This window comes from Hakea prostrata, chromosome 4 (assembly GCF_041222555.1).
Source record: "Hakea prostrata isolate BN-2017 chromosome 4, UWA_Hpros_2, whole genome shotgun sequence".
NCBI lineage: Eukaryota > Viridiplantae > Streptophyta > Magnoliopsida > Proteales > Proteaceae > Hakea > Hakea prostrata.
In genome coordinates, this window is record NC_142603.1 from 43,086,424 (window position 1) to 43,158,512 (window position 72,089).

Genomic DNA, 72,089 nt, shown 5'->3' on the forward strand with positions numbered 1-72,089 from the left:
ACTGCCTTGCATCTGGTGATCTCATGGTGTCTTGCCTTGGGGACGAAGATGGAAATGCTGAAGGGAATGGGTTTCTTCTTCTTGACTCTGACTTCAATGTGAAGGGAAGGTAATACTCTTTGTGGTTTAATTTTGTGCCTCTAAATTGTATTTGGTATGGTTATCATTGATAGGAGAATTATTAACACCCTTCTGGCTCTGCTTGTGCAGAAGCCTTTGACACTGGTTTCATCCTTTTTTAAATGTGACACCTTACTTATTCTTACTGTACTTCCTTCCATACAAACCAGGTGGGAGAAACCGGGCCATAGTCCACTCTTTGGCTATGATTACTGGTACCAACCCCGGCACAAAACTATGATAAGCACTTCATGGGGAGCTCCAGCTGCTTTTACAAAAGGATTCAATCTTCAGCATGTTTCAGATGGTCTATATGGAAGACATTTACATGTATACAACTGGCCTGATGGTGAACTAAAACAGACCTTGGATCTTGGCAATGCAGGACTGCTGCCCTTGGAGGTAATAATAGGAGCAGTCTCTAACAAGCTCTTCTTATATATTTCTATTCTGATGGTTTTCATCCATTGGGGATTTAATACCATCTGAGGACTTCTACATCAAACAATATACTTATTTGCAGATCAGGTTTTTGCATGATCCTTCAAAAGACACAGGTTATGTGGGTTGTGCTCTATCAAGTAACATGGTGAGATTTTTCAAGACTGCAGATGGATCATGGGATCATGAGGTTTGCACATTATTCGATACTTGTAATGCATTTCCTTTATCATGTTACAGAACCATCAATGTATGTCCCTAACTCTTATATCCATTAAACAGGTTGCAATTTCTGTGCAATCACTGAAAGTAAAGAACTGGATTCTTCCAGAAATGCCTGGTCTTATAACAGACTTCTTGATATCTCTTGATGATCGTTACCTCTACTTTGTGAACTGGCTTCATGGAGATGTAAGACAGTATAACATTGAGGATCCTAAGAAGCCTGTATTGACAGGCCAAGTGTGGGTTGGGGGACAAATTCAAAAGGGGAGCCCTGTAGTAGTTGTGGAAGAAGATGGCACAGAACATCAATTCGATGTCCCCGAAGTACAGGTTTGTGCCACATTTCTCTGGAGTTTATTATATCTTTGCAACTCATGTTGGTGTTGTAGCATCCCTGTAGTGTGTGAATGTGGAACCTCTCCAGGGTTCTCTCCTTGTTCTGTAAATATAGTGAATTGCCAAATGCCAACCATATCACAGTAGTTCATGCACCTATGAGTTTGATTATATCGACTATATTAGACACAAATAGGCTTAAAAATCACAATGCAAGGATGCCAATTGTACCAATTTGTTGTTTGTTCAGTGCTCTAATCTCAAACTAGTATGACAAACTCATTCCGTTGCTTCTTTTCAGGGTCATAATCTAAGGGGAGGGCCTCAGATGATCCAACTAAGTTTAGATGGAAAGCGACTCTATGTTACTAACTCTCTCTTCAGCGCATGGGATCGCCAGTTCTACCCAGATCTTGTGGAGAAAGGGTCACACATGTTACAGATAGGTGTAGACACAGAGAAAGGTGGCCTGGCATTAAACCCAAATTTCTTTGTGGATTTTGGGTCTGAGCCTGAAGGACCTTCTTTGGCACATGAGATGAGGTATCCAGGAGGTGACTGCACTTCAGATATATGGATCTGAGGATTTGGGAATCTGTTCAGAGGAATTGAGTGACTCTACCTTTTCACATAGTTGTAAGCTAGAAAGCAAAACCAAGGGACATGAGCAGTTGCAAACTGATTATTAGAATAGTCCTTTGTTGTTTCAGTTATCTATATATGTTGAAATATGAAAATAAAGTTACCTTTTCCTCCTTAACTGAATTCTCCTTTTGGTTCTATTGTCTTTGAAAAGTTCCAGAAATATATTCACCCTTGTCATATATATGACTTCAAAAGGTATGGTGGATATCGTTATGTAAAAAGTGGTCAGGGGGAGCCAGAATTTAACATTAGGGGTGTTAGTTACTGGATGTTTGTGCAGAATACAATGACTTTTCTGCTCATCGCCTTTACTGTTAAAAGATTTCTTTAATCGGGGCCAAGAAGTGATATTTCACACATGAAAAAAGATGTTAGAAATTAAATTTCAAAAAATTAGGGGGGAAGCGAAGGGAGAAATTATAAAAACTTAGGGGAGAGGGTTAAGTGCTAATATTTCACACATGAAAAGGAAGAAATTCTCGAAAAATTATGAAGATGCAAAGGAAAATTTCAAAATTAAGGGGGGCTATGAAGACCCCAACCCTGGGTATATAGCTTTACCTTTGTAAATGGTATGCAATATGACAATAGTATAAACACTATCATTGGTATTACATTACGACTGTTCAAAATTGTTTTCAAAAGCTATGTCTTACCATTTTTGAAGTAGTTTGAAAAACAACACAAGCTCCCACCGTGGATTTGAAGACCAGAAGTCGTGAGTGTCCTCCAAAATAGTGATAACCATATGAATCGATGAATTATCGATACCTGAATTAACATTTTTTTTTTTCTTAAATTAGGACTATCGAGGTTCAAATACCGAGATGCCAAGAACTTTGTTAGGTAACCCAAAATTATAGAAATTGCAATCACATCCTCAGGGAAGAAACATTGTAAACGGCATAAAATGTGTATGAAATCAACTTATCGGCTAGAGTCGAATCCACGTCCTCTCTCTACGGTGATCCTGAGAAGTATGGATCTTAACAATCTAATTAACATTCTTATTTAAATGGTTGAAGAGCATCTCATCCTATGAAATTTTATATTAATAGACTTGCAAAATAAAGACGTGAAACAAAAGTGGGTGGCATGAATTTAGTACGACAATGACTTTTCCACTAGAAAATTCAGTATTTTATTTCTTATTTTTTCTGTTAACTATAAAGAGATGATGCAGTAGTAGCATCTTGTGTCCCCACTATGCAACCTTCAGACTTTTGAAAAAATCATAGTAACTTATCCCTATGCATCTAGTGGCTATATTTTAGTCCGAAGTGACCAACGAAATGTACTATGGTTAAAATTTTAATGAAATTCTCAAAAATTTATCCACAATATCTCTCTCTTTCTCAGCTCTTCAATCCGCCTATTGGTTTCGGCTTTGCTTGTCTAAAAGATTGAAATAATGCCAATGGAGGGGTAGTAGGATGGTTAGGAACTTGATTTCTCAGTGGAAGGTCATGGGTCAACCCTTACTGGCAGCGTATGTAATATCCCTGTCCCCTATATATAAAAGTGCATTCGTACAAAAAAAAAAGAAGATTGAAATAATGCCGTACTTTAAAATAGATAAGATGCCAATCAACTATTAAGAAAATAAATAAAAATGGTATAATATGGCAGGGCCAGTTAAAATTGAAAGAGACATGTAAAGAAGTAGAGAACCTGGGACACATCAGGTTGAATTATTGAAGCCTGAAGAGAAAGGGGAGTGCATAAGAGCAACATCTGTATCCCTTCTTGTGGGTGATTTGAATTTTTGTGTCTGGTAGAAGATTGAATTAGTGGGTTATTCGGATGATCTATTTTGTGATAAAAACAATGTCGACTTAAGTTTCAAGTTTATCACTAGTCTCGTTTTTTGATGGGGACGTACGACGCCATTCGACCGGCGGGTCGACCATTTACGTAGTTAAATTTTATATCTTTTGTTTATTTGTGAAGTTATTATGAGATTTAATATTTTTATCTTTAAGATTTTGGATAAGAATTTTTGTAATGCTGCTTTGACGAGTGATCAAGAAATCTCCATATTCCGCATTGGTGTGTGAGTTTCTATATTATACTTTGTGCAATGATGACCATTAGCTCTAAAGGGACCTGAGTAAAAGTTTTCCAGAGCTTGATTGGTTATTGATCCCAACCACCCACCGGGGGGAAAAACCCCCCCCCCCCCCCCCATCCCAACCACACCACAATTCCCCCGGAGGGGGGAAAAAGAAAAAAAACAGAGAAAGAGAAGAAGCACAAAAGAAAAAAAAAAAAAGGTGTGTTTCCTTCCCCCCCCCCCCGCTGGTGTTTGTTTCTCCTCCCCCTTTTTTAAGAGATGTTTTTTTGTGCGATCATTCCCCCCCGGGTTGCGAGGAAAAAGGAGGAGGAGGAGAGGAAGGGGGGGGGGAGGGGGGGCGGGGGTGTCTTAAAAAAAAAAAACAAAAAAAAAAAAATGAGAGGGGGGGGGGAGGGGGGGGGGGGGGGGGGGGGGGGGGGGGGGGGGGGGGGGGAGGAGGAAAAAAAAAAAAAAAAAACCAAACCCCAAAAAAAAAAAAAAAAAAAAAAATAAACTAAAATAAAAGAAGATAAAAGATAAAAAAAATCTGTTATGGTTTGAATTTGATTTTTGAATTCAAGTTTTTGAATTCAAGTTTTGAATTTAAGTTTTTAAATTTGAATTCAAGTTTTTAATTTTGAATTCAAATTTGAATATTGTAAACGAATCTTGTACAACAGCCATGTTTATTTATAAATACATAAGACTTACCATATCAAGGTAAGCAACCTACTTATCAAAAACAGAGTTTTCTTTGCATTCTTTCATGGTATTAGAGCTAAGGTTTTGAGATTTTTTTTTTCTTTCCCAAAACACGACATTTTCAATGGCCACTGCTAACACTCCATTCCCCATTACCAATCTCTCCAACCTTGTTTCTGTCAAGCTTGATGGAGAAAATTATCTAATGTGGAGAACAATTAGAATCCATTTTTATTACCTGTGATCTTATGGATCATCTTGATGGTACTGGATCGATGCCAAATCAAACTATCATAACTGGAGGAACTCAAACGCCGAATCCAGCATTTCAAACCTGGAGAATGAATGATCATTTTGTTTGAGCATGCATCAATGCCACTCTCACACCGTCTCTTTCTTCTCATATTCTTGGCCTTCAAACAACGAAAGATGTATGGGATTCTCTTGCACAACTTTTCCAACAACAGTCCACTGCTCGAAGGACTTATCTTCGCAGTGAATTGCAGATGGTCAATAAAGGAACGAGCACGATTACAGATTATCTTCACAAAATTAAGTCCATTGCTGATTCCTTAGCGGCAATCAATGACAAGGTAAATGACTCTGACTTGGTAGCATATACATTAAATGGTCTTGGTTCGGATTATCTCACTTTCATCATCACTGTGGAGAATATTACCCCACCCGTTACCTTTACCGACCTAAGAGCCAAACTCCTTACTCATGAGCAACGGTTACGCCGTGGCTATGGGAACACTCAATCAATCTTAACTGATTCCCATTCCCCTACTGCATTACTTGTTACAGATCAGCCTAAATTTAATCGGCCTAATAATAGTATTAATTCCTATCCACCCAACAACCGAAACCCACCTAGATCTGACTTCCGATATTCATCAAATGGCTATCCAAGATCTCAAAATTCCTATAACCGACCAAACCAAAACACCTTTAATACTAATTCCTTCAAATGTCAAATATGTGCTAAGCGAGGCCATTCGGCCAATAGATGCTATTTCCGTTATGCCCAGAACCGAAATAATACTCATCCACCACCTCACATTCCTTATGCTGGCTTACATGGTACCCAAAATACCCAACACATTACACCACAGAATGATGCACAGTGGATACCGGATTCAGGTGCTACCAACCATATGTCATTTGATCCAGTCATGCTACAGCAATCTGCCACTTACAAAGGAGAAGACCAGGTTTCAGTTGGTGATGGTAAGAAACTCCCTATAACTCATATAGGCTCCTCAACTTTGAAAACAAATTCAAATCATTTATCTTTTAATGACATACTCGTCGTTCCCCAATTGTCAAAGAATTTAATTTCCATTTCTCAACTTACATCTGACAATAATTGTTCTGTTGAATTTTTTCCATGGGGTTTTTGTGTTAAGGATTTGGAGTCAAGCATCACTCTACTGAAGGGTCCAGTCAAAGATAAATTGTATTCCTTCTCGGCTAATGCTGTGCCTCCTTTGGCTCTTTATGGAAATAAAGCTCCTTCTGATATTTGGCATCGCCGGCTTGGTCATCCTTCTTCTGCAGTACTTACTCATTTGAGAAATAATGTCTTATTTAATTCTTTTGACACACTTAGATCCAATAAAATTTGTGACGCTTGCCAACTTGGCAAACATCACAAATTACCATTTTCTATTTCAGTTAGTAGAACTACTCGACCATTACAGCTTATTCATTGTGATTTGTGGGGTCCCACTAAAACTTTGTCAATTAGTGGATTCAATTCATATATTATTTTTGTTGATGATTTCAGTCGATTTACTTGGTTCTATCCTTTGCGATTTAAATCTGATGCAATTTATTGTTTCAAGCATTTTAAAAATATGGCTGAAAACTTGCTTTCTACTTCTATTAAATTTTTTCAAAGTGATGGAGCCTTAGAGTTAACAAAGGGAGCTTTCAAAAACTATCTTGATGAATGTGGCATTGTATCCAGGATTTCATGTCCTCATACTCCAGAACAAAATGGAGTTTCAGAAAGAAAACACAGACACATTACAGAGATGGGTTTATCCCTTCTATTCCAAGCTCACATGCCCAAAGAATATTGGTTAGAAGCCTTTACTGCTACTGTCTATTTAATAAACCGGTTACCTACACCAGTATTGCAAGGAAAATCTCCTCATGAAGCATTGTTTGGCTTCAAACCAGATTATTGTTTATTGAGAGTTTTTGGCTGCCTTTGTTACCCCAACTTGACACCCTACAGAGAAGACAAATTATCGCCAAAGTCCAAGGCTTGTGTCTTTCTTGGTTACAGTCTCTATCACAAGGGTTATAGATGCTTAGATAAGGACACTGGCAAGGTATATTTATCTAAACATGTTATTTTTGAAGAAAAGGAATTTCCCTTTTCAAATCCCCCATCACACCAATCATCAAACAAACCACCAGTTGAACTTATTTCTCTACCTGTTTTCATCCCACACACCCCACCAAATGTGCCTCCACTCACTTCTCATTCTTCTTCACCTATTTCAAACAACCAACCATCACAAACAACCCCTACAACATCATCACCAGCCATATCAATGGCAAATCCAACCCAAGATGTTAATCAATCCCCACCAACAATAGACCAACCACAGCCCCAACCATCTCATCCTATGATTACTAGGAGTAAAACAAATTCCGCCAAACCAAAAACCCCTCTCTCTTTACTCACTATTAGACACCCAATACCTCAAACCTTTCTTACCACCATCTCCAACATCCCAACTGAACCTAAAACCTACAAATAAGCCTCAAAAGACCCAAAGTGGATTGATGCAATGCAAAATGAATACAAAGCCTTAATAGACAATCAGACTTGGAACTTGGTGCCTTATTCTAAGGGTATGAATATTGTAGGCTGTACGTGGGTGTACAGGATCAAGACAAAAAGTGATGGTTCCATTGAGAGATATAAGGCACGATTAGTTGCCAAGGGGTTCAACCAGCAGGCAGGAGTGGACTTTCATGAAACATTTAGTCCAGTTGTAAAGCCAGCACCATTCGGACAGTATTAACCATTGCACTCTCAAAGTCATGGCCAATACATCAACTTGATGTGAAAAATGCTTTCTTGAATAGCAACTTAGCAGAAGATGTTTACATGGAACAACCACAGGGGTTTGTTTCCACATCTAAATCAACACATATTTGTCATCTACGAAAAGCAATTTATGGTCTCAAACAAGCTCCACGAGCTTGGTTTCACAGATTCAAAACATACCTACAAGGAGAAGGTTTCAAGCAAAGCATCGCAGATTCTTCCATGTTTATACGCAAAACCCGAGGTACAATGATAATATTGTTGTTATATGTAGATGATATAATATTGACAGGAGCCAATGAAGCTGCAATTCAAGAGGTTATTCAAAGCCTGAGCAAAGAATTTGCAATGACAGATTTGGGACACTTGCATTACTTCTTGGGAATTGAGGCTAATCAAAGTTCAGATGGTCTTTTACTCACTCAAAGTAAATACTCCATTGATTTATTAAAGTCTACAGGAATGGAGACTTCAAAGCCATGCACAACCCCAATTGCAGTTGGAACAAAGTTATCATCAACAACAGGTTATCCTCTACCTGATCCAACACCATACAGACAATTAGTAGGAGCCTTACAATATTTGACGATCACTAGACCAGATATCTCCTATGCAGTCAATCATGTGTGTCAGTTCATGCAATCTCCCACAGAAGATCATCTACAAGCAGCAAAACGTATTTTACGTTATGTCAAGCACACTATTGGTGCTGGTGTTCTCTTGAAACCAACCCAACTTTCTTTTATAGCTGCTTACACTGATGCAGATTGGGCAGGATGTCCAGACACACGCCGATCAACTAGTGGGTTTTGCACTTTTCTTGGGATAATTTGTTGTCATGGTCTTCCAAGAAACAACCTACAGTATCTAGATCAAGTACGGAAGCTGAGTACAAATCCCTTCTTGTCGACATCAAGACATCGAGTTACTATGGCTTTCTTATGTTCTACGTGATTTGCAAATACAACTTCCAAGAGGAATGGACATTTATTGTGATAATGTGTCTGCAACACAAATGGCTGCAAATCCAGTGCTACATGCTCACACAAAACATATAGAAGTGGACTATCATTTTGTCCGAGACTTGGTTCAGAACAACACCATAAAAGTGCACTTTGTTCGGTCAGATGATCAAATTGCAGATGTGTTTACTAAGGGCTTAACATCACAAGCTTTCTTCAAGCATAGAGACAAACTCTTGCACCTGCCAATGCAGAGTTTGAGGGGGGATGAAAGACCATAACGGATCTGTTATGGTTTGAATTTGATTTTTGAATTTAAGTTTTTGAATTCAATTTTTGAATTCAAGTTTTTAAATTTGAATTCAAGTTTTTAATTTTGAATTCAAATTTGAATATTGTAAACGAATCTTGTACAACAGCCATGTTTATTTATAAATACATAAGACTTACCATATCAAGGTAAGCAACCTATTTATCAAAAACAGAGTTTTCTTTGCATTCTTTCAAAGTATTATCGTTGTCGGTTTTTTTTTTGGTGGGTTTTTTTTTTTTTTTTTTTAAAAAATTTTTTTTTATTTTGGGGTTAAATAATAAAATTTTAATTTTTTTTTCGTTTTTTTTTTTTTTTTTTGTTATTTTTTTTTGTGAGTGGGGGGGGGGGGGTGGGTGGATTTTTTAATTTGTTTTTGTTTTTTTTTTTTTTTTTTATTTAATTTTTTTTTTTTTTTTTTTTTTTTTTTTTTTTTTTTTTTTTTTTTTTTTTTTTTTTTTTTTTTTTTTTTTTTTTTTTTTTTTTTTTTTTTTTTTTTTTTTTTTTTTTTTTTTTTTTTTTTTTTTTTTTTTTTTTTTTTTTTTTATTTTTTTTTTTTTGTTTATTTTTTGTTTTTTTTTTTGTTTTAGTTTGCATTTACTCTTTTACTATTGAAATCATATTTTTTCTTTGTTTTTTATTTTTTTTATCATGTTAATTTTGTAAGATTGTTTTAATAACATCCATTAAAGTTTAAAAGAATTATTTTGTAAGATTTCTTTCTTTTTTTTTCTTTTTTTTTGGTTAGGGATATCATGCTTAATTTGCTATACATTTTATAAAGATAAAAATGTTCATTATCAATAACTTATGTACATTTTTAATTTGTGGAACGTTGTAAATTTTCGTTTAAATATAATAAAATAATTTAGAAGGATCCCCAAATACAATTTGTATAATGAAAAAACATCAGTACTCTCCTGATAGGAAGGTGATTTAGACACTTTTTATCCCACTAAAGAAAACATTAAATCTTGACTCCACCCCTGCTATCCACACAATAAAGTAAGAAAATGAATTTCATATATATCAAAATGAGAGTTACACATTTGACTCATGACATTTGTGTCATAGACTCTTGGTATAACCTTCTTATTCGCCGCCCTCACTAATTGATGGTTGCGAATTTGGTAGATTCTTTCAACATATCTTCTTTAACTGATGTCCCACAAAGATTTCCATGTATGCATTCAGGCATTCAGCTATGGGATAAGAGAAAATTATCTATTATTATTTTCTTTTCTTTTTTCTAGATGTAGACAAGACAAAATTATTTTACGCCAAGTCAAAAATAAACAGTAAATTGCCACCATCTAATCTAATAGATGATATGACAAAAGTAAAGAAAAAAGAGGTACAATAATGATTCTAACGCAGAGTCAAGTCATTTGTATATATGGCCGGCATGGATTACCTAACCCTCTTGTCATCTTATGTGGAAACCACTGAACAAAAAACAAATGAGAGAAACCTTAGTATGGAAACCAGTGTGAAAGAAGAAGAAGAGACATTAATAATAATTTTCATCTACTGCGATCGATGTATATATATAATATATTAGAAAAATAAATCATCTTTACAAGTCGTCCGTTAATTAAGGTTTTGATGATGGAAATGGTGGGTTATATGAGACATAAAGCGATGGAAACACCTTTGGAGCGACCCATGGGAGCTCGCTTAAGAAGCTTGCAGATTGATGGTATGCTATTAATTTTAAAAATTTAGACCACCATGCACCGAGCCTTATACATGCCATTGAAACAATTATACACAATATACAAACTAGCTAGCTAGTACAGAAGAACACTAGAGGATTGATTACATTAATCTTTGCCGTTAACTTCTTGGATGACTCTTTTTCCTTTTGTATTCCAGAGGAAGGTAAGATGTTGTTTTTAAGTGCAGTTTTGCTATTAGATTTTAGTGGTAAAGAAAAAATATTTATGTTAGGCCATCCATTTATTTTGCTGACAAATCTCAGCAACAATATTTTTATCCATTTCATCAAATATATACTGAAAATAGTAAATACCCAGAGAGCTAGCTGAACCTAGGCGGCTTTCTTTACTGTTGCATGAAAGCTGAACAGCTAGCGTTGTATGTATAGCAAATGATAGGGATTTAGACTGGAATCCTGGAGAATGGCTTGTGTTTGTTCCCGCCAGTAAGGTTCAATGGAACCATGGACGAGTACTCCCTTCTAGCATGATTGGATCTGGGCTTGCAGCCACACAACACAGCAACCCAGTTTTAGGTGTTTCTTATGAGACTCAAAGAAACAATGGATTTTTCACCTCTCAAAATTCATCCAGTGGCCATATCAAAGCCTTAATTAGATCAATTGCTGTTCTAAAATGTTATAGCAAAAAGTTCCAACAATCAATGATGTAAATCACAGCATTAAGCAAAAAGTATAAAAATAGATCTTTAAGAGTGGCTGCATCCAGCTACTACCAAATGAAATTTAAAATTAACTCCAAAAAATGTCATGCACTAATTAATTTCGAAGTGCTTATTAATAATGTAGAGTACCCAATACCAAACAGCCAACTTCTTGAGAGCTGCACCTCAACTATCGTAAAAAATTAAGACAAAAAAAGTTTCGAGAACATTAGTTATCTTTCAGATGAAAAACTCCACAAAATGCCCAGATCTGTGTGAAATCTCGCTTGATCATCATAAACAATGCTATACCCGGGAAGAATGAAGTGAGACCTACAATTTTATGTCGAAGATCGCACGAAAATATGGCAAGAATACCAAGAATGCTTAGAAATAGGAGAGAGAAGGTCTGGGGGAGGTTTGGAGAAGAGAGAAAATCCCACAAAATTTTCAGCAATATTTCGGCGTAAATTTGGCAAGAAATAGCGAGATATCACCGAAAAAATCAGCGATACACAAATCTGAATTTCACTGGCTGTTTCGATTCGCTAGTCACCGAAATGGCTGAAATTTGGCTAAATATTGCCGAAAAGTTTTTCCATGACTATAGCTTAATTACTACTTTATGCGCTATACTTTTTAAAATTACAAATTCAACCTTTAATTTTGGTTATAATTACTATTGCCCCTTACCGTTAGACTCCGCTAGTTAAATGATGACATAATACATTTTTTTTATTTAAAAATTTCAAATTAACACTACAAATTTATATTATTTATTTACACATTATATTAAATTACATTACTATCCTCAATAATTAGGAAAAATTTAAACCTAATTAAACAATCTTCTATTTTAGTCAAAAGAAAGAGAGAAAAGAAAAGGAAATTCATTTTCAAATTTATATGTACTTTTTAATTTGATAATCAAAAATAGTAATACCTAATTTTTTGTGTTATTTTTAATTTTTTTTATTTATATTCCAGTTTAATGTTATCAATTTAAAAAAGTTTCTACTTTCAATAGATTGTTAATTATTTATTGTATAATTTGACTTTAACTATTTTAGGAAGTTCCCACTACCAATAGGGTGTTTTTTTCTTTCTTTTTCAATCCAAAATGATAAAAATACATGTTTAAAATTATTTCATATTAATTTTTCTAAATGAGAATAATATTATCTTTGGCCTTCTTAATTATAAAAAGGTAAAATTGACATTAAACATTCAACATTAAAGATCGCTTAACACTGTTAGAACTGAGGAGACAACAATAATTTATAAAGAGTAGGGTTCTTTTAGTAATAAAAATATAATACAGGAGACGACAATAATTATTCATTTTATTAATAAGAATTAGGATTGAAATTTGAGAGCTTAGCAACTTTTCCATTTTCAAATACTCTTCTTAATTATAGATGTGCTATTACAAAGTGATGGCAACCTCATATGTAGAGACAACAAGTCCAAGAAGATTTTGTCAAACCTTCATCTTTACACATTTTTTTCTCCTCCTTGGGCCTCTGACACTGTCTTTATGATTCGTTTGAGATAATATTAAAATAATAATAATAATAATAAATAAATAAATAATAAAAAAAAAAACTCTTCATACACTTTGATTTGCTTACATTTTTAACTATTGATGTTCATACATACTTATTTCAATAGAATTAAAAAAAAAAAAAAAAAATTAAATCAAATTATTTTAAGTTCAAAATTCTATAAAAATCAAATAAAGTCCGCCAAGGTAAATAAGATAATTAGTCGATCTAATAATAATTGTTCACAAAGAGGTGGTATCCTACTATCATATTTGTATCCTATCAGTTGATTGGTAATTTGTCAATTAAAATACATGGACTCTATGAAATCTAGGAGGTCAAGTTGACTAATATCAGTTCCATTTCTTACAATGTGGTCAAGGAGCATATTTCATGGGCTTGTAATTAGTTCATAAGATCACTAGAGTATGAACTTGCAGAGCCAAAAAGAACTGAGAATTCTTCTTCATTCTTATGCATATCTAATAGTGTGACCCAAAAAAGGAAGAAAAACTTCCATGTTCTGTGCATAATTCAGTGACTTTTGAACAATTGCAAATCAATTATTTCAGGTCAGGTCGCATATATGCAATTGACACAAAGAATGCAAGGTCTCCATCTTTGCATAAAGTTGTTGAACCTGAAGTGATTGTGGCAAAGACTGGATTAGCATTTCCCCCCGCCTCCCGGTGGGGTGGGTGTGGTGTTTTTGTGGTGGTGTGGGGGGGGGGGGGGGGGGGGGGGGGGGGGGGGGGGGGGGTTTTTTTTTGTGGGTTGGGGGGAGGGGGGGAGGGGAAGAAAATTTTTTTTTAATTGTATAATTTTAATTTTGGTATTTGTAAGGTTAGGGAGGGGAGGGGGAGGAGGGATACCCTTTGGGGTGGGGGGTGGGGGGGGGGGGGGGTAGGTGTTGTTATGTTTTTTTTGTGGGTGTTTTGTTTGTTTTGTTGGTGGTAGTCACGGGGAGAGAGGGGGGGGGGGGGGGGGGGGAGAGGGGGGTGGGTGGGGATTGAACACATTTATGTGTGAAATCTTAGGGCATAAAGCATGCATTTTATACACTTAGAATGGAGTTACCTTGGGTTTTATGTTGTTTTTGCAGATTTTAGGACTTTTCAAGATTTAAGCAAATATTTGGAGTTTTGGGCTTGAATCATGCTATTTTACTCGTCAAGAAGTCCATTCAAATTCTCAAATGCGAAAATGGGCCTGATCTGGAGCATGATGGGCTAGAGATGTGTGATTACGGGCCAACTCCGAAATATTGAAGAGATAAAGAAGCCAAATTTGATCTACGGCTGAGATTTTAAATCAAATCTACGAGAGATATTATTGAGAGAGTCCAGATGGAAAAGAGTCATTGCATACCTCAATATCTTATTTTCTATTTAGGATTTGATTAAAGAAAGAAAAAGAGGAAAAAGAATTATATTCAGATAAGGATGAAGCAAAAATCCCGTTTTTGAATGCCTCTGTCCAGTTTCGATCAAACCCTTCATCGAACGGTCATCCGATGTCCGATCGTGCTGATTTTTGGAGGAGAGCTTCACGACTACTTAAACCTCAAATCCAACGGTGGGATTATGCATCTGATCTCTCTAAGTCGGCGCGATTAGTACGTCAAAACCCTAATTGGATGAGTCAGATAGAAACCCTGAGTTTTATTCAAATTCAGCCGTGCTTCATATCTCATGTAAACTCTATAAAAGGAGAGCCTACTCCATCAAAGGAGAACGTGTCTTAGAGCTTAGTAGAAGCATTCTTTCTTCTCTCTTCAGTTTATTTATGTTTTCTCTAGTTTTCTTTGCTTGCATTAGTGAGATTTAAATTTCTAGATTCAATGTTTAGGTTTAATCTTTTTATGTAATGCAATTCAAGTTCAAGCTTCAAGTTCAAGATTCAATTTTTTTAGATTCGTTTTTCTCTGGGTCTAGCAATTGCAGATTTAGATCATTCTAGATCTAGATCTGGTTGTTAGGGTTGGTTGAGATTCGAATCGTTTGTTCAATTCGCAAGTAAGTAACCTTCTTTATTAATCTTCTCTCCTCCCTCCATTCCCGCTTCTATCTACCCCTCTATATTCTTAATTTAGGATTTACTTTCAGCATTATCATTATTTATTGTTCTGCCTATTCATTCATAATCTCGGACCACATAGCCTGGAGCAAGCCTACGGTCGTGCCTCTCGCATACGGTGACGGGTGGTGTTGCATCTGCATTTTAGTTATTTCCTTTTCCTTTTATTGCTTTGTTTATTGCTTTGTTATTTACTTTGTTATTTTACTATTATTTACTGCCTATTCATTCATAATCTCGGACCACATAACCGGAGCAAGCCTACGGTCGTGCCTCGCTACGGTGACGGGTGGTGTTGCATCTGCATTTTCTGTCTTTTATTTATGCATTGATTGTGTTTAATTTATTGTTCGTTTCAATTCGATTGCATTAGATATATAGATTAGGATCGTTTAGTTTAGTTAATTAGTTAACAAAAAAAATTGAATCATTCCACTCTCGCATTACTATTAAGAAGTTCAAATTCTAAGTGGCATATCTCCACGAGATCGACCCGTTAGCTACACGATACCGTGCGCTTGCGGTTACTTTTAAAATTCACAAACAAGTTTTTGGCGCCGTTGCGGGGAGGTATTAGTCCACTTTGTTTTTCTAATTCTTAGGTAAATCGAAGTGATTTAAAAATAAAAAAATAAAATTCAAAGATATTACTCTTAACTTGAGTAGAAACAAAAACGTATAGTAGTCCCCACTCTCTGCGAATCCCCGGGATTCGATTGTAGGTGGCTCCGAAGACTATACGGATTCCCTTCTTTGTCAAACCTATAAGCGCTCGGCTATACGGCAACCTTACGACTTTGGAATCATTGTTTCAATCTTTGTGGTGGGAAATTCACTACTTTCCCTTCATTTTTGTTATTTTCTTTTCTTTTATTCTTTAGTTACTTTATTTATTTTCTTTCATAAGAGTCATTAATTGCATTAAGTGGTTAGTGCATGTGTGTACGGACTCGTGATTCTACAAATAGAATTGTCCGAGTGTCTAACTTGACCATGGAAGGTCTACCTCCACCACCTCCACCTAAGAGTCTTAGGGATAGATTTTATCCTACCCGATCTGCACAACCTTCTTGTATACGTTTACTGAAGTGAGGGGTAATAATTTTGAGCTCAAATCTCATTATTTATCTATGTTACCCCAATTTCATGGGTTACACGATCAAGATGCATATTTGTTCCTTAGGGAGTTTGAGGAGGTTTGTGTCCTTATGAAGGTACAACGACTCTTTGATGATGATCTTTGTAAGACTAAGATTCATTACATTTGCATTAAAGGATCAAGCTAAAAAGTGGCTTTATAGCTTACCTAGGGATAGCATTATCACATGGGAACAATTTCTTGTCCTATTCTTGAAAAAATTCTTTCCTTTCTCTAAGACGAACAAAATAAGAAATGATATTCTTCAATTTCGTCAGAAACCCAATGAGTCCTTTGCTAAGGTAATGGAGAGGTTTCAAAGCCTTCTCCAAGAATGCCCTCACCATGGTATAGAATTGTGGCATTTATGCCAAATAATTTATGAGGGTATCGATTACCAAACAAAGCAACTTTTGGAATCAATGTGCCCCACAGATTTACATCATTCACGATGATTTCGAAGCTTGGAATTTTCTTTTAGACCTAGCGAGATAGAACTAGAGAATGGGAGTCAACCCAAGAGTGCGAAAGGACTAGTAGGGGATATTTTGTTGATAGTCAAGTTCATAAGGAAGTACAAATAGATAACATTTTGAAAAAGTTAGAGACTTTGGTAGTTAAAGCTGCACCACCAAGTCAAGCACATTTTATTGACAAATCTATTGCTATGTGTGCATGGTGTCGAGTCTCCTACACATGTAATTGAGGAATGTCCTAGCTATTACTGGAGACCAACATGAGAATGTCAGTGCAATGTTTCCAAACCCGTACAGTAACACGTACAATCCTGGGTGGAAGAATCATCCTAACTTTTCATGGTCTCAAGGGCAAAACCAAAATGGATTAAGCAATTATTCCACACAAAATCAATTTGGTGCCCCTCAAAAGCAAAATGCCCAATTTTCTCATTATCCAAATGTCCAGTTCCCTCAAGCCCCAAATTTCCAGAATGCCAATTTAGCTAGACCTATCAATCCACCTATTGTGCCTCATATGCCTCACATTGCACAAAATCAATCATCACCTGGTTTCAACAGAGGTAACAATCCAGAGTTTTCTCGTCTCTCTTCCTTAGAGAAGAATATGGAAGTACTTTTTCAGCACCTTCATGACTTCTATGCATAATATGGAAAAACAAATTTCCACTCTTGCAAGTGCTTTATCCGAGCGAGAAAAAGGTAAAATGCCTAGCCAACTTTGAGTTAAATCCTAGGATTCGATTCAACAAAGACCACAAAATCAAGTCAACCAAGTTGAATCCTCCCATTCTTCTTTAGCTTCAATTAATTGTGTATGCATTGAGAAGTGGGAAAGGGTATTTAACGGGTGAGTCACATATTAATGAAAAAAGCGAGATTAGTGACCCTTTGTGATGAGGAGAATGTTCAAGTATCTCCTAATGAGGGTTTGTCCGAGAAACCCATAGAAGTTGAGGATGAGCCAGTTGCTTTAGCAATACCTAAGTTTGGTGAACCACTATCGAAACTATGAGAAAAGAGCAAATTTCAAATGAGAGTCCTTATGTTCCTAAGGCCCCTTATCCTAGTCGTCTAGTTAATAAGAAGAAGGCGCAACTATGGAGAAAATTTTTGATGTCTTCAAAAAGATAGAAGTGAATATCCCTCTTTTGGATGTCATATCTCGGATCCCCGCCTATGCAAAAGTGTTGAAAGATTTATGCACTCATAAAAGAATCACTAGCATTCCCAAAAAGGCGTTCTTGGCGAGGTAACATTAGTTCCATAATTACTCAACCTTTAGTAGCCAAGTATAAGGATCCGGGGAGCCCCACCATAGCTTGTGTCATAGGCAATACACACATTGAACATGCTTTACTTGATCTTGGTGCAAGTGTGAATCTTTTGCCTTACCATGTTTATAAGCAACTAGGGTTGGGAGAATTGAAAGCAACTAGAACTACTCTTCGGTTGGCGAGATAGGTCAATTAAGATTCCTAAAGGGATGGTTGAAGATGTTTCTTGAAAGTGGGAGAATTTATTTTTCCAGTTGATTTCATTGTGCTAGATACTAAACCATTTTCAATCAAGGATGAAATCCCAATAATTCTAGGAAGACCATTTTTGGCTACTAGTAATGCATTAATCAATTGTCGAAATGGTCTTTTACGGTTGTCTTTTGGAAATCAAGCTGTGGAGTTTAATATGTTTAGGATAGGGAAACAACCACAAATAGAAGAAGAGATCAATATGCTTGAGGAATCTTTTGATTTTCCTAATGATGTGATTACCAACTTTGAGATTGATTTTGATTCTAAATTTCAAGAATGTATGGATATGTTGGATGATGATAGTGAAACTTTCTTTTCGAAGTCTCAAATTTTCACACACCTTTAGAGCCTATTGAACCTCTATCCATCTCCATCTCTATCCCCAAGCCCTCAATAATTGAACCCCCCCAGCTACAATTGAAAAAGTTGCTTTCTAATTTGAAGTATGCTTTATTGGAACAAGATAATACTCTTTCTGTTATTGTTGTCTCGATTTAACTTCGACAAAGCGAGAAGAGTTGATCACGCTTGTTGAATAATAATAGAGAACTATTGGGTTGGTCTATCACAAATATCAAAGGTCTAAGCTCTTCCATTTTACAACATCATATTCATCTTATGAAAGATGCAAAACCTTCTAGAAAACCTCAACGTATGATGAGAATTTTTTTTTAACATTGTGAATGTTTTTCTTGAGATCTTTAGAGATGATTTTTCGATTCACGGTTTTTCTTATTTGGAGTGCCTTCCCCATCATACATTGATATTGAAGATAAGACTAAAGCTTCCCATGATAAGCACATCTTGACTGAAAGGTATACCCCTCATTTGTCTTCTTTGTTTAGCATACATGCATTGAGGACATTGCATTACTTAAGTGGGGGGGGGGGTATAGCTGCGTTGTAGATTTTAACTTTGACTTTTGGTTATTATACATATTCTTTCAATTGCTATGATGTGTGAAATGAGAGTGATTTTGGTACCCATCATGAACACATAAAAACCCTGTTGAGAGGAAGGTAACTTGTATATATGTTGAGATGAGACTTTCCTTAGAAAAATAAAAGGCCCTTAACTTAAGGCGTCGAACCATCTATGAGTTTTGTGGGTCCTTGTTTCTTTGGCTAGAAGTTGAGATCAATTTTGTGTAGGGCATGACAAAAGAGAGAAAAAAAAGAAGAAGAAGAAGAAAAAAAAAAAAAAAAAAAAAAGAGTAGAAAGTAAAAGTTGAATTCCTTGGAACTAGACAGGGGCACTCCGACTCGGGAATCGAGGTGACTTGATCGAAACTCTTAGGAAGGAGATTATTGAAAAGAACTCTCGCATCACTTTGTCTATGTGGGCATATGCAAAGCAAAGCTACAAAGTAACTTGGGTTTATGGTGTCTGCTCCACCATGTCATTCAAGCCAACTGTAGTGGAGTAATGTAGAGTTCACTACTCAAAAAAAAAAAAAGAGAAATAAATACAAGTGTCATCAATGCCTTGGTAAAATTGTTTGGTCAAAAATACTTCAAAACCTTAGTCCTTGGTCCCCTTACTTTATGAGTGGTTTTGCTTAAAGGAGAGGTGTACTTGAAAGATATAAGGTGAGTCCTTGATTGAGATATATGCTAAGTCTCAAGAATCAATATGGGGTAATAAAGTTCAAGTGTGGGGGATCTTAAATCAATGGTGAGAAAAATTGTCATAGCTATTGATCTTGTATGAGTACTTACCAATTGTTAGAGTTGGAATTTGCAATGTTTTATTTTGAGCTAAAATTGGAATTTTGGATGTACATTCACTTGCAAACATCCACGAGACAAAACTCGTCCTCTAGGGGTAACCTAGTGGTTTAAAGGCCTGTTGCACATGCTAAGTGTAACCGTGATTCCTACGAAAGTGAGTTAGGATTTATTTTGTTGCACTAGTTTCTTACCTGCATTTGTATTTTTCTTTAATTTTTGCTTGAGGACAAGCTTAGTCTAAGTGTGGGGGAATCTGATGAACACATTTATGTGTGAAATCTTAGGGCATAAAGCATGCATTTTATACACTTAGAATGGAGTTACCTTGGGTTTTATGTTGTTTTTGCAGATTTTAGGACTTTTCAAGATTTAAGCAAATATTTGGAGTTTTGGGCTTGAATCATGCTATTTTACTCGTCAAGAAGTCCATTCAAATTCTCAAATGCGAAAATGGGCCTGATGCGGAGCATGATGGGCTAGAGATGTGTGATTACGGGCCAACTCCGAAATATTGAAGAGATAAAGAAGGCAAATTTGATCTACGGCTGAGATTTTAAATCAAATCTCTGGAGATATTATTGAGAGAGTCCAGATGGAAAAGAGTCATTGCATACCTCAATATCTTATTTTCTATTTAGGATTTGATTAAAGAAAGAAAAAGAGGAAAAAGAATTATATTCAGATAAGGATGAAGCAAAAATCCCGTTTTTGAATGCCTCTGTCCAGTTTCGATCAAACCCTTCATCGAACGGTCATCCGATGTCCGATCGTGCTGATTTTTGGAGGAGAGCTTCACGACTACTTAAACCTCAAATCCAACGGTGGGATTATGCATCTGATCTCTCTAAGTCGGCGCGATTAGTACGTCAAAACCCTAATTGGATGAGTCGAGATAGAAACCACGAGTTTTATTCAAATTCAGCCGTGCTTCATATCTCATGTAAACTCTATAAAAGGAGAGCCTACTCCATCAAAGGAGAACGTGTCTTAGAGCTTAGTAGAAGCATTCTTTCTTCTCTCTTCAGTTTATTTATGTTTTCTCTAGTTTTCTTTGCTTGCATTAGTGAGATTTAAATTTCTAGATTCAATGTTTAGGTTTAATCTTTTTATGTAATGCAATTCAAGTTCAAGCTTCAAGTTCAAGATTCAATTTTTTTAGATTCGTTTTTCTCTGGGTCTAGCAATTGCAGATTTAGATCATTCTAGATCTAGATCTGGTTGTTAGGGTTGGTTGAGATTCGAATCGTTTGTTCAATTCGCAAGTAAGTAACCTTCTTTATTAATCTTCTCTCCTCCCTCCATTCCCGCTTCTATCTACCCCTCTATATTCTTAATTTAGGATTTACTTTCAGCATTATCATTATTTATTGTTCTGCCTATTCATTCATAATCTCGGACCACATAACCGGAGCAAGCCTACGATCGTGCCTCGCTTACGGTGACGGGTGGTGTTGCATCTGCATTTTAGTTATTTCCTTTTCCTTTTATTGCTTTGTTTATTGCTTTGTTATTTACTTTGTTATTTACTTTCTGTTATTTACTTTACGCCTATTCATTCATAATCTCGGACCACATAACCGGAGCAAGCCTACGGTCGTGCCTCTGCTTACGGTGACGGGTGGTGTTGCATCTGCATTTTCTGTCTTTTATTTATGCATTGATTGTGTTTAATTTATTGTTCGTTTCAATTCGATTGCATTAGATATATAGATTAGGATCGTTTAGTTTAGTTAATTAGTTAACAAAAAAATTGAATCATTCCACTCTCGCATTACTATTAAGAAGTTCAAATTCTAAGTGGCATATCTCCCTGAGATCGACCCGTTAGCTACACGATACCGTGCGCTTGCGGTTACTTTTAAAATTCACAAACAGCAAAAATTACCGGGGCCACCCCCCCCAAAAAAAAAAAAACACCCCCCCGGGGGGGCCCCCCCCCCCCTTAAAAAAAAAAACCCCCCCCCCCCGCGTTGGTGGGGGGGTGTATAAAGAAAATTTATACAACCCGGCCGGGGGGGGGCGGAAACACACCCCGGGCCGGGGCCCCCCCGGCCCCCCCCCCCCGCCCCCCGGGGGAGGGAGGCGCCCCCCCCCCCCCCTTTTTTTTTTTTTTTTTTTTTTTTTTTTTTTTTTTTTTTTTTTTTTTTTTTTTTTTTCCCTCTTCCAACATCCTTTTTTTTTTCTGTTCCTTTTTTTTTTTCCTCTTTCCCCCCACACCCCTTATGTTTTTTTTTTTTTTTTTTTTTTTATTAAATAAAATGGGGATTTTTCAAGACTGCAGATGGATCATGGGATCATGAGGTCTGCACATTATTCGATACTTGGAACGCATTTCCTTTATCATGTTACAGAACCGTCAATGCATGTCCCTAACTCTTATATCCATTAAACAGGTTGCAATTTCTGTGCAATCATTGAAAGTAAAGAATTGGATTCTTCCAGAAATGCCTGTTCTTATAACAGACTTCTTGATATCTCTTGATGATCGTTACCTCTACTTTGTGAACTGGCTTCATGGAGATGTAAGACAGTATAACATTGAGGATCCTAAGAAGCCTGTATTGACAGGCCAAGTGTGGGTTGGGGGACAAATTCAAAAGGGGAGCCCTGTAGTAGTTGTGGAAGAAGATGGCACAGAACATCAATTCGATGTCCCCGAAGTACAGGTTTGTGCCACATTTCTCTGGAGTTTATTATATCTTTGCAACTCATGTTGGTGTTGTAGCATCCCTATAGTGTGTGAATGTGGAACCTCTCCTTGTTCTGTAAATATAGTGAATTGCCAAATGCCAACCATATCACAGTAGTTCATGCACCTATGAGTTTGATTATATCGACTATATTAGACACAAATATGCTTAAAATCACAATGCAAGGATGCCAATTGTACCAATTTGTTGATCTGTTCAGTGCTCTGATCTCAAACTAGTATGACAAACTCATTCCGTTGCTTCTTTTCAGGGTCATAATCTAAGGGGAGGGCCTCAGATGATCCAACTAAGTTTAGATGGAAAGCGACTCTATGTTACTAACTCTCTCTTCAGCGCATGAGATCGCCAGTTCTACCCAGATCTTGTGGAGAAAGGGTCACACATGTTACAGATAGATGTAGACACAGAGAAAGGTGGCCTGGCATTAAACCCAAATTTCTTTGTGGATTTTGGGTCTGAGCCTGAAGGATCTTCTTTGGCACATGAGATGAGGTATCCAGGAGGTGACTGCACTTCAGATATATGGATCTGAGGATTTGGGAATCTGTTCAGAGGAATTGAGTGACTCTACCTTTTCACATAGTTGTAAGCTTGAAGCAAAACCAAGGGACATGAGTAGTTGCAAACTGATTATTAGAATAGTCCTTTGTTGTTTCAGTTATCTATATATGTTGAAATATGAAAATAAAGTTACCTTTTCGTCCTGAACTGAATTCTCCTTTTGGTTCTGTTGTCTTTGACAAGTTCCAGAAATATATTCACCCTTGTCATATGTATGACTTCAAAAGGCATGGTGGATATCGTTATGTAAAAAGTGGTCCGGGGGAGCCAGAATTTAACATTAGGGGTGTTAGTTACTGGATGTTTGTGTAGAATACAATGACTTTTCTACTCATCGTCTTTACTGTTAAAAGATTTCTTCAATCGGGGCCAAGAATTGATATTTCACACATGAAAAAAGATGTTAAAAATGAAATTTCAAAAAATTAGGGAGGGAAGGGAAGGGAAATTTTAAAAACCTAGGGGAGAGGGTTAAGTGCTAATATTTCACACATGAAAAGGAAGAAATTTCAAAAAATTATGAAGATGCAAAGGAAAATTTCAAAAATTAAGGTGGGCTATGAAGACCCCAGCCCTGGGTATATAGCTTTACCTTTGTAAATGGTACGGAAACGGTATGCTATATGACAATAGTATAAACACTACCATTGGTATTACATTAAGATTGTTAAAAATTGTTTTCCAAAGCTATGTCTTACCATTTTTGAAGTAGTTTGGAACAACACTACATGTGTTGGTTTTAGTTTTAATATATACAATTTCGATACCTAATTAACATTTTTTAATTCTTTTTGGTATCTGAGGTTCATCCGGGCTAGATTGTGCGCATCTAAATCACGTCCTTAGGTGTGAAGCTTTGTCGTCTGTAAGGGTCGAATCCATGACCTCTCCACTGAGAAGTATGAATCTTACCAATCTAATTAACATTCTAATGTAAATGGTTGGAGAGCATCTCATCCTATGAAATTTTATATTAATAGACTTGCAAAATAAAGACGTAAAACAAAAATGTGTGGCATGAATTTGATACTACAATGAAATTTCCAATAGAAAATTCAGTATTTTATTTTTTATTTTTTTTGATAACTATAAAGAGATGATGCAGTAATAGCCATCTTGTGTCCCCACTATGCAACCTTCAGACTTTTGAAAAAATCATAGTAACTTATCCGTATGCATCTAGTGGCTATATTTTAGTCCAAAGTGACCAAGGAAACGTACTATGGTTAAAAATTTTAATGAAACTATCAAAAATTTATCTCTCTTTCTCAGCTCTTCAATCCGCCTATTGGTTTCGGCTTTGCTTGTCTAAAAGATTGAAATAATGCCAATGGAGGGGTAGTAGAATGGTTGGGAACCTGACTTCTCAGTGGAGAGGTCGTGGGTCAACCTTTACCGGCGGTATATGTAATATCCCTGTCCCCTATATATAAAAGTGCATTCGTACAAAAAAAAAAAAAAAAAAAAAAAAAAAAGATTGAAATATTGCCGTACTATAAAATAGATAAGATGCCAATCAACTATTAAAAAAAAAAAGTATTAGATGGCAGGGCCAGTTAAAATTGAAAGAGACATGTAAAGAAGTTGAGAACCTGGGACACATCAGGTTGAATTATTGAAGCCTGAAGAGAAAGGGGGAGTGCATAAGAGCAACATGTGTATCCCTTCTTGTGGGTGATTTGAATTTTTGTGTCCCGTAGAAGATTGAATTAGTGGGTTATTCGGATGATTTATTTTGTGATAAAAACAATGTCGACTTAAGTTTCAAGTTTATCACTAGTCTCGTTTTTTGATGGGGACGTACGACGCTATTCGGCCGGCGGGTCGACCATTTACGTAGTTAAATTTTATATCTTTTGTTCATTTGTGAAGTTATTATGAGATTTAATATTTTTATCTTTAAGATTTTGGATAAGAATTTTTGTAATGCTGCTTTGACGAGTGATCAAGAATCTCCATATTCCGCATTGGTGTGTGAGTTTCTATATTATACTTTGTGCAATGATGACCATTAGCTCTATAGGGACCTGAGTAGAAGTTTTCCAGAGCTTGATTAGCTCTAAAGGGACCTGAGTAAAAGTTCATCACAATTTAAGTTTGATTGTTCATCACATTATTTTCTTTCTCCACCAAGAGTCTGATCAAATTTTGTAATTTCTTCAAAAGCAATCATATTGTTCCGTTCTCTTAATTTAGATCTGTATAAATTTGTATACAAGTAATCATGTAGTGCTTATTTCACATTATCAATGACTACACTCAATTCAGCTTTATCTTTTAATTTTATAAGCTCTCTCTTTTACAGTTCCATCACTTCAATTCACTTTTGTATCTTCTATTTTAAAAGGATTTTGTTAATAAAAACATTAGTTTGCTCCACTTCTTATATTTAACTAAGATCTTACTTAAAAATATAGTAAATAAGTGTATTAATATGCATATCTGAACGTATAATTGAAAGAAAAAAAACCAACATTTGTTCATACATTAAGCATACACTTAATGAGCATACACAACTTTTAAACGTAGCCATAGTATTTCTTCATTAATAGCGTATTAATGCGATTCACGATCTTTTTACTTTTTTTTAGAAAAAATAAATAATAGAAAATAGAAATCCAAAATACAACTCATTCCCATTGGGTTTTTTTTTCTCTTCTTCTATTTTTCCTTCGCTAACAAGTGATAATGCTCAAAACCCATAACTTGCTTATTGTCAATAGTTGCATTTGTCAGTAAGTAGCTTATTTCCTCTTTTATAAACTATTTGAATACTGTCTTGAATTTTCATTTTATATTATAAACACCTTCTTCAGAAAGTGAAGATAAATTAGATTAATGGATCCAGGTATGGAGATTAAATTCAATCCCTAAATAACATAGAATAGCCACACAATATGTCTTCTAAACACGTTTTCACTTGCTGATGTTATTTTTCAAAGCCGCAGTTCCTATAGCAATGGAATAGTAAAACCCAATAGACTGAGCACTGTGGGTGAGAAATTAGACTTGAAAGAGGTGACTCTCTTTTTTTTCAGATTTTTTTTTCTCAATAACATGTATCTTGAGATATATTTAGTTGCTTTTGTTAAGAAAATAATAAAAATAAGGGAACAGGACCCCAGGGGGAGGCATTAGAAGCGCAAGGCCCCGTGGTAAAGAAAACCAAAAGGACAAGCAACGACGAGAATAAATAGACAAAAAACCCAGGTTGAACATATAGTTAACACTAAAAATACACAAAATAAATAATACCAAACACGCAAAAACAACGAGACGAAAATGCCAGACCAGAGGCCACCGCGACGGGAAGCACGACACCGGCGCGCGAACCGCCGAGGGATGGCAAATGGACAGAGAGGACACAACCCCCCACGAGGACCCCCGCGACTCCACCAAAGAGCACCGACGGAAGAGAGGGCACCCACAGAGGCGGAAGAGAGGGCCGGCACCGAACAAGGTGGATGGCGAACGGGAAGAGAGGCCGACCACCGCACCGCAGGGCGAGGCAACCCCACGAAAACCCACGGAGAGGCGAACACGAAAGAGAGGGGGGAGGATCCGACTTGCCTAAGGGGACGCCACACAAACGGAAACCAGAGCCACATCACACCTTTGCTTTGGAGGCCCAAGTACCCCGCAGGCCAAACCAACCCCCAACGAAAGATTCAACCACAAGGCTCCACACGCACAAACGCGCCCGGACGTTTGGAAAGGGTGAGTCCCAGCCAACGGGCAAGACGCCAGCAGGCGACCGCGACGGGAAAGCCGGGAGATTAGGGGAAAGAAAACCTATGTTTGCGAAATAGTTGGAATTATTATCTATTTGGTAGATCTATTCGATTAAAACTAATATATGAAAAAAACAAAAGGAAGGGATTTGTCACAAAATTTATTAAACTAACAATTTCTGGTAAGTTTGTCTTTATTTAATCATTTCTTAAACCACAGGGGGGCCATATGCCAAAAAAAACTTAAACCGGACTAAAAGTGACTTGAACCAAACCTCAGGGGGTCCAGATGAAAATTACCCTAAAAATAAAAAAGTAACTAAAAAATAAGAATAAAAGATGGACTACCTATGTTTTTACTATGTTCTCATGATATTGGTATTTTAATCTACAATGGTACTTTGAGTCAGTTGTCCATTATCTTCACAAACACTATTTGACATTGACAGTTAGATTTATTTATTTTTATTAGCAAAAATAATATTTTGTGAATTTGAAGAGTAATATGATAAATGATTTTTTTCTATAAACAATGTTTTTTTTGTTTTGATGGGTTATGTGACAAATTTTTTTTATAATTTTTTTTTTAAATGTAAAAGAATGAAAAATGATCTCAAATTAGGTTTTTTGTCAATTATTTTTTGTATTGAAGGTAGTTTTCAAAATTTGTGTAGCCACAAAAATTTTGAATTAGTTGCAAAAAATCAATTTAATATTGATTTGTAAAGAGATAAACCCCCTCCTCTCTCGTATTTTTGCTCCCATACTAAATTCAAATCAGTAATATTAAAACATCTAGTATACACATAAAATATGATTATCATACACGGTTTATTGAAAACGTACCATTTCTTGTATAGCCTTATTATTTACCATCCGTATCCATATCCAAGCTATTGTCGTTCCCAAACTTACTAAATATGCTTAAGAAATTAACAGTAAGTAATTATCAATTTACCAAACCATGGAGTAACTAGAACCAAATTAGAAACATAATTAAGACTGATTTAGGAAGGAATTAGAACCGCAACTGAATCAAAACCAAGTTGGTTCGTATTTGAATCCAATTTTTAGAATCGACTTGGCTCTTGGTTTGTATTTGAATCCAATTTAGCCACTCACTTAGCATTAGATTTCATGGGATCTGTTTTTGAACAGTTTATTTTTTTTTCCATGGGATTGATTAATATAAGCTCGCATTATAAATTTATTAGTAGTAGAAAAGGTGCCATATACATAATTATGGGTGTCAAATAAAATGAACAAAAGCATAGACCCATTCATTTATTCTTTTTTTTTTTTGGTAGAAGACCCATTCATTTATTCATGATAATTGAAACTTAACAAAAACATATCGTAATTAATCACATGTTGTAGACAAACTAGCCACACCTGCCTCCAGGTCCTCCAAACCAAAAGTGAGTTTCTGGATTGTCATCACCATAATATTCATACTGTAAGTCATAGCACTTTGTGTTATCCACACGAATACTTACGTCTTTTCGATCAATTGGATGTAAGACACGGTAATTCTTGTCCACATACTCAATATTACCGAAATAACATGAATATTTCTGACGAGGCCAAGCACCACTTCCCATTGGAGGACTAACTCCATTAGAACCAGCATTTACAATTCCTCCCCAAGAATTACCTTTAGCACCATCAACTAAAGAATTAAACAAGCTTTTTGGCCAATAACCAATTTTTGTGTTCTGAAATGTCAACCACCAGTTCCCTGTGCCTCGATCCTATTAAGAAAATAAGCAATGGAATTATGAAAGTGAGTTAAGTGTTCTACTAATTTAGATTAACCCAATTAAATGTGTGAGATGTATTCCTATGTTAAATGTCTACATAAGAGATAAGAAATCTTGGAAATGCCACTAAAACTTATTTTCTTTGTGAAGTACCAAACATTAAAAATAATTAAAAGATCAATAGTAGTAATACCTGAAAAATGGAGACTTGGATCTCATATTGATCTCCACCGATTGTAGAAACTGGATGTATAACAAGACCTGGGGTGAATGATTTGTCAACCTGTACAAAACCTTTGCAAAGTGTATTATAGCACCCACTCTTGTAATTATTGCTCTGCACAGTTTGAAACATCAGTTATTAAAATAAATATGTATACTATAAAATTTTTGATTATTCATCCAATAAAAAATGAACAAATTAAAATTGTATAGGGTTGAGGAATGCCACTAAACTTAAATTTTTCTGGTGACTTTCTCCATATATCACTGATTTGTCATATGGAAATGTATATATTAGAAATAATTGAAATTTTTTCTACTAATTAAGTTTGACAAGAAAGGAATAAAATTTAAGAGAATAGAATAAAAATAAACAGGTTAAATCATTGTTAAGCTTTGAAATGAAGTTCAAGTATAATAATAATAATCTCTCTAAAAGTTAAAAACTTTAAGTTCCCGTTTTAAGCAAATATTTAGAAAGTTGATGTCACACTCAACTTTAGTGATAGAGCATTTCATCTATAAATTTTAAACATGTAGAAATGAAGCATGAATTTTATTTATTTATTTATTCTTGAAAACTGAACATTTTATTTAATTGGAACAAAATAAAGAAGCATGAACTGTTAGACTACAAGATAATGCATCACCAACCCTTGTAATTCATGTTTTAGAATGACACAAATTACAGAATTCCAAGATTTTAAACATACCGTCCAATATGTAAATAATCGAGTTTGCTTATCACCATATAAGCCTGGATTAACCTGATTTTCATGAAATTTAAAAAATAAAGTTAGATTAAGTTCCCAATTTCTTCAATTTTACATTACAAAATTCTTTTTTTCTTTTTCTTTTTTGGATTAGGGCACAAAGGGTCAAGTGAGGGAATGAGTATCAAATAAACTGAGATTGTCAACTACATACCGTCCATCCAGCCATTATATAATTAGGGTTGTCATTTGGACCACCATTTATCCATATTTGAGCACTTGAAAATTGCTTACGGTCTACAATAGTTGGATTGTATACATTAATAAATGCAGAAGCTCCATGAATTGGAGCAAACTCCTCATTGTTAACATCTGCAATCTGAATGATCAAGTTCATGAGGTTAACAAAACGTTAAGTACAAAGAACAAAAAAACTCATCTACTTCTATTATCATAATTAAAAACTATATAAGTATAAATATCCAATCATGCGACTATTTTCCTCAAAAAAAAAAAAAAAAAAAAAAAAAGCAATTGATTATTTTTCATATATCAGTGCCTACAATTTGATAAGCATACTTTTACTCTTTTTCATAATTACATTGGGTTTAAACCAATAACAGTATCTCCAGATTGTGTTATACCAAAATAGTATATATAAGATAGTGCAATGAGTACACCCTCAAAATAATTGAATGTCACTAGTCCTATATACTAGGTAGACCCTTTAAAGTTTTGAATGATGGAAAAAAATTAGTATCACCCTTTAGTGAGGTTATGCTTGGGTTTGAAACATGAGTTAGCCAGAGTATGAGATGGTGATTACTTACAAATTGTCCAGCAAAGTGTCTCTTGCTTTGGTTATTGAAACTGATGGTGAATTCCCTTGATAAAGTTCTAGCCCGTAAAAGATCTTCTTTTAAAGTTCTACGAATGGGAACAGTTCCATCGGGACATTCTTCAAGTTCAAAAGTAACTAGGAAAGATCCAGCTGAAGAAGTTGTATTTGCCCCCCATTTTGGGGAAGCACTAGGTTTCACCTGCAAAGAAATTATAGTGTTAGGAGTCAAACTATCAGTGGATTTTATAAGAGTTGCCCTTGGCCTTGATTTGTAAGAAGCAAGAGAAATAAAATAAATAAAAGGATTAGGAATACATCATACCTGGATTTCGTGATCTTTGAGCAATGGATGGGCCAAAGCAGGTTGCTTGTAGAAATCAACACAATCTAGGATATCACCCTTCTTTGTCTACAATGTCAAAGAAAAAAAAAGTTAAGTATCAAACATCTAATTCTCTATACCAAGTTTTCTTGTTTCTTTATGTGTGTGAAAAACCATCCATGGCTTTGCCTAGGTTGGCAGTCAAGATAAAAAAACAAGTATAGATAACTTACTATAATGGTCTTGAGAGGATGAGGCACATTTAAAATCTGAAGTTGTCTTTCCAGCTCCAAATCATCTTCAATTTTCTCCATCCTCTTTCCTGCTGCTTCCACCCCATGGCTTTTCAAATCTAAAGTATATAGAAAAAACAAAAACAATGTGATGATACCACTTGTCAACCCAAGAAAAGCCATTATCAACTGGGGAGGAAAAACTTGTTTACAGATCAATTCAAAACATTGGTGGCCTATTTAAATGCCCAAATACAATTAATCAATATAAATTGTAATTAACTCTTGCTTTAAATTTACTAGATCTTCAAAACAAGTAACAAAAGTACGTTTACCCCTTAAAACTCATTGATTATTAATCAATAACCTTCTATATATCATATCGGCTACCATTCAGGCTCCCATTCAAATTCATATTTAAATTATTGATTTGGTTACTGAAGTCAAACCAATTCTTATACTTACCATTTTAACGTATTTGAGGTTTAGAATAATATAATGGGTCTTGTAGATAAGCTTCTTTTATACATATATATGGTAAGAAATCATAGACATATTTTCTTGTAACCCATATCTTTGACCAAAAGAATGTCTTGTAACCTTCGAAATAAGTAGGAAATTAAATATGCTTACCCCTTTAAACTCTTATTGATTATTAACTAGTAACCGTCTATATGTTATGTCATTTACCATTGAGGTTTTCATTGATTTGAAGAAATAAAATCTTAATTCGTTTCCATATATGCTTTCTCAAATAATATGCAAGTTAGTTGTTTACAATGAAATGCCTTTATATGCTGGCATGATGAAGCATAAGTTTGGAAAGCCACCGAGTTACGATTCATTTTCTACAGAATTTGTTTAAGCCCAAGCTTATCTTCACATACATATCTCCAAAACTTAGGCAAGAAATTTTTTTATATATAACAGGCAAAGTTAATTATTTACATGATAAAAAAAGTCTTAGATATTCAAATTTAAATTCTTGTATTGAGTTTTCTTGATGTACAACTCTTGATGAATTTAAAATTTAAATAATTTTTTTTTTTTTTTTGTAGAATTCAAATTTAAATTACTGATTCAATTGTTATGGATTCATGTCCAACTAGTACTCTTAGCAGCTGCAGAAATTGTTAGTGCAAGAGACTACATATGACTATTAAAATTTGAAGTGATCGCTTGATAAATCTTTGCTTGTTGTCCATCTAAGGAAATTGATCACTATGAACGTGGATGTTGGTTTTTCTTTCATATATATATTTGTCTCACATTAGTCTCCTGCTCTCTGTGTATGTGTCTTCAAAAGTAGAAAGAGATCCTTTTATTGATTAATGATAATTAGATGAATGATAACGTATATTTTTTCGGGTAAATCTCTCCTAAAGGCTAAGGGTGTCAATTGCGTACCAAAGCTGTTTAATCCTACTAAACTTTACCGTCTAAAACTGTACCGTTTAAAATTCAGTATGGTACATACCAAAACCGAATTTTTTCAGTACGGCTCCGGTTTCAAGTACTCATACCGTCAGTATGTACCGAAACCGTACCGAATTGGTACTGTACCAAATTAAGGGATATAAATTTAATTTTACAATTTAAACACTTTACATTTACTATATCCTTAATTAGAATTACTTGTTTTATCCTTCACTCATATTCTTAGAATTACTTGCTTTGTCTCTGTTAATTTCAAATTTTATCAATTGTTTGATCATGATTTCATTAGGATCTTAATGAACTGATAACAAAAGTGGCATGGGTTTGTTCGTACCAAAATTGTACCGCACTAGATACCGTGTTTAAACAGTTTTCTCGCACCAATTTCACACCGAAGCCGTATCGAACCATTTTTGCAAATACCAAAACCATACCCAATAATGTAAATTTGGTAAGGTACATTTATGGTTTTCGGCATTCAAAGTTGGTACTGTACTAGTTGACACCCTTACTAAAGGCTTAATAGTTCGGATACGGATACGTACGACAATTAATGCAGCCATATGGAAAATGGTACGTTTTCAACAAATCGTGTGCAACAATCATACTTTATGCATATAATACGTGTTTTAATACAACTAATTTGAATAAGTATGAGAGAAAAAATACGGGGGTGGAGGGGGTTTTGTCTCTTTACAAATCAATAGCAAATTAATCTTTTGAAAATAATTCAAAATTTTGTGGCTACACAAACTATGAAAACAACCTTGAATACCAAAAACAACAAACAAAAAACCTAATTTGAGATCATTTTTCATTCTTTTGGATCATTACATTTAAGGCAAATAGGAAAAATATATAAGAAACATTTGTCTCATTACTCATCAAAACCAAAAAACATTGTTTACAGAAGGAAAAATATCATTGTCGCATAATACATTAACTCTTTAAATTAACAAAATATTATCGTCACCCATAAATAAAAAATCTAACTATCTATGTCAGATGGTGTTTGTCTCTTAGTATTATATGTGAAATGAGCAGCTAACTCAAAGTACCACTACTCTAGATTAGAGTATCAATATCATGAGAACAAAGTAAACACATAGCTACGTATGTAGTCTATCTTTTATTCTTTTATTCTTTTATTCTTTTTTTTGTTTTTACATATTTTTTTATTCTAATTATTTTTCTTAACAAAAGCAACTAAATATTTCTTGAAAATGCATGTTTTTGAGAAGAAACAAAATTTGAAAAGAAAGAGAGTCTTCTCTTTCCAATTTCTCACTCACACTACTCAGTCTGTTGGGTTTTTCTATTCCACTGCTATAGGTTGCTGCTTTTGGAACTAGCATCAGTAAGTTAAAACGTATTTAGAGAACATATTGTGTGGCTATTCTATGCTATTTAGGGATTAATTTTGATCCCCATGTTTGAATCCATTCTAATTTATTTTGACATTTTGAAGAAGGTGTTTATGGTATAGAATGAAAAACTAAGACACTATTTAAATAGTTTATGAAAGATAAAGTAAGTTACTTATTGACAAATGCAATTATTAACGATAAGCAAGTTATGGGTTTTGAGCAAGGTTTAAAGTATCGGTATCGAGTATCGTATCGGTCAGGTGATTTTAAGAGACGTATCATCCTGTATCGAGTATTGTATCGCTCTGGCTAATGTGTTTTAATGTAATTTAATGGAGAGACGTATCGAGATGTATCGTATTGGTTGGGTCAAATATGGATACGTATCGGCTAGTATCGTATGGTATCGTGGGATACTTTAAACCTTGGTTTTGAGCATTATCAATTGTTAACAAAGGAAAAATAGAAGAAGAGAAAAAGAAAATGGGAATGAGTTGTATTTTGGTCTATTTTTTTATTATTCATTTTTCTAAAAAAGTTATAAAAAAATAAAAATAAAAATAAAAAAAACATTTAGTATGCCAATTAAAATGACAATTAATTAGGAAATCAATACGGTTACGTTTAAAAGTTGTGTACGACATTAAGTGAATGCTTAATGTACGGGAAAATGATATTTTTTTAATTACACGTTTGAATACGCGTATTACTATGGTAATAATACACTTATTACGGGTGTTAAATAAAAGGAACAAAAGCATATAGCCCCATTCATTTGTTCATTATAATTGAAACTTTACAAAAACATATCATGATTAATCACATGTTGTAGACATACTAGCCACAGTTGCCACCAGGTCCTCCAAACCAAAAATTAGCTTCTCCTTTTAGATCATCATAAGATTCATACTCTATATCATAGCAATCTTTATTATCCACACGAATATTTACGCTTTGCCGTGACGTGGATGTGAGACAAGGTAGTCCTTGTCCACATACTCAATCTTACTAAAATAACATGAATATTTCTGACGAGGCCAAGCACCACTTCCCATTGGAGGACTAACTCCATTAGAACCAGCATTTACAATTCCTCTCCAAGAATTACTTTTAGCACCATCAACTAAAGAATTAAACAAGCTTTTTGGCCAATAACCAATTTTTGTGTTCTGAAATGTCAACCACCAGTCCCCTGTGCCTTGATCCTAAAAGAAAATAAGCAATGGAATTATTGAAAGTGAGCTAAGTGTTTTACTAATTTAAATTAGCCCAATTAAATGTGTGAGATGCATTCCTATAGTAAATGTCTACATAAGAGACAAGAAATCTTGGCAATTGCACTAAAACTTATTTTCTTTGTGATGTACCAAACATTAAAAGCAATTAAAAGATCAATGGTAGTAATACCTGAAAAATGGAGACTTGGATCTCATGTGGATCTCCACCGATTGTAGAATATGGCTGTATAACAATACCTGGGGTGAGTGATTTATCGACCTGTACAAAACCTTTACAAAGTGTATTATAGCACCCATTCTTGTAATTATCGCCCTGCACAGTTTGAAACATCAGATATCAAAATAAATATGTATACTATAAAATTTTTGATTATTCATCCAATAAAAAAAATGAACAAATTAGAATTGTATAGGGTAGAGGAATGCCACTAAACATAAACTTTTCTAGTGACTTTCTCCATATATCACTGATTTGTCATATGGAAATGTTTAAATTAGAAACAATTGAAAATTCTTCTATTAATTGAGTTTGACAAGAAAGGGATAAAATTTAAGAGAAAATATGATAAAAATAGAGATTAAAAAAAAAAAAAAAACACGTTAAATCATTGTTAAACTTTTAAAGAGAAATGTTTGCTTGGGAAAAGCAAGACCTTCCTAAATTCTATTAAAGTGAAATAAAGTTCAAGTATGATAAGAATCACACTAAAAGCTAAAAACTTTAAGCTCCCGTTTTAAGCAAATATTAAAAAACTTGATGTCTTTTTTTGATAAGAATTTGAAAACAAAAAAAAAAATTAAAAAAAAAAAAAAAAAAAACTTGATGTCACACTCAACTATAGTGATATAGCATGTCATCTATAAATTTTAAGCAATTAGAAACGAAGCTTGAAATTAATTTTTTTTTTTGCTCAAAAAACTAAACATTTATTTAATTGGAACAAAATAAAGAAGCATGAACTGTTGACTACAAGATAATGTATCACCAATCCTTGTAACTCATGTTTTAGAATGACACAAATTAAAGAATTCCAAGGTTTTAAACATACCATCCAAAATGTAAATAATCGAGTTTGCCTATCACCATATAAGTCTGGATTAACCTGATTTTCATGAAGTGTAGAAAATAAAGTTAGATTAAATTCGCAATTTCTTTAATTCTACATTACCAAATCTTTTTTTCTTTCTTTTTTTTGGGATTAGGGCACAAAGGGTCAAGTGAGGGAACGAGTATTAAATAAATTGAGACTATCAACTACGTACCGTCCATCCAGCCATTATATAATTAGGGTTGTCATTTGGACCACCGTTAATCCATATTTGAGCACTTGAAAATTGCTTAAGGTATACAATAGTTGGATTGTATATATTAATAAATGCAGAAGCTCCATGAATTGGAGCCAACTCCTCATTGTTAACATCTGCAATCTAATCAAGTTTAGGAGGTTAATAAAATGTTCAATATAAAAAAAAAAAAACCATCATCTAATTATATTATCATAATTAAAAACTATATAAGTATAGACATCCAATCATGCGACTATTTTCCTCCAAAAAAAAAAAAAAAGCAATTGATTATTTTTCATATATCAATGCATACAATTTGATTAGCATACTTTTACTCTTTTTCATAATGACATTGGATTTAAAACAATAACAGTATCTCCAGATTGTATTATAGGAAAAAGTTTTCATTCTCAATAAGTTCTAGCTAGAAATGGTTATCCCTTCAAACAAATTGGATGTTGTGACAGAGTTTAGGTTGCATAGTTTCTTTCAAAGAGGTTCATTTTGGATTATATTTGTCTTTCATGTGACGCTAAGCAAAAGTCAATAGTTTGTCATAGTTTCATTAACTTTATATGAATATTAGCATGAGAGCATTATTTTGTATGATACTCTTGATAACTCAATTTTAATCAAGATTGCTTTATCCAAGGTAAAGTTTGATCAAGGTTGGGATATCTACAAAAATGGTTAAATACATGGTAAGTAATACAAATGTCCAATCAAATTGTATAGTCTCTTTAGGGTGTCGAGTGATGAATGATTAAGATCGTTTTATTGTGACAAACAACTAGGTTTGAATTCAATTCTTTTCTAAAATACTAATAAAAGGTTGTGTACACTAAGATCTTCCACAGACTTTACAACATCTCTAGTCTTGTGAATGCAATGAGTACACCATTGAAATAATTGAATGTCACTAGTCTTGTCTACTAGGTACACCATTTAAAGTTTTGACTGAAGGGAAAAAAATTAGCATCAAACTTTAGCGAGGTTATGCTTTGGTTTGAAACATGAGTTAACCTAAGTATGAGTTGGTGATTACTTACAAATTGTCCAGCGAAGTGTCTCTTGCTTTGGTTATTGAACTTGGTGGTGAATTCCCTTGATAAAGTTCTAGCCCGTAAAAGATCTTCTTTTGAAGTTCTACGAATGGGAACAGTTCCATCGGGACATTCTTCAAGTTCAAAAGTAACTAAGAAAGATCCAACAGTTCTATTTGCCCCCCATTTTGGGAAAACACTAGGTTCATTTGCAAAGAAATTATAGTGTTAAAACTTTCAGTGGATTTTATAAGATATGCCGAGAAGCAAGAGGAAAAAGAATAAACAAATGGATTAGGAATACAGTATACCTGGATTTTGTGATCTTTGAGCAATGGATGGGCCAAAGTAGGTTGCTTGTAGATATCGACTCAATCTAGGATATCACCCTCCTTTGTCTACGATGTCAAAAAAAGAAAAAGAAATAAGGATCAAACATCCAATGCTCTATACCAAGTTTTCTTGTTTCTTTGGTGCATTTTCATCCATGGCTTTGCCTAGGTCTGCAGTGAAGATCAAAAAGTATAGAAACGTACTATAATGGTCTTGAGAGGATGAGGCACATTTAAAATCTGAAATTGTCTTTCCAGCTCTAAATCATCTTCAATTTGCTCCATCCTCTTTCCTGCTTCCACCCCATGCCTTTTCAAATCTGTAGAATGTAGAAAAAACAAAAACAATGTGATGATACCCTTGAAACCATTAGTTGTTGAAACACCACTTGCCAACCCAAGAAAAGCCATTATCAACTTGGGGGGAAAAAAACTTGTTTACTGATCAATTCAAAACATTGGTGGCCTATTTAAATGCCCAATTATTTTGTACAATTAATCAATATAAATTGTAATTAATTCTTGCTATAAATTTTAATCAATGCGTAACAGTTGTGTTTTTTTTTCCTTCGTGAGACCATTCTGTAAGCCAAGTAATCACAATTTAAAAATTTTAAAAGAAAGGTTATCTTGATCCAATCTCATTATAACATGCATACAAGCTTGCATGGATAAATTTTGAGAATCAAATAGATATAAGAATCTCAACCCCCATATTGTTTGATAAGGTAGAATTGAACAGGTTAGATACATCGACTCGGCCTGACCCAGCATGGGTTCCTGACAAAGCAGAATGGTGTATTTGAGGTTTAGAATATGTACAACTGGTCTCGTAGCTAATGTAAGTAAAAAATCATATATTGTCCCATATACCATATCTTTCACCAAAAGAGTATACCATATCTTCAAAATAAGTAAGGAAAATACGTTTACCCCTTTAGACTCATTGATTAATAATCTATAACCTTGTATATACCAATATCATTTATCATTCAGGCTCCCATTTATTGTTTCACTGAAAAAAAAGAAAAAAAAAGAAGGAGCTCCCATTGATATGAAGCAAAAAAAAAAAAAAAAATCTCTAACTCTTTTCCATATAAGCTTTCTCAAATAATAGATAAGTTAGTTGTTTTACAATGAAATGTCTTTGTATACTGGTATGGTGAAGAGTAAGTTTGGAAAGCCACTGAGTTGCGATTCTCTTTTTGTAGAGCTTGTTTAAACCCAAGCTTACCTACACATACATATCCCAAAATTAGGCAAGAAAATATTTTTTGTGTCATAGAAAAAACTTGATTATTTACAAAATTATATTTGGTATTCAATTTCAAATTACTGATTTGTTACTGAGGTCAAACCAATTCTTATCCTTACTTTTTCCTATATTTGAGGTTTAGAAGATGTACAAGTGGTCTTGTAGATAAGCTTCTTTTCCATATGTATGGTGAAAAATCATATACATACTCTCCTATATATAATATCTTTCACAAAAAAATATACCATATCTTCAAAATAAGTAGGAAAATATGTTTACCCCTTTAACTCTTATTGATTATTAACCAATAACCTTCTAAATGTCATATCATTTACCACTGAGGCTCCAAATGAATTACCTTTATATGTTGGCATGGTGAAGCATAAGTTTGGAAAGCCACTGAGTTACGATTCCTTTCTACAGAATTTGTTTAAGCCATAGCTTATCTTCACATACGTATCTCCAAAATTTTGCAAGAACATTTTTTTATTTGTAACAGGCAATATTTACATGACAAAAAAAAACTTGATATTCAAATTCAAATTCAAATTCTTGTAATGAGTTTTCTTGATGTAGAACTCTTGATGAATTTAAAATTCAAAATAAATTTTTTTGGTAGAATTCAAAATAATTTTTTTTGGTAGAATTCAAATTTAAATTACTGATTCGACTCTTATGGAATTCATGTGCAACTAGTACTCTTAGCAGCTGCAGAAATAGTTAGTACAAGAGACTACATATGACTAGTAAATTTGAAGTGATCGCTTGATAAATCTTTGATTGTTGTCCTTCTAAGGAAATTGATTACTCTCTATGAATATGGATGTTGGTTTTTCTTTCATATATATTTGTCTCATGTCAGTCTCATGCTCTCTATGTATGTGTCTTCAGAGGTGAGAGAGAGATCCTTTTATTGATTAATGATAATTAAGATGAATGACAACATATATTGTTTCCAATAAATCTCTTCTAAAGACTCATTCAAGGGGGAAAAACATCTAGTTAGCCACAGGTGCCACTATAGTTAATAAGTTCGGTTACGGCAATAGTTCGGATACAATTACATACGACAATTAATATGGCCATAAGGAAAATGATAAGTTTTCAATAAATTATGTACAACAATCATATGTGTATAATATGTGTTTTAATACAATTGATTTGAATAAGTACGAGAGCAAAAATACGGGGGTGGAGGGAGTTTTGTCTCTTTACAAATCAATAACAAATTGATCTTTTGGAAATAATTCAAAATTTTGTGGCTATACAAATCAAATTATGAAACAACCTTCAATACGGAAAACAATGGATGAAAACATAATTTGAGATCATTTTTCATTCAGTTGAATCGTTACGTTTAAGACAAACAAGAAAAATATATAAAATATTTGTCACATAATTCATCAAAACCAATATATAAAAATCATTTGTCACATAACTCATCAAAACCAAAAAACATTGTTTATAGAAAAAAAAAATCATTTGTCACATAATACCATAACTCTTTAAATTTATAAAATATTATCTTTTACCAGTAAAATAAATAAATTTAATTATCTAAGTCACATGGTGTTTGTATCTTAGAATTATATGTGAAATGAATACTAAAGATAATGAGCAACTAACTCAAAGTACCACTCTATATTAGAGTATCAATATCATGAGAACAAAGTAAATACATAGGTAGTCAATCTTTTATTATTTTTCTCTTTTTTGTACATATTTTTTTATTCTAAGTATTTTTCTTAACAAAAGCAACTAAATCTTTCTGAAGATGCGTGTTATTGAAGAAAAAAAATCCGAAAAGAAAAAGAGTCTTCTCTTTCCAATTTTTCACTCACACTATTTAAATAGTTTATGAAAGAGAAAGTAAGTTACTTACTAACAAATGCTACTATTGACGATAAGCAAGTTATAAGTTTTGAACATTATCACTTGTTAACAAAGGTAAAATAGAAGAAGAAAAAAAGAAAACAATGGGAATGAGTTGTATTTTGGTTTTTTTCTATTATTTATTTTTCTACAAAAGTTTTAAAAAAAAATGGTATGCCAATTAAAATGGCAATTAATTAGGAAATCAATGCAGTTATGTTTAAAAGTTGTGTATGACATTAAGTGAATGCTTAATGTACAGGAAAATTATATTTTTTTTGAGCAAATTACACTGGCACCCCAAAATGGAGGCCTTAAAGCACTGACACCCCACTTTATGTTTAAAAAGCATAAAGACCCCAAAATTGAATTTTTGTTGGATATATTTGTCAAATTTGTCACTAAAAACCTTTCAGACACTATTTATTATAGGATATTTTTGAAAATAAACAGTGATTTTACTGTTTTCAGTGATAAATTTGACAAATATATCCAACAAAAATTCAATTTTGGGGTCTCTATGCTTTTTGAACATAAAGTGCAGTGTCAATGCTTTAAGGCCTCCATTTTGGGGTGCCAATGCAATTTGATTTGGTATACTTCACGTGTCCTACTATGGTGGTGCACTGCTGTGCATAGCAGACCATTTTTTCCAATTAATATGCCATAACCTACTTGGATGTCCTAGAAAATAATGTGTCAACCTAAATATTTTTTAAAATGAAATTTTCCTTTCCATGAGACTAGGCATTAGATTTTTTTTTTGGGTAATAGAACTGCATTCATAAAAAAAACTACTTAGAGGACTAGGCATTAGATTTCATGGGATACGTTTTTGAACAATTTATTTTTTGCACGGGATTGATTAATATAAGCTCGCATTATACATGCATTAGTGGTAGAAAAGATACTATATACATAATTACGGGTGTTAAATAAAAGGAACAAAAGCATAGCCCCATTCATTTATTCATGATAATTGAAATTTTACAGAAACATATCATGATTTATCACATGTTGTAGACAAACTAGCCACAGTTGCCACCAGGTCCTCCAAACCAAAAGTGAGCATCATCTTTTCGATCATCATAGGATTCATACTCTATATCATAGCAGTCTTTGTTATCCACACGAATATTTACGCTATTTTGTGACATTGGATGTGATACAATGTAGTCCGAGCCTACAAACTCAATCTTATGGAAATAGCATGAATATTTTTGACGAGGCCAAGCACCACTTCCCATTGGAGGACTAACTCCATTTGAACCAGCATTTACAATTCCTCCCCAAGAATTACTTTTAGCACCATCAACTAAAGAATTAAACAAGACTTTTGGCCAATAACCAAGTATTGTGTCATGAAATGTCAACCACCAGTCCCCTGTGCCTTTATCCTATAAGAAAATAAGCAATGGAATTACTGAAAGTGAGCTAAGTGTTCTACTGATTTAGATTAACCCAATTAAATGTGTGAGATGTATTCCTATAGTAAATGTCTACATAAGAGATAAGAAATCTTTACAATGCCATTAAAAATTATTTTCTTTGTGATGTACCAAACATTAAAGACAACTAAAAGATCAATGGTAATAATACCTGTAAATGGAGACTTGTATCTCATATTGATCTCCACCAATTGTAGAATATGGTTCTGTAACAATACCTAGGGTGAATGATTTGTCAGCCTGAACAAAACCTTTGCAAAGTGTATTAAAGCACCCATTCTTGTAATTATCGCCTTGCACGTACAATTTGAAACATCAATTATTAAAATAAATATATATACCATAAAATTTTTGATTATTTCTCTATAAAAATGAACAAAGAAGAATTGTATAGGGCAAAGGAATGCCACTATAGGTAAAATTTTCTGGTGAGTTTCTCCATATATTATTTGTCATATGGAAATGTATATATTTGAAATAATTTAAAATTTTTCTACTAATTGAGTTTGACAAGGGATAAAATTTAAGAGAAAATAGGATAAAAATAAACAGGTTAAATCATTGTTAAGCTTTTAAAGAGAAATCTTTACTTAGGAAAAGCAAGACCTTCCTAAATTCTATTAAAGTGAAATGAAGTTCAAGTATAATAAGAATCACACTAAAAGCTAAAAACTTTAAGCTCCCGTTTTAAGCAAATATTTAAAAACTTGATGTCAAACACAACTACTGTGATACAACATATCATCTATCAATTTTAAGCATGTGGAAATGAAGCGTGAATTTTAATTTTTTTTGTGGCTCAAAAAAATTGAACATTTTATTTAATTGGAACAAATTAAAGAAGCATGTACTATTGACTACAAGATAATGTGTCACCAACCCTTGTAATTCATGTTTTAGAATGACACAAATTAAAGAATTCCATAGTTTAAAACATACCGTCCAAAATGTAAATAACCGAGTTTGCTTATCACCATATAAGCCTGGATTAACCTGATTTTCATGAAGTGTAGAAAATAAAGTTAGATTAAATTCGCAATTTCTTCAATTTTACATTACAAAGTCCTTTTTTTTCTTCTTTGGATTAAGACACAAAAAATGGTCAAGTGAGGGAATGAATATTAAATAAATTGAGATTGTTAACTACATACCATCCATCCAACCATTATATAATTAGGATTATCATTTGGACCACCATTAATCCAAATTTGAGCACTTGAAAATTGCTTAGGGTCTGAAATAGCTGGATTGTATACGTTAATAAGTGCAGAAGCTCCATAAATTGGAGCCTCCCATCATTATTAACATCTGCAATCTGAATGATCAAGTTCAAGAGGTTAACAAAATGTTCAATACAAAGAACAAAAAAACAAAAAAACTCATCTACTTCTATTATCATAATTAAAAACTATATAAGTATAGACATCCAATCATGCGACTATTTTCCCTCAAAAAAAAAAAAAAAAAGCATTTGACTATTTTGCATATATCTGTGCCTACAATTTAATCAGCTTACTTTTACTCATTTTAGTAATGACATTGGATTTAAAGCAAGAACAAACCAAGTTGTGTTATAGGGAAAAGTTTTCATTCTAGATAAGTTCTAGCCAGAAATAGTTATCCCTTGAAGCAAGATTGACATTATATTGTATGATACTCTTAATAACTCAATTTTAATGAAGATTGCTTTATCCAAGATAAAGTTTGATCAAGGTTGGGATGCCTATAAAAATGGTTCAATATATGATAAGTAATACAAATTTCCAATCAACTATGGGCCATTAGTCCTTCATATGGTTTAAAATGGTAACACCCATCAAGATTTTTTTAATTTTTTGGTACATGGGAGATTTTTATATACAGGGGATGGGGATATTACATATGCCGTCAGCAGGGTCAAACCGTCAACCTTTTTACAAAGAGGTGTTGGTTTTACCAACTAAGCAACCCATCAAGATATATTTCCTTAGTCACTATTGATAAAGACCAAAAACAAAAATCAAACAAACAAAACAAAAAAAAAAGAAAAACCTTTGTACTTAGAATCAAAATTTTGAAGTCTCTTTAGGGTGTTAAGTGATGAATGGTTAAAATGGCTTCATTGTGACAAGCGGTAATGGGTTTGAATTCAATTCTTTTCTGAAATACTAATGAAAGGTTTGTGTACGCTAAGATCTTCAATAGACTTTACAACATCGCTAGTCTTGCAATGAGTACACCCTTGAAATAATTGAATGTCACTAGTCTTGTCTACTAGGTACACCTTTAAACTTTTGAATGATGGGGAAAAAGTTAGTATCACACTTCAGCCAAGTTATGCTTTGGTTTGAAACATGAGTTAGGCAGAGTATGAGATGGTGATTACTTACAAATTGTCCAGCGAAGTTTCTCTTGCTTTGGTTATTGAAACTGGTGGTGAATTCCCTTGATAAAGTTCTAGCCCGTAAAAGATCTTCTTTTGAAGTTCTACGAATGGGAACAGTTCCATCGGGACATTCTTCAAGTTCAAAAGTAACTAGGAAAAATCCAGCAGTTCTATTTGCCCACCATTTTGGGGAAAAACTAGGTTTCATCTGCAAAGAAATTATAGTGTTAAAACTTTCAGTGGATTTTATAAGATATGCCGGGAAGCAAGAGGAAAAAAATAAACAGATGGATTAGGAATACAACATACCTGGATTTTGTGATCTTTGAGCAATGGATGGGCCAAAGTAGGTTGCTTGTAGATATCGACACAATCTAGGATATCACCCTCCTTTGTCTACAATGTCAAAGAAAAAAGAAGGATCAAACATCTAATGCTCTATACCAAGTTTTCTTGTTTCTATGGTGCATTTTTCTATTCCCTTTCTTATCGGTTAAAGGCATAAGAAAAAAAAATGTAAAAATGTCGAGCCCATCTAACGTTAATAGATCTTCAATTTAGAATTCCCATTGGTTCTTTCTCTCCCTCTCTCTACCCACAAGTGTGTGTGTATGCGTGTGAAAAACCATCCATGGCTTTTCCTAAGTTTGCAGTCAAGATAAAAAAGTATAGATAATGTACTATAATGGTCTTGAGAGAATGATGCACATTCAAAGTCTTGAGTTGCTCTTCTAGTTCCAAATCATCTTCAGTTTGCTCCATCGTCTTTCTTGCTTCCAACCCATGGCTTTTCAAAGCTAAAGTATATAGAAAAAGTAAAAACAATGCGATGATACCCTTGAAACCATTAGTTGTTGAAACGCCACTTGCCAACCCAAGAAAAGCCATTATCAACTTGGGGGGAAAAAACTTGTTTACCGATCAATTCAAAACATTGGTGGCCTATTTAAATGGCCAATTATTTTGTACAATTAATCAATATAAATTGTAATTAATTCTTGCTATAAATTTTAACCAATGCACAACATTTGTGTTTTTCTTTTTCCTTCATGAGACCATTTTGTAAGGCAAGTAATCAAAATTTAAAAATTAAAAGAGAAAGGTTATCTTGATCCAATCTCATTATAACATGCATGGATAAATATTGAGAATCAAATAGATATAAGAATCTCAACCCCCATAATGTTTGATAAGGTAGAATTGAACAGGTTAGGTGCATCGACTCGGCCTAACCCAACATGCGTTCCGACAAAGGCAGAATGGTTTATTTGAGGTTTAGAATATGTACTGGTCTTGTAGCTAATGTAGGTAAAAAATCGTATATTGTCCTATATACCATATCTTTCACCAAAAAATATACCATGTCTTCAAAACAAGTAAGAAAAATACGTTTACACCTCTAGACTCATTGATTATTAATCAATAACCTTCTATATACCATATATTTTATCATTTAGTCTCCCTTTATTTATTTTTTTTTTTTTTGGTCCAAGGTGAGAATATTATATTAATAAAATATTAAGCTATTACAAAGCTAATAACGGAAGAACCGTCTACTCTTCATTTCTTCACAAACCATTTTGTAAAGTTTGTCGGGCAAACTGTTCGTATCTAAACCGAATCTTCACTGGACCGAAATTAAGCTCGCCAATTAATTAGCACAACTGTTGGTCTCACGAACCCGATGAACCACCCGAAGATGGGCCAACTCTTCTCTCAACCTCCAAATATCTTTCACAATTCCCATGATATACCAGGGAAGGTCGGTTTCTCCATTCACAACTTGAACAACATTGAGAGAATCACACCAAAGCTCCATCATGTTAAAGCCACACCTCACATTGATTGTTTCATTGAAGGAAGAAGAAAAAAAAAAAAAAAGGATTACCATTGATTTGAAGTAAAAAAGAATCCCTAACTCTTTTCCATATAAGCTTTCTAAAAGAAATGCCTTTATATGCACGAAATGCTGGTGTGGTGAAGAATAAGTTTGGAAAGTCACTGAGTTGTGATTCTCTTTTTGTCTACAAATTTCCTATTAATTAGCATCATATATGCTAATTAATTTGTGTGATTGTGAAAATTTTAAGTAAAACATGAGAGTTTCAACAACCATAAGTGTGTGGCCCCACCAAAGCTAAAATTAATTTTAAAATATAAGATTTTAAGGATATAGTTGACATTTAATATAATTTCTATAAATGAGAATAATGTCATATTTTTAACTTCTTAATTTTAATGAAGGGCAAAATAGACATTACATATTTGATGTTAACACTATTTGATTAGTAATAAAACGAAAGTACAAAGGGGCAATAGTAATTATCCCAAATCTTTTCTATGTCACGGACAAAATTAATTATTTACCAAAATATATTTGGCATTCAAATTCAAATTACTGATTCGGTTACTAAGGTCAAACCAATTTTTATCCTTACCTTTTTGTTGTATTTGAGGTTTAGAAGATGTACAACGGGTCTTGTAGATAAGCTTCTTTTGCATATATATGGTGAAAAATCATATACTTACTCTCTTGTATACCATATCTTTCACCAAAAGATGTCCCGTATCTTCAAAATAAGTAGGAAAATATGCTTACCCCTTTAGACTTTTTTTTTTTTTTTTTTTTGGTAAACTAGAGAATTTATTTGAAATGGAAACCTCTAGGGAAGGGACACCCAGTAGCATCAAAGTACAAATTCCAGTGTAGTATGGGGGGTGGGTGGGGGGGGGGAGTGGAAGAAATGAAATAAGTAGATGAAAGAAAGATAGCAAGAGAGGCCAGTCTATCAGCAGCATGGTTTCCTTCTCCTAGTGTATGATTGAAAGTGATGAAATCAAACTTCAGTTTCAAGGAACGGATCTCATCCAGTGTGTTCTTGATCATTCCTGTGATTTATAAGATTGATAATTGCCAAGGTTTAAAGTATCGGTATCGAGTATCGTATCGGTCAGGTGATTTTAAGAGACGTATCATCCTGTATCGAGTATTGTATCGCTCTGGCTAATGTATTTTAATGTAATTTAATGGAGAGACGTATCGAGATGTATCGTATCGGTTGGGTCAAATATGGATACGTATCGGCTAGTATCGTATGGTATCGTGGGATACTTTAAACCTTGATAATTGCTTCATTGTCTCCTTCAAATATGACTTTTCTATAGTTGTTCTTGATGGCAAGTTGCAGCGCAAATCTAATAGCTTCTGCTTGGAGAGCAGTCATGTTGTACTTAGAAATGGCAAAGTACAATAAGGCATGACTGAGGTGATCTCAAGCCACTCCTCCCACACCGGCTTTATAGGTACCAGTAGTCTCCTTTTTTGAAGATCCGTCAATGTTGAATTTGATGCAGTTCTATGGAGGGCGGGACCAACAAATGCTTTGTTTTTTCTTCAATTCATGTTAAGGACTTGGTGAGATTTTGCATTCAAAGATTGCGCAAGCCACCAAATCTGGCTAGGGGATTTGTAGGGCTTCTTATATGTTGCTTTGTTGAAAGAAGACCCGATGATCCATAATGTGATTAGATGAAAGAGTAATGTAATCCCACCCCTTTAGACTCTTATCGATTATTAACTAAGAACCTTCTTTACCACTGAGGCTGCGGATCCCATTGATCTAAAGAAAAAAAATCTGAATTCTTTTCCATGTATGCTTTCTCAAATAATATGCAAGTTAGTTATTTACAATGAAATGCCTTTATATGCAGGAAAAAATTGTCTGCTATGCACATCTCTCTGTGCACCACCACAGTAGGACATGTGGAGTATACCATATAAAAGGTTGGGATTAAATTACCGATTTTAAGTGGAAGACACCTAATTTCGCAACCCGTTTAACCGCTACCCATCCATTTAGCCGATTATACCCGAATCCTTTCTTCTTTTCTTCTTCTCTTCTTGAATTGAAGCACAAACCGATCACAAATAACTGAATAAAAGCCCTAACAACAGAACAGATCATCACTTCCTCCTTGGAATTGAGTTTTTCTTTACAAAGAGGAAATAGTGACAGAAACTAACTTACCATATGTGACTTGTATTCAAGTTAGAACAAACTAAAGAAGTATCGTGGAATTGATTTCAGTTAATTAACATCGTTTAATGAGTGGAAGCTCTACCATTAGTCATCCTCTTCTTGAACTCTTCAAAGTTAACGTTTCCACACCATCAACATCAACAAAGCTAATTATCCTAGAACAATCATGGTGAGAACACTTCTCCCACAAGTTCTTCATCACCATATGAAGCTCTGTAACCGATATCAAACCATTCTTGTCCCAATTGTACATATTGAAAGCATCCTTCAATTCTTTATCTCCGCTCTTATCTCCACAGTGATAATCATGTTAGAAGATTAAATTGCACCCACAGAGAAATAAAGAACCACATAAGGACATTGACTTACCTGTTAATCCAAATACCAAACCAGAGAGGGCAGGCAGAGATTTGGGTTTCCAAACACAGAGTTACCATTGTTTTCTTTTCAGGGTTTTCAGAATCATTCGAGGAAATTGATGTTTAGAGCACAAGATCACAGAGACTACAACGATAAGGCATAGTTGCAAGATTCTTTGCTGGGAAGAGGAGCCCCTCAGAGAAGCTTATAAACATGTGCTTCAATTCAAGAAGAGAAGAAGAAAGCGGAAGAAATGATGCACGTACAATCACGTAGCTAGAAACGAGCAGGTATTTGTTAAACTGGTTTCAAAACTGGGTTCCTTTTACTTAAAATGGATAACTTAATTTCAACCTTTGATTTGGTATACTTCACACTTCCTACCGTGGTGGTGCACTGCTGTCAACAGAAGACAATTTTTTTCCAACTAATATGCCATAACCTACTTGGATGTCCTAGAAAATAATTTGTCCACCTAATTCTTTTTTAAAAATGAAAATTTCCTTTCCACAAGACTTGGCATTATATTTAATGGGATCGATCTGTTTTTGAACAATTTATTTTTTGCACGGGATTGATTATTATAAGCTCGCATTATAAATGCATTAGTAGTAGAAAAGGTACTATATACATAATTATGGGTGTTAAATAAAAGGAACAAAAGCATAGCCCCATTCATTTATTCATGATAATTGAAACTTTACAAAAACATATCATGATTTATCACATGTTGTAGACAAACTAGCCACAGTTTCCACCCGGTCCTCCAAACCAAAAGTGAGCATCATCTTTTAGATCATCATATGATTCATACTCTATATCTATTTAATATTCTTATTTAAATGGTTGGAGAGCATCTCATCCTATGAAATTTTATATTAATAGACTTGCAAAATAAAGACGTGAAACAAAAGTGGGTGGGATGAATTTAGTACGACGATGACTTTTCCACTAGATAATTCAGTATTTTATTTCTTATTTTTCTGTTAACTATAAAGAGATGATGCAGTAGTAGCCATCTTGTGTCCCCACTATGCAACCTTCAGACTTTTTAAAAAATCATAGTAACTTATCCCTATGCATCTAGTGGCTATATTTTAGTTTGAAGTGACCAACGAAATGTACTAGTAAAATTATAAAAAATTTATCCACAATATCTCTCTCTTTCTCAGCTTTTCAATCCGCCTATTGGTTTTGGTTTTGCTTGTCTAAAAGATTGAAATAATGCCAATGGAGGGGTAGTAGGACGGTTAGGAACCTAACTTCTTAAGTGTCCTTGGCTTGTGGTGGGTGACCTTAATGATGTAGTGGATCCTTCGAAGGTCATGGGAGGTGCTCCAGTTTCCGTTAAAAGGTGCTTAAAGTTTAAGGAGAACATAGATAAATGTGGTCTCATTGATATGGGATCTATTGGGCTGAAGTACACTTGGAGGGGTCCTCACTGGAGTGGATACAAGCGTATCTTTAGAAGATTGGATCGAGGGCTGTTGTTCATGTGGTTCCGACTTCCGAGACTCAAATCAGACCATCACCCTCTTATGTTGGATCTTTCTCCGGTTACTAGGCCTTTTCAAAAGAGGCCGTTCAGACTTGAGGCCATGTGGTTTACACATGAGGGATTCTCCCAGGTGGTGTCAAAAGGGTGGAATGGAAACATGAAGCTCCCTGATGCTCTTAATGATATGAAGAATAACTTGTTGGACTGGAACAAAAAGGTTTTTGGGAATCTTGAGCGTGCAAAGAGACGTCTCCATGCTAGGCTTGGAGGTATTCAACGGATTCTGGCTAATGGGCGTCGAAACCCTTTCCTTATTCAACTTGAATAGGACCTCAGATTGGAATTAGAAAAAGTTCTTTATAGGGAAGAGATTCACTAGGCTCAAAAAGCTAGGAAGGACTGGATGGTACAAGGTGACAGGAATACCAAGTATTTTCATATTTCCACAATGACTCGCAGAAGGAGGAACAAAATAGTTTCTTTGAAGGATGAGGGTGGCAGATGGATCTCTGATCCGGTTGAGCTCAGAAGCCATGTGGAGGGCTTCTATAAAAATCTTTTCACTAATGATTCCTCTGAAATGCAGGCACTTGTTTCCAATCATGTCTACCCCTCCTTGGATGTTGACTGATTGTCAAATCTTGCAGGTGTTGTCACAAAAGAAGAGGTTTTCAGAGCCATTGAGCAAATGGGGCCATGAAAGGCTCCAGGCCCAGATGGTTTTCATGCCGCCTTTTACCAGCAACATTGGGAGGTGACTCGGAGTACAGTTATGTAGATGGTGAAGGGGGCATTTCAAGGGGAGTTAGATTCCAAGCTTAATGAAACATTGATTGCCTTAATTCCCAAGGTGGATAAGCCTGAAAGGGTGACCCCGTTGCGTCCCATTTCTCTTTGTAATGTTAGTTTCAAGATTCTCATGAAAACTATAACCAACAGACTCAAAGAGTTCATGCCAAGTGGGGTTGCCCCTAATCAGGTTAGTTTTGTTCCAGGGAGACACATCCAGGAGAATATAATTATTGCTCAAGAGTTGTTTCACACCATGAGAAAGAAGCGTAGTAAGCAGGGCTTCATGGCCATTAAGATAGACCTGGAGAAGGCCTATGATAGATTGAGGTGGGATTTTATTTGAGATTCTCTTTATGGAGCTGGGATACCTAACAGCCTTGTTGAGGTGATTATGTTGTGCATCTCGACGGCAAGCATGAGGGTTTTGTGGAACGGGGAGGCGCAGATTTGTTCAAGCTTGCTCATGGTCTTTGGCAAGGTGACCCTCTTTCACCTTATATTTTTGTTCTTTGCATGGAGAGATTGACGCATTGCATTCAAGATGCTTTTACTGAGGGAAAGTGGAAGCCTATTAAAATTGGACGTAAAGGTGCGGGAGTCTCCCACCTTATGTTTGCGGACGATGTGGTTTTGTTTGCAGAGGCTTCTCTAACCCAAGTGGAAGTGATTATGGAGTGCCTTAATAAGTTTTGTTGTGCTTCAGGGAATAAAGTTAGTGTTGAGAAGACCAAGGTTCATTGCTCTAGGAATGTTGATGATCATTTAGCCAAGGCCATCTCTAAGAAGAGTGGCTTCATTTTGATTAATGATATTGGGCGTTATTTGGGTGTTCCCATTTGGAGTGGTAGACCAAAGAAGGGAGATTATAATTATATTGTCTCTAAGGTAAAAGACCGGTTAGTAGGGTGGAAGGTGAGTTCTTTGTCACTTGCAGGGAGAGTTACTTTGGCTAGATCTGTACTCATGACAATCCCCTACTACACTATGCAATCTACTCCTATCCCTAAGGGTGTTTTGTCAGAGATTGAAAAGTCGATACGTGCTTTTGTTTGGGGGTGACATGGAGAATAAAAAGCGAATGCATCTAGTCAAGTGGGAGAGTTTATGTCAGCCTCAAGCACAAGGAGGTTTGGGTTTTCATTCCCTTTCTCTAGTCAATGATGCTTTCTTAATGAAATTGGTGTGGGGTGTTCTTCAGCAAAATTCCTTTTGGGCAGCGCTTCTTAAGGATAAATATGGCTCTAGTCAGCAAAAGGCTGATTTCTCGGCTTCGTGCATTGACTCCCCTCTTTGGAAGGCATTATGCAGGGTTGCTCCTAGAGTGTTAGAGAACTGCCGCATTATTTTGGGTGATGGTCAGACCATTCAGTTTTGGCAGGATGCTTGGTTGATTCCAGGGGTTACATTGGGTTCCCTTGTAAATGGTAACCTTAACCCAAGCATGAGGAAAGAGACGGTGAGTCAATATGTTGATGGAAATGGCGAGTGGAGAAGAGATCGCATCATGAATCTCCTCCCATGCGATGTTTTGGAAAATTTTGATGATTATAGACCTCCCTTTTTTTGGGGTGGTAGAGATGTCTTTCTATGGAGCCAGACGAATGTGGGGATCTTCTCTGTTAGCTCGGCGTATGACATCTTGGTGGATGGTGGTAGGGTGAATCAAGGCCTTTTCCTTGATGAGAATTTTTGGAAGACAGTATGGGGCTTGAGGGTTCCCTATCGTATTCGCTCCTTCATTTGGTTGGCAGTGAATAACAGATTATTGAATAACCATCGCAAGATGAGAATGAAACTAATGGAGCATGACTATTGTAGCTTTTGTATGAGCAGACCTGAAGATTGTCTTCATGTTTTGCGAGATTGCACCTTTGCTAAAGGGGTATGGATGCGTTTGGTGGCTAAGGAAAAGCATACTATGTTCTTTGAGTGTGGGCTGGAAGAATGGTTCTCCATTAATCTTTGTGGTTCCATGTCCAAATCGATGGGGAGTTGGACAGCTTGGTTCGTTTGTGCTACCTATTCTCTTTGGAATTGGAGAAATAATGATATACATGAAGAGGAGTTTGTTCGACCAAGTGCTGGGTTGAAGTTGATAGAGGACTACGTGAGAACGGTGGTTGCTGCTTGGTCAATGTGCTCATCAATGCTGCCAAACAAGAAGAATTCAAAGGTTTTGGATGTGTGGAAAGCCCCCTATAGGTGCCCGGATAAAGTGCAATATGGATGCTTCTCTTAATAGAAAGAAGAACTATATGCAGGTGGGGGGTGTTTTGCGGGATCAAGAGGGGCTGTTCAAGGGAGGTTTTGCAAGGAAGTTTCCTTTGTGTTCAGTCCTTGAAGCAGAATTAATAGCGACCATCGAAGGCCTTAGGTTGGCTTGGAGTTTGGGGTTTTGTCAGATTCAAGTAAAATCTGATTCTAAGGAAGCTGTTGCTCTCCTTGACCCTTGTAGGCATGCACAAGGGAGTATTGTTCACCTCATTGAGGAAATAAAAACCCTTTCAGGTGTTAATGGAAGGGTGATGTTTGTTCATCTTGGTAGAGAAGCAAACAAAGCTGCTGATTGGATGTCTAGGGTGCAACTTTGTCCCTTAGACCCATGGGCTTTCTTCCCAGATCCTCTAGCTGGGTTAGAAGGAATTCTCATGGTGCATAGAGACAAGGTTTAAAGTATCCCACGATACCATACGATACTAGCCGATACGTATCCATATTTGACCCAACCGATACGATACATCTCGATACGTCTCTCCATTAAATTACATTAAAATACATTAGCTAGAGCGATACAATACTCGATACAGGATGATACGTCTCTTAAAATCACCTGACCGATACGATACTCGATACCGATACTTTAAACCTTGTTCGGAACCACATGAACAACAGCCTCTAGAAACAGAAGACGCCAATTTGTTGAGCAAAGCCCTCGATCCAATCTTCTAAAGATACGCTTGTATCCACTCCAGTGAGGACCCCTCCAAGTGTACTTCAGCCCAATAGATCCCATATCAATGAGGCCACATTTATCTATGTTCTCCTTAAACTTTAAGCACCTTTTAACGGAAACTGGAGCACCTCCCCTGACCTTCGAAGGATCCACTACATCATTAAGGTCACCCACCACAAGCCAAGGACACTTAAGAAGTTAGGTTCCTAACCGTCCTACTACCCCTCCATTGGCATTATTTCAATCTTTTAGACAAGCAAAACCAAAACCAATAGGCGGATTGAAGAGCTGAGAAAGAGAGAGATATTGTGGATAAATTTTTTATAATTTTACTAGTACATTTCGTTGGTCACTTCAAACTAAAATATAGCCACTAGATGCATAGGGATAAGTTACTATGATTTTTTAAAAAGTCTGAAGGTTGCATAGTGGGGACACAAGATGGCTACTACTGCATCATCTCTTTATAGTTAACAGAAAAATAAGAAATAAAATACTGAATTTTCTAGTGGAAAAGTCATTGTCGTACTAAATTCATCCCACCCACTTTTGTTTCACGTCTTTAATTTGCAAGTCTATTAATATAAAATTTCATATGATGAGATGCTCTCCAACCATTTAAATAAGAATATTAAATAGATATAGAGTATAAATCATATGATGATCTAAAAGATGATGCTCACTTTTGGTTTGGAGGACCGGGTGGAAACTGTGGCTAGTTTGTCTACAACATGTGGTAAATCATGATATGTTTCTGTAAAGTTTCAATTATCATGAATAAATGAATGGGGCTATGCTTTTGTTCCTTTTATTTAACACCCATAATTATGTATATAGTACCTTTTCTACTACTAATGCATTTATAATGCGAGCTTATAATAATCAATCCCGTGCAAAAAATAAATTGTTCAAAAACAGATCGATCCCATTAAATATAATGCCAAGTCTTGTGGAAAGGAAATTTTCATTTTTAAAAAAGAATTAGGTGGACAAATTATTTTCTAGGACATCCAAGTAGGTTATGGCATATTAGTTGGAAAAAAATTGTCTTCTGTTGACAGCAGTGCACCACCACGGTAGGAAGTGTGAAGTATACCAAATCAAAGGTTGAAATTAAGTTATCCATTTTAAGTAAAAGGAACCCAGTTTTGAAACCAGTTTAACAAATACCTGCTCGTTTCTAGCTACGTGATTGTACGTGCATCATTTCTTCCGCTTTCTTCTTCTCTTCTTGAATTGAAGCACATGTTTATAAGCTTCTCTGAGGGGCTCCTCTTCCCAGCAAAGAATCTTGCAACTATGCCTTATCGTTGTAGTCTCTGTGATCTTGTGCTCTAAACATCAATTTCCTCGAATGATTCTGAAAACCCTGAAAAGAAAACAATGGTAACTCTGTGTTTGGAAACCCAAATCTCTGCCTGCCCTCTTTGGTTTGGTATTTGGATTAACTACAGGTAAGTCAATGTCCTTATGTGGTTCTTTATTTCTCTGTGGGTGCAATTTAATCTTCTAACATGATTATCACTGTGGAGATAAGAGCGGAGATAAAGAATTGAAGGATGCTTTCAATATGTACAATTGGGACAAGAATGGTTTGATATCGGTTACAGAGCTTCATATGGTGATGAAGAACTTGTGGGAGAAGTGTTCTCACCATGATTGTTCTAGGATAATTAGCTTTGTTGATGTTGATGGCGTGGAAACGTTAACTTTGAAGAGTTCAAGAAGAGGATGACTAATGGTAGAGCTTCCACTCATTAAACAATGTTAATTAACTGAAATCAATTCCACGATACTTCTTTAGTTTGTTCTAACTTGAATACAAGTCACATATGGTAAGTTAGTTTCTGTCACTATTTCCTCTTTGTAAAGAAAAACTCAATTCCAAGGAGGAAGTGATGATCTGTTCTGTTGTTAGGGCTTTTATTCAGTTATTTGTGATCGGTTTGTGCTTCAATTCAAGAAGAGAAGAAGAAAAGAAGAAAGGATTCGGGTATAATCGGCTAAATGGATGGGTAGCGGTTAAACGGGTTGCGAAATTAGGTGTCTTCCACTTAAAATCGGTAATTTAATCCCAACCTTTTATATGGTATACTCCACATGTCCTACTGTGGTGGTGCACAGAGAGATGTGCATAGCAGACAATTTTTTTCCTGCATATAAAGGCATTTCATTGTAAATAACTAACTTGCATATTATTTGAGAAAGCATGGAAAAGAATTCAGATTTTTTTTCTTTAAATCAATGGGATCCGCAGCCTCAGTGGTAAAGAAGGTTCTTAGTTAATAATCGATAAGAGTCTAAAGGGGTGGGATTACATTACTCTTTCATCTAATCACATTATGGATCATCGGGTCTTCTTTCAACAAAGCAACATATAAGAAGCCCTACAAATCCCCTAGCCAGATTTGGTGGCTTGCGCAATCTTTGAATGCAAAATCTCACCAAGTCCTTAACATGAACTGAAGAAAAAACAAAGCATTTGTTGGTCCCGCCCTCCGTAGAACTGCATCAAATTCAACATTGACGGATCTTCAAAAAAGGAGACTACTGGTACCTATAAAGCCGGTGTGGGAGGAGTGGCTTGAGATCACCTCAGTCATGCCTTATTGTACTTTGCCATTTCTAAGTACAACATGACTGCTCTCCAAGCAGAAGCTATTAGATTTGCGCTGCAACTTGCCATCAAGAACAACTATAGAAAAGTCATATTTGAAGGAGACAATGAAGCAATTATCAAGGTTTAAAGTATCCCACGATACCATACGATACTAGCCGATACGTATCCATATTTGACCCAACCGATACGATACATCTCGATACGTCTCTCCATTAAATTACATTAAAATACATTAGCTAGAGCGATACAATACTCGATACAGGATGATACGTCTCTTAAAATCACCTGACCGATACGATACTCGATACCGATACTTTAAACCTTGGCAATTATCAATCTTATAAATCACAGGAATGATCAAGAACACACTTTGGATGAGATCCGTTCCTTGAAACTGAAGTTAGATTTCATCACTTTCAATCATACACTAGGAGAAGGAAACCATGCAGCTGATAGACTGGCCTCTCTTGCTATCTTTCTTTCATCTACTTATTTCATTTCTTCCACTCCCCCCCCCCCACCCCCACCCCCATACTACACTGGAATTTGTACTTTGATGCTACTGGGTGTCCCTTCCCTAGAGGTTTCCATTTCAAATAAATTCTCTAGTTTACCAAAAAAAAAAAAAAAAAGTCTAAAGGGGTAAGCATATTTTCCTACTTATTTTGAAGATACGGGACATCTTTTGGTGAAAGATATGGTATACAAGAGAGTAAGTATATGATTTTTCACCATATATATGCAAAAGAAGCTTATCTACAAGACCCGTTGTACATCTTCTAAACCTCAAATACAACAAAAAGGTAAGGATAAAAATTGGTTTGACCTTAGTAACCGAATCAGTAATTTGAATTTGAATGCCAAATATATTTTGGTAAATAATTAATTTTGTCCGTGACATAGAAAAGATTTGGGATAATTACTATTGCCCCTTTGTACTTTCGTTTTATTACTAATCAAATAGTGTTAACATCAAATATGTAATGTCTATTTTGCCCTTCATTAAAATTAAGAAGTTAAAAATATGACATTATTCTCATTTATAGAAATTATATTAAATGTCAACTATATCCTTAAAATCTTATATTTTAAAATTAATTTTAGCTTTGGTGGGGCCACACACTTATGGTTGTTGAAACTCTCATGTTTTACTTAAAATTTTCACAATCACACAAATTAATTAGCATATTTATGATGCTAATTAATAGGAAATTGTGTAGTACCCGGCCCCGCCCCAACCCAAATTGGGGGCCGGCCCCCCCAGGTTCATGTTGTCCCAGAAAAAGAGAATCACAACTCGTGACTTTCCAAACTTATTCTTCACCACACAGCATTTCGTGCATATAAAGGCATTTCTTTTAGAAAAGCTTATATGGAAAAGAGTTAGGGATTCTTTTTTACTTCAAATCAATGGTAATCCTTTTTTTTTATTCTTCCTTCAATGAAACAATCAATGTGAGGTGTGGCTTTAACATGATGGAGCTTTGGTGTGATTCTCTCAATGTTGTTCAAGTTGTGAATGGAGAAACCGACCTTCCCTGGTATATCATGGGAATTGTGAAAGATATTTGGAGGTTGAGAGAAGAGTTGGCCCATCTTCGGGTGGTTCATCGGGTTCGTGAGACCAACAGTTGTGCTAATTAATTGGCGAGCTTAATTTCGGTCCAGTGAAGATTCGGTTTGGACACGAACAATTTGCCCGACAAACTTTACAAAATGGTTTGTGAAGAAATGAAGAGTAGATGGTTCTTCCGTTATTAGCTTTGTATTAGCTTAATATTTTATTAATATAATATTCTCACCTTGGACCCAAAAAAAAAAAAAAAAAAAAAAAAAAAGGGAGCCTAAATGATAAAATATATGGTATATAGAAGGTTATTGATTAATAATCAATGAGTCTAAAGGTGTAAACGTATTTTCTTACTTGTTTTGAAGACATGGTATATTTTTTGGTGAAAGATATGGTATATAGGACAATATACGATATTTTACCTACATTAGCTACAAGACCAGTTGTACATATTCTAAACCTCAAATAAACCATTCTGCTTTGTCAGGAACGCATGGTTGGGTTAGGCCGAGTCGATGCACCTAACCTGTTCAATTCTACCTAAACAAGACTCTCTATGCAAGGTTTAAAGTATCGGTATCGAGTATCGTATCGGTCAGGTGATTTTAAGAGACGTATCATCCTGTATCGAGTATTGTATCGCTTTGGCTAATGTATTTTAATGTAATTTAATGGAGAGACGAGATGTATCGTATCGGTTGGGTCAAATATGGATACGTATCGGCTAGTATCGTATGGTATCGTGGGATACTTTAAACCTTGGTTTAGCCCTGTCTTTTTACCCGAAAAAAAAAAAAAAAAAGCCTTTGTACAAAAAAAAAAAAAAAGATTGAAATAATGCCATACTTTAAAATAGATAAGATGCCAATCAACTATTAAAAAAAAAAAGTATTAGATGGCAGGGCCAGTTAAAATTGAAAGAGACATGTAAAGTTGAGAACCTGGGCCACATCAGGTTGAATTATTGAAGCCTGAAGAGAAAGGGGGAGTGCATAAGAGCAACATCTGTATCCTTTCTTGTGGGTGATTTGAATTTTTGTGTTTGGTAGAAGATTGAATTAGTGGGTTATTCAGATAATCTATTTTGTGATAAAAACAATGTCGACTTAAGTTTCAAGTTTATCACTAATCTCGTTTTCTGATGCTATTCGACCGGCGGGTCGACCATTTACGTAGTTAAATTTTATATCTTTTGTTCATTTGTGAAGTTATTGTGAGATTTAATATTTTTATTTTTAAGATTTTGGATAAGAATTTTTGTAATGCTGCTTTCACGATTGATCAAGAAATCTCCATATTCCGCATTGATGTGTGAGTTTCTATATTATACTTTTGTGCAATGATGACCATTAGCTCTAAAGGGACCTGAGTAAAAGTTTTCCAGAGGTTGATTGGTTATTGATGTCCCTATACCACACCACATTTTCACTTGAAGTGGCAAAGAAAGAAGATAACTCAGAAACTGAAGAGCTATAATGGACAAAATCATGCTAGGTGTAGCTTTCTCCATCACTTGTTCTTGTTGCTGATCATTTCTCTTCCACTAATTTGGGCTGCCACAACTAGAAGTGATGTCTGTCCAAGATGCAATCATTCCACTGCAGTTTGCAAATGAAAAGAGAACAAGAGATGCTGATGGAGTCAGAGACAGCTCGAAGGTTTCTTCAAATGAAATATGGAGCTATAAAGCCAGACCATCCAGTCTGTGGTGGAGGTGGAAGAGATGAAGCTTACACTATTATAACAGGAAGATGTCTCCCTCCCTCAAATTCCAGAACCAGAAGCTGTTCAAAGTATTATCGATGTAGCAATTGCTACTTCTGATTTGATCTTTTATCTGTTAACGTATACATAGATTTTAGTGCTTTTTTCATGGTCCCATTTAAGTTGGGTCTAAATCCTTGATTGTTCACTTAAGTGGCTGAATGACTGTACTGGGGAGGGGGGAATCTGCCATCAGAGAACTGAAGTACTGAAATTTTATACAGAATAAGATGAACTTTTCTATTCATCACCTTTACTATTAAAGAATTTCTTCAACTAGGGGACCAAAAACTAACATTTCATACATGAAAAGAGAAGTTAGAATAAAAAATAAAAAATAAAAAGAGGTTAGGGATGAAATTTCAAAAAAATAGAAAAGAAATGAAGAAATTTTAAAAAAAGTGGGGGGAAGAGATTGCTAATATTTCACACAGAAAAGAAGATTAGAAAAAAAATTTCAAAAAGTTAGGGAGAGGGTAAAAGGAAATTAAGGGGGCTATGAGCCCCCAGCTCTGAGGTAGCTTCGCTAATTTGAATGGTATTGGAGCGGTATGTCCTACGACAATAGTGTAAACAGTACATACCATTGATATTGCATATAAACTCTTCAAATTTGTTTTACAAACTATGTCGTACCATTTTAAGATAGTTTGGAATAATACTACATGGGTTGTTTTAGTTTTGATATACCATTTCAATACCAAATTAACATCCTTATTAAATGGTTGGAAAGTGTCTATTCTTATGAAAATTTTTGTATATAGATTGGAAAATAAAGGAGGTGAAACTAAAGTTAGTGATTTGCATTTAGTATTACAATTAGTTTTTCACTAAAAAATCTAATAGAATTTTTTTAATTTTTTTTTTGAAGTAACTAAAGAAGGAATGCAATAGTAGTGACTTTGTTCCCCCACTAAGCAATGTCTGAATCTCAAGAAAATCACAATAGTTTATCCATATTTGTTGAATTTTAGTCAAAAGCAAGGTTTAAAGTATCGGTATCGAGTATCGTATCAGTCAGGTGATTTTAAGAGACGTATCATCCTGTATCGAGTATGGTATCGCTCTGGCTAATGTATTTTAATGTAATTTAATGGAGAGACGTATCGAGATGTATCGTATCGGTTGGGTCAAATATGGATACGTATCGGCTAGTATCGTATGGTATCGTGGGATACTTTAAACCTTGGTCAAAAGTGATCAAGGAAAGGTGCTATGATTAAAAGTTTTAATAAAATTATCAAAAGTTTTTCCATAGTATCTCTCACTTGCTCCTCTTTTCCAGTCCACCTGTTGGTTTCGCCTTTGTTTCTAAAAGGTTGAAAAATGCCACACGGACAAATAGATAAAACAAAAGTTGCCAATCAATAACAAAGAAGTATCTTTGAGAAAAGAAAAGCAAAACTATAAATATCAGATAGGAGGGCCAAGGTGAAATTGAAAGAGACATGTAAAGTTAAAGGTGGAATGCACAAGAGCAACATGCGATCCCATGTTATGTGTTATCTAAATTATTTGTGTTTGACATTAAAGATTGATTTCCACTGATACATTTTTGTAGGCAATTCTAATGCCTTGATTTGTGATAAAAGCAATGTTGGCTCAAATTCGAAACTCATAACTGATCATATGATATATTTACACAAAAAAACTCATTCAACTAAACTTTTTAATGGCGTTGAAGATATTTTGGTAACTCTTCACCCAATTGGTGAAAAACAAATTAATACCCACAACTTTTATCATAAAATAACCAACACCCATACAAAAAGCTATCCATATTCGGCGACTCTAATCACAACTTGGTTCTGATACCAATATAAATTAAAATCATAAAAGGATGAGCATTAGATCGTTTACCTTAGTGATCTTGACTGCAATAGATCTAGACACAGGAGGTGTCTCTTTGTGCTCCCTTTCCCTTGATTTGCCTTGAGTACTCTTTAAATTACTTCTGTACTTCCCAATCGATGAACCACAATGATGGATGTTCAAGATTAGTTTCTCTTCAGAGAATTTGCAGAGCAAAGGAGAATATTTTATTTTTTGTCATCTATTTGGCATTCCATCCCTCTTTTTATAATGTTATTCTCTTAATCCTAATTTCTTAATTATGGTTTTACTTAGACACAACTAAGTGAGAGAAAACAATATTAAAGTCCTACTGAAACTCAACTAAATAAATGGGTAGTCATCCTGGACTGCATAAACGATTTGCCGCCGCCTATGGCACAAATTGTAATGGGACCACCTTCTGAACATCAGTGTGATACCATATTATGGCGCAAGATAGGTTGGATGACCATTATAAACTCTTTTCAAATGCAAAGTGGTTTTCTTCCACACGTTGGAGGGCGAGGGTGTTTGATTTGGAACCTGGAATGAAGGTTTTTAGCAGCAAAAATGACTCTTTGTAAAGGTTAATCAACAACGGCTCTACAATTAGAAGCTATAAGAGACTATCTTAATTTAGCTCTTTTGTTATCTTGAGACAAGGTGGGGTTTTTTTTAGGTTGTAAACCTGCAATATCAGCCCTTCATAGGCAGGTTGAGTCCTTAGACTAGCCAAGTAGCAGTCTTATAGCATAAATTCTCACTTACCATTTGCTTTTCACTGATCTAAAATTCTAGGTAACATGGTTGCTGATTTTTTAGCAAACGGTTCTAAACAGTTTCAGTTATCCAGAGTATGGTGGCAGTCTCGCTCCCTTTCATTGTAAGTACTTATCTTTATGCTTCTAGGATTACTGAGCATGGTAGTCCCACTCTCTTTCATTGTAAGTACTTATATTTATACTTATCTAAGCGCTTATATATATTTTCTTGTAATCGAACATTGAATATAGTGAAAAATCTAATGCTAGACGTAGCCTCACATTGAGATGAACCAGGGTAAAACCCGTGTCTCCTTTCTTCCTTGTTTTCTATTCAATTGCGTGTGATTGATCGTTCTAATCGTAACATTCTAGGAGAATTTTCCTAGATACCCTAATATAATTTTTTTTTTTTTTAATTTAGAAAAAAGGAAGATCTATCATAGACCCCACCCAACTATGTTATCAAGTATAATTTTTGGTCCTTTCTCTTTGTTTTTCTTCTCTCGAGCTCTTCGTAACTTCCTCGTCATGGTTGCTACCAGGATCCCGCTCTCCGATCTGAACGTTTGCTCTTTTCCGGTGATCTCTCCCATCCTGGGCTAGATCCCCCTTGGGGGGTGCTGGTCTAGGTGTATTCATCATGTAGAAGGACCGGCTTGGCTGGGTTTGAGGGTGATCTTATGAGTAAATAAAATCTTCCATGGACGATCTCTGCACATCATCTACAGTGACGTTTCTCCACCGCCTTTATGTTACCTACTGGAATTTATAACTTCTGACCTGGGCAATGAAATTTGAAAATCTGAACATTTAATTCTTACCGTTCATTGAAGACCCGCTGCTCTGACCCTCATTTACTAACCCACTTCATCTCCATTCTCCTTTCTTTACCTTCTGTCTCTTTCATTCTCTTTGCTTTCCTTTGTTGCTATTCTGCTTTCGTTTTCTTGTCATTCCTTGCAGGTTTTTACTTAGTTTGGGAGCCGTAACCTCCTCCCTTCCCTTGTCACGGGTGGTGATTGCATTGGGAAGCTGTGTGATGCCGCTGCAATGAGGAGACAGATGAGTTCTGGTGGTTCACGCCTACCCGAGTCAAGAAATCATGCGGTGACTAACTCAAGCAGGCTGGTAACTCATTCTAAGGAGAGGATCCGGGCAAGGGATAACTATAGAAATGTTTCGAGCTCAAACTCAACGGAATGGAAGGAAGTTGCTCCTACTAACTACCTTGCTCGGTTTATGGAGTCTAACACTCTTTATGGTATGGTCATTGGTGAGCAGGTGGGACTGATTTCTGATGTTTGTAGAAGACTGGTGGAGCTCTGGGTTCCGTTGGGGGCCATCGACATATCTTTCATCGGGAAAGCTGGTTTCAGGGCGAGCTTTGCTACGGAAATAAATAGGAATGAAGCTCTATCTATGGCTCCCTGGTGGGTGGAGGATAAACTCCTGCATATGGCTTTGAACCCAATCCCAAACTATAAAAATGAACAAGGTTTCCCTCCGATTCCTATAGGGATCCAACTGAAAGATATTCGTTTTGATTGTTTTGAGTACGGGATGATTTTGAAAGCTATCAATGAAATTGGAAAAGTTGTGGAACTTCAATTAGAAGTTTCAGGTATGGGGTTACCTGAAGGATCAGCAAGGGCAAAGGTTATGCTCAACATCAATCACCCGTGAAGCTGTATGCTCTAATTGTTAGTAAAAATGAAGAGTGGGTTCATGTGAAGTTACAATATGAGCTCCTGTTCATCTATGAAGAATGTGGAAAAATCACCCATCCCAAGGAGCGATGCCCTTCGGTTCAAGAAGATACCAAGTCTCAGCCTCAACAAGGATTGAAGATCTACCAAAAATTGACTACTGAACCCATCAAGTTTGGTACTAACCGAACTCTGCCAACCTCTTCTATGGAGAATTTGTTCAAGCTACCTAAGTCGGTCGTGGAAGTCCCAGCTGATGGCAAACTTGGCAAACGGGAAGAGGCAAAGAGTGGGAGATCAGCCGAGAAAGATGCAGGAACCTTGAGGCAAGTGAAACAAGCAGAAAAAGAAGCTGGAGAAGAGGCTGATAAAACCAGCAAAAGCACTCACAAAAACAAGAATAAGGGAAGGAAGAATGGACCGGAAGGAAAAGCTGAAGGTGGGTTGGTTAATTGGGCTGGAGATAGTGCTGGGAATTCAAACGGATCCAGCGGTTGTATCTCAACCTTCTGAAGTGGCTATGAAGGAGAAGGAAGACCCTCAACAGCTGTTGAATGGGAAGAACTTGAAGACACTTGAAGGACAAGGAAATGCTCTATTCTAGGAATGCGACAGCATAGTAGATCTGGAATTTTTAATGGGAAATATGGGAAATAATGGAACAATGGAATTGGGCCACGATGAACTAAATGACAAATCGGGTCCAAAACTTGGCAACAAAGATAAGATGGTTGTGGTGGATGGGAAACAATTGGGGGTTGAGGAACAGACCGGTTTGAATGAAGGAAAGTTGGATAAAGTGCTGTTGGCATTGGAGAGACTGGAACGACTTGACAGGGTTTCTATTCAGGCTCTACACACAAACTCAGTCACTTTTACCTCACTGTATGATGGTACAAAATTTCATGATAATGGGGATACGGTCAATCAAGCTAATGTTACTGTGGATGCGAGCACTCACACGGAGGAGGAGCCGATTTTACCGATGAGGGTGGAATTGGAAAAACCAGAACTCAATGTCTCCAACATTCGCAAACGGCGTAAGACCTCCCCGGACTATATGCAGATCCCGCCCATTGATCGGTTTAATTTTTTCTTAGACTCTCTTCTTTGGGAATCGTCTGACCCAAATACTTTTTTCTGGGATGTGTGGAAGTCCATGGAAGCGCGTTATCTGCTTAACCCTAACCCGATGATAACCGTGCAACAGATGGCACAGCCACTACAGCCACAACAACCTGTCTTTCAGAACATGATGATGGATACTCAGACTGGCATCCCCCAGGTTTTCCCTTACCACAAATATTCTGATTTTTTTTATTTCTGCATTGTGCTTTTCATTTCAATCCTTGCTATTATGAATAGTTGGGTAAAAAAACTCAATCCTAAATCTAGAAATAGGTTTTCTGCTTAATCCTGTGATTATTGTTTGAACCTGCTTACTCAGGTTGTTCGATGTTCTGTAAGGGGAAAACCCTTTGTCACCTCTTGCTTGTCAATCCTGTGTTGTTTCTTATCCTAGTTTATTATAATTTTCTCGTGATCCGTAAGTGGGTTTTGTGGTGGATATCTGGTTCTTTTTTAATAGCTATTTTCTTGCTCTATCTGTCATTATGAAATTTCTGTCCTGGAATGTGCGTGGAGTGAATGGTAAGTTCACTAAAAACTGCCTGAATAAATTATTAAGAAAACATAATCCGGATCTTGTGTTTCTTTGTGAAACAAAATGCCAGGATCATGTAAATTTGCTGGGAAAAAACAGAAATTTTTTTCTTAAGTATGGAATGGTAGGGCATATGCCTAGTGGCGGATCGAAAGGGCTGAAGGGTGGGATTATGGTATTAAAGGCCATGGATTTCAAGGCTGACTTAATTTACTCGAATCCCTCGGCCCTCTTGATAAGATGTTGGATGAATGATGTGTCTTACATTGTTTGCTTTATTTATGCCCCTCCTAAATACTCGGAAAGAAAAATCTTTTGGCCCGAGCTGGATTCTGTGATACAAAACTTGGCTGAACCATATGTAATTATGGGAGATTTCAATGAATTGATTAATGCTAGTGATAAGGTGGGGGGCGATTTAGGCCATCTGGGGCTCTGCCGGCATTGAAAGCTTTCATTAACGATGAGAATCTCTTGTGAACTCTCAGCGCCTGGCTGCTCATTCACTTGGACTAATAGACAGAAACCGCCTAATCTTCTTAAAGAAAAGTTGGATAGGGTCTTCTCTTCACCCGGTTGGATCAGCCTTTTCCCAAACCAAACGGTGAAAAAATTGCCGGCCACCGGATCTGACCACAATCCATTAATCCTTCAGCCCCTCTGTGACCGTTTTTTCAAAAGAAAATTGTTCCATTTTCAAAATGCTTGGATCTCTCACCCTCGGTTTTCAATGGATCTCCACTCGGCATGGGTTAACAATTTGGGGTCTCCTCTAAATGTCAAGTTGGCAAATATGACCCGGTTTTTACAACACTGGAACCTCTCGGTGTTTGGGCGGGTGGATAATATCTTCCATAGAACTACCATGGAAATTGAGATCCTTGAGCAAGGACCTAATCTTGACTGGAAGGAGATTAGGGAAGAAAAACAAGTGTTGGAGTGGGCTCTGGAGGCTGAAGAAATGTTTTGGTTTCAGAAATCTCGTGGATTGTACATCTTGGATGGGGATAGAAACACCAAATTTTATCATCTCTGTAGCAAAATCAACAACCACAAGAGAAGGATTTCTGAGATCGAGGAAAATGGTAGGAGGTTTTCGAAGCCAAATGAAATTGCAGGGGTGTTTGCTGACTTTATGAAGAAATTATTTCGAGCCAATAGAACGTTGGACCCGGATTTTGTACAAAGTCTCTTTCCCCCTATTAACCTCAGTGGTGCTAATCTTTCCAATGTGCCGGATCAGATGGAGATTCAGAATGCGGTGTTCTCACTGGGCCCTCACAAAGCCCCAGGTATGGATGGCTTCAATGCCTTCTTCTATCAGAAATTTTGGGATTTCACTTGTGAGGATGTCTTCAGGTTTGTGAATTCTTTCTTTCTAAATGAGCATCTTCCTCAGGGGGTAAATCACACTTTATTATGCTTTATCCCTAAAAAAGATGATGCTAAAAAGGTTTCGGACTTTCGTCCCATTAGTCTGTGCAATGTTTCCTACAAAATTATTGCTAAAATTATGGCCAAAAGACTCAAAACCTTTCTACATGGAATTATCTCCCCAAACCAAGGAGCCTTTGTGCCACAAAGACAAATTACGGATAATATCATAGTGGCTCATGAAATATTTCATTTCATGCATAAAACCCGATGTAAGAAAGGGTTTATTGCATTGAAATTAGATATGTCTAAAGCATATGATAGGGCTGATAGGACCATCTTAGTAAAATTGTTTCATTTTCTGGGATTTGATGATAAGTGGTGTCGTTTAATTGATATCTTGATTTCTTCCCCCACTTTCTCGGTAAAGCTTAATGGATCTCCTTACTCGTGGTTCTCGGGATCCAGAGGGTTACGCCAAGGGTGCCCACTAAGCCCATACCTTTTCTTATTAATCATGGAAGTCCTATCCCGACTCCTGGATGAGTACAAATCATTAAACTTCATTAGTGGTATTAGAGTAGGAAGGGGGGCACCGGATATTACTCATCTTTTCTTTGCAGATGATATGTTCCTTTTCTGCAAAGCTGATACTGAAGAAGTGTTGGCTTTAAAGGCAGACTGGAACTTTTCTCAGATTTGACAGGACAAGAAATTAATTTTGAGAAAAGCGGGGTACTGTTTAGCCGGAATGTGCCAAGAGAAGACAAAAATGCGATTCTTTCCATTCTAAGAGTATCAGAAATCAAAGGGGAAACGTCATATCTCGGCACTAAACTTACGGTTGGGAGAGGAAAGGCAAAAACTCTGCAGAGTGTTGTGGACAGAATGACCAAGAAGATGGCAACCTGGAAAGCCACAAATCTCTCCTTTGCGGGAAGAGGTGTTCTAATACAGACAGCTTTGCAATCTATGGCATTGTATCAAATGCAGTGCTTGAAATTCCCTAAGACAATATGTGCAAAAATGGATACAATCTGCCAAAGATTCTGGAATGGACAACCCAACAAGAAAAAGCAAATGAATCTTATTTCTTGGGGAAAATACTGCCAGCCAAAAGCCCTGGGAGGGATGGGTTTCAAAAGAATGGAGGACTATAATGATGCTCTGTTGCTAAAACAAGGATGGAAGATTTTAGCTCAACCTGATGCGTTATGGGTCAAAATTCTGAAAGCCAGATATTTCAGGAATCAGTCTCTTTTTGACCCAAAAGTAGCTGCAAAGAAAGGATCATGGATATGGAATAGCATTACATGCATAATTCCTCAGTTAAAAACGATGGTCAAATGCAATGTCGGGACAGGAACACAAACCTCATTCTGGTTTGATCCCTGGGAATCTTCACAAATGCCGAGTTTGACATCAACACAAGACTTCTCCACCTGGCCACGACAAGCAACCGGGTAGAAGTTCTGAGCAATATCCACAGCATCAACAGGGAGTCATCTGAATCTCATTACACTCACAACCATGCTTTAACATTACCAATTACCCTAACGGACCAAGATGATTCATGGTCCTCTTCTCTTTCTCCAAATGGAGAATTCACAGTCAAAAAAGCCTTCAGTGAGATAATCTCACGGCGATTTACCTCGAATGGGTACCAATTTACGGATTGGTGGAACCTCTTTTGGAAATTGCCAATTCATCCAAAGTTCAAGGTGTTCTTCTGGCGCGTCTTGAATGATGGATTACCTGTCCACTCAAAATTAGCCAGGTGGTCTCATTGCCAACTAGAATGTGCCTTATGTGGGGCACTGGATGAAACAATTTGGCATGTTTTTATTTCATGTGAATGGGCAAAAAGAATACATGATGCTGGACCTTTGGGATTACGTACTGAAAATTGGAGTGACTCTTCACTTCTAAACTGGTGTCATAATCTCAGGTCGCTTTTGACTAAACCCAAGTCAAAATGGTTTCTCTCTGTTTTTATTATCTCATGCTATTACATATGGCATGAAAGGAATCTGAAGGCCTTCCAACAGAAAAATCCTAATCCCGTCAACGTCCTTAAAAAATTGAATTATTGGATTGTAGCTCTAAAGTTACAAGAGGAGGAAGTTGGTTTCCACAACCCACTTGCTCAACACAATGAGGGAATAGTACTAGACAGAAATTTGTGCTATAGTATACCAAGAACTAACAATAATGTTTTAATGTGTGCAGGGGTATCCCAACAGCAATTAGGGACTGTAGCATGGAGCGTTGGGATATATAGAAATGGACATATACAGTCCATTGATTTTGGAAGTATGCAACTGACAGACACACTAGAGGCAATACTTTTTGGGATCCAAGCTGGACTAGATAATGCAACAGCTCAGGGTTTTGATATAGAAGAGATATGGAGCAACCTACAAGAGCTACCAAATCTCCTACCAAAACCAAATTTTGGGATAATATGGCCTCTAAATAACATAACTATGCTAATGAAGGTTGCTAAGGCAACCCAGTCTGTAATATTTGATAAATTCCCATCCCCAATGCTCCAATCTTTTTTTGAAGAAGCAGCTATATCCTTATCCACCACAATGGATGAGAGTACTGTTTCAAACATCTATGGTTGTAAGTGTTATTAGCTTTAATTGAATATTTTCTTCTATCAAAAAAAAAAAATTTGGGGGGGAAAAAAAAAAAAAAAAAAAAAAAAAAAAAAAAAAAAAAAGGGGGGGGGGGGGGGGGAGAAAAAAGGGGGGGGGGGGGACAAAAAAAAAATCTTGTTTGTTTTAAATTAACTCTAATATTATACAAAAAACACCCCCACCCCCCCCCCCTCCCCCCTGTGTTGCATAAAAAAAAAAAAAAAAAAAAAAAAAAAAGACAAAAAAAAAGTAAAAAGAAACCAAACCCCTCTTTCGCTAAAAAAAAAAAAAAAAAAAAAAAAAAAAAAAAAAAAAAAAAAAAAAAAAAAAATTGATTAAAACAAATTTGCAAACTATTAATACAAACCAAACCTTTACAGTCCTTGTTGATTTGGTTTTTTAAAATTAGGGGTAACAATGCTCTAGTTTGCTCTGTAAGCATTAAAACTAGGAACGAACAGAGAATTTGAAAAATTTAGATATCAAGTTGGTGTAGTTTCGTTTTGAGTTTTGGGGTTAACAGTGTGATAAATTTTGAGAGCAGCATCGACTTGTTATGAAATTGCTTGAACTCATTATAAAGTAAAAATTATATCTAAGCATTGGATATTACTTCTTGGGCTTAAAGGTACAAATAAACCAAGCTTTTAAATCGAGTCATATATTAGTTTTCTAGCGGTTCGATCGAGATTAGTGGTTTTGGCTCATTTGGTTTGGATAACAGGCCACTTGCAGGTTCGACCGAGCTAGATCATCCAGAGACGCTTCTCATGTGTCAATCTTAAGATTATTTGAGCTGCCTATTGGATGGATTCATGGATTAAAAGAAATTATTTTCTTCCCAAGACTCACCAACTAATTCAACTCATCCATTTAAAATTCAAATCAGTCTATCTACCTTCAATCTTAATGGTCTGATCAGTTCCAACTTCCAACTAAATGTTCCTAGAATTAGGGGTGTAAACAGACCAGATTCGGATTGCGCATCCTATTATATTGGGACGGGTTCAGATAATATTCTCTTGGTTCTCGGATGGATTCAGTCAAATTCGAGTGATAATCAGATAGTTATTTTCTTAAGTAAAGAAATTAAATATAATATCATTACCCATATTTAGTAGTGGGAGACCTAAATGATGTACTTGATCAATCTGAAGTAAGAGGTGGAAGTCCGGTGTCGATCAGAAAATGTACAAAGTTTAGAGGAATTTAAATCTATGCAATCTTATAGACTTGGGATTTGTGGGTCCAAAATTTACTTGGAGAGGACCCAAGTGGAACTGTTATCAAAGAATCTATCGAATGCTGGACCGTGCACTCTGTTCAGGTGGGTGGCGTATCTTGTGGCCAGATGCTATAGTTAGAGTGCTACCCAGAATCAAATCCGATCATCATCCTTTACTAGTTGAGACAAACTCAGTTAGAAGTCCCTACAAAAAGAGACCGTTCAGATTAGAAGCCATGTGGTTCACCCATGCAGATTTTGTTGATACTGTGCGACAGGGCTGGAAAACAAACCATCCTTTGCCAGATGCCTTACATCATTTGCAAGAAAAATTGTCTACTTAGAACAAACAAACTTTCGGGAACATTGAGGCTGCGAAAAGAAGTTTGTATGCTCGTCTAGGGGGAATTCAAAGAAAACATGCAGTAGGACCCTATAACCCTTATTTAGGGAGATTGGAAGAGGATCTTATAGTTGAACTTGAAAAAGTTTTGCAGAGAGAGGAAATTCTATGGGCCCAAAAATCGAGGAAAAATTGGACTTTACAAGGTGATAGAAATACGAGGTATTTTCACATATCTACCTTAAACAAAAGGAAGAGAAATAAAATTGAAGGCCTCAAGGGAGAAGATAATCAATGGATTTTTGAGGATGCAGATCTGAAAAATCATGTTGTCAATTATTTCACAAGACTCTTTACTGAGGATAATAATGATTCAGATCCTTTCCAAACATATCATAGTTTCCCAGTTTTAGACCATGATTGGTTATCTAATCTTGGTAATGAGCTTACTGACGAGGA

General features: G+C 35.5%; 4 protein-coding genes and 1 non-coding gene across 5 annotated transcripts in view; 2 read left to right on the forward strand and 3 right to left on the reverse strand.

Moving 5' to 3' along the window:
* The window catches only part of LOC149018976 (selenium-binding protein 2-like), a 3,907-nt gene extending 1,956 nt beyond the window's left edge, over positions 1-1,951 (forward strand). The window contains exons 3-7 of the mRNA XM_089153076.1: positions 1-109; positions 291-522; positions 644-751; positions 844-1,116; positions 1,424-1,951. The exon at positions 1-109 is cut by the window's left edge and continues 116 nt beyond it. Of these exons, the coding sequence (XP_089009202.1) occupies positions 1-109; positions 291-522; positions 644-751; positions 844-1,116; positions 1,424-1,705 (1,004 nt within the window). The 3' untranslated portion in view covers positions 1,706-1,951. The remainder of the gene's footprint in view (positions 110-290; positions 523-643; positions 752-843; positions 1,117-1,423) is intronic.
* A 14,298-nt stretch (positions 1,952-16,249) lies between these two features.
* Positions 16,250-16,356, reverse strand: LOC149018977 (small nucleolar RNA R71). Its single transcript, XR_016173264.1, has one exon. It is a non-coding gene; the product is annotated as a small nucleolar RNA R71 (small nucleolar RNA).
* Positions 16,357-28,127: 11,771 nt separating this feature from the next.
* On the reverse strand, positions 28,128-37,951 carry LOC149018978 (protein neprosin-like). The gene is made up of 12 exons (XM_089154034.1): positions 37,745-37,951; positions 36,142-36,306; positions 35,928-35,981; positions 35,048-35,191; positions 34,599-34,845; positions 30,837-30,955; positions 30,604-30,690; positions 30,271-30,480; positions 29,655-29,819; positions 29,441-29,494; positions 28,699-28,842; positions 28,128-28,496 (listed from the first exon to the last, which is right to left on the reverse strand). Exons 1-12 carry the CDS (start codon positions 37,949-37,951, stop codon positions 28,128-28,130), a joined length of 1,965 nt encoding a protein of 654 aa, XP_089010160.1.
* Positions 37,952-41,695: 3,744 nt separating this feature from the next.
* LOC149018979 (protein neprosin-like) lies at positions 41,696-47,704 on the reverse strand. Its single transcript, XM_089154035.1, has 6 exons — positions 47,600-47,704; positions 44,790-44,876; positions 44,485-44,688; positions 43,332-43,430; positions 43,055-43,108; positions 41,696-42,064 (listed from the first exon to the last, which is right to left on the reverse strand). The coding sequence occupies exons 1-6, from the start codon at positions 47,702-47,704 to the stop codon at positions 41,696-41,698; spliced, it is 918 nt and encodes a 305-aa protein (XP_089010161.1).
* Positions 47,705-50,205: 2,501 nt separating this feature from the next.
* On the forward strand, positions 50,206-50,706 carry LOC149018980 (uncharacterized). Its single transcript, XM_089154036.1, has one exon. It carries the CDS (start codon positions 50,206-50,208, stop codon positions 50,704-50,706), a length of 501 nt encoding a protein of 166 aa, XP_089010162.1.
* The last annotated feature ends 21,383 nt before the right edge of the window (positions 50,707-72,089 follow it).

Bases quoted from the DNA above. Each gene is read 5' to 3' on its own strand.
- LOC149018978 (XM_089154034.1), bottom strand. From the start codon at position 37,951: ATGGCTTTTCTTGGGTTGGCAAGTGGTGTTTCAACAACTAATGGTTTC. The intron at 30,956-34,598 runs GCAAAGCGTAAA...TATATACTTTAG, and splicing joins TGTCTCACATCCACGTCACG to ATTTGAAAAGCCATGGGGTG. The intron at 30,691-30,836 runs GTAAGTTATCTA...TTGACATTGTAG, and splicing joins ATCCTCTCAAGACCATTATA to ACAAAGAAGGGTGATATCCT.
- LOC149018979 (XM_089154035.1), bottom strand. From the start codon at position 47,704: ATGACTGCTCTCCAAGCAGAAGCTATTAGATTTGCGCTGCAACTTGCC. The intron at 44,877-47,599 runs GTTTAAAGTATC...TTGACATTGTAG, and splicing joins ACAATGAAGCAATTATCAAG to ACAAAGGAGGGTGATATCCT. The intron at 43,431-44,484 runs GTAAGTAATCAC...TTGATCATTCAG, and splicing joins GAAACTTCGCTGGACAATTT to ATTGCAGATGTTAATAATGA.
- LOC149018980 (XM_089154036.1), top strand. From the start codon at position 50,206: ATGGGAGGTGCTCCAGTTTCCGTTAAAAGGTGCTTAAAGTTTAAGGAG.